Source organism: Schistocerca americana, chromosome 6, assembly GCF_021461395.2.
Source record: "Schistocerca americana isolate TAMUIC-IGC-003095 chromosome 6, iqSchAmer2.1, whole genome shotgun sequence".
Taxonomy (NCBI): Eukaryota; Metazoa; Arthropoda; class Insecta; order Orthoptera; family Acrididae; genus Schistocerca; species Schistocerca americana.
Window position 1 is genome coordinate 267,884,838 of NC_060124.1, and position 72,089 is coordinate 267,956,926.

The window sequence follows — 72,089 nt, forward strand, 5'->3', positions numbered from 1 at the left end:
TACGAATCATATTATTTTGCGTCCGCAACCAAAATCATTGATAATAGGCACGGTGAATAATCAGTCACAAACAATCGTTCTTGTTTAACCATGTCTCAAGAGACTGATAACACTATACACAGCCACACAAAACCACAACCTCATAAAGAACAAACAGATCTTAAAGCTTAATAAAACTGAACTGCCCACATAAAGGTTTACAGTGAAACATGCTTATACTAAAAGTACAAAGTGGGCCAACCAACGTCGCAAAACTTGCACACAGGAATAATAACAATTTGCACGTTCATTCAAGATACGCAAAAGATTAACATAAGTATTAAATAAGAAGGGCTAGTAATAACTCAACCATTAAAATGACTTACAGAAACGCCAATATTAACAAGGTGGCCTCACATAATTAACGGACATAATGACTCAGAATGATTCCCAGATTGCACTTTAGAGAACAGCGTTAACTCCCATAGGAGTGTTTGGAAGTAATAACGCTACGGCCGGCAGGCAATACGAGCCTTCACTCCCCACAGCTTGTGCGCATGGTCACATAGCAGCCGGTATATATTTATATATAATCCGACCCACAATGAGAGGTCCTGACAAGAATCCATAACCGCGCTGACAACAGGAAACGGGCAGTCTTAACAAATGGCCTGCAGCACGAATAGATTGCAACGAAAACAAGGTCAAATCACAGCCACACTGGAATATATAACAAGCACGCTCCCAAACTCTTAAGGAGCAATACACTAACATTACCCGTCTCCCAGTAAATTAGCAGGAATTTTAGAGATCACTTCAAGTTGCCTTAAGGCACTTTCCACTTTAAAGAAACATACCAAATCCTGCCGTGGCGAATGATTAAACCATTAACTCTACGGCTGCCGGGCACGTACACAACCGCAGCCAGTTCCAAAGCGGACAATATGTCCTAAGACAAGTTAAAATTTGCATGAAAACCACTTAAAACACACACTCCACGGATGATCAAAAACGGAATGAAGCACATCAGCCTCCTTAATATAGCGACTATGGAATCAAGTTCAGAATCATCTCCGGCAGCTACTCATGCCACAATAAGTTTCAACAGTCTTCTTAGTTGAACACAGAATAAAAGTCATATTTAACTTGGAGCTTGCAAATTACGAGCTGGAAAGCTGTTTAGCGTGAGACGACGAACCCACCACAATTTTTGCACGCCAAGGCGCCCAATGATCGGCACTGTACAACCGGTGTGCGCCAAAGGACAAGGGCGGCGAGCACGGCGAGGCCCATGCACCACGTTTAGGGACGCGGATTTGTTTTCAACACAAGTTGGCTCGTTGAACGCCGACCGGGGACTCACTCGTCACACGTTCACCCGGAAAGCCCGCCGGGGGAGCAGTGAGAGAAAGCAGGACAGCCCAAAATCGATATCAAGGATACAAGTCGAACATCCTAGCGCGAGCCACCACGACTCAAGGGGAAGTTAAATACGCCTGTCTTCCGCAGAATCTCATATCCAAAAAACATGATTATCTTTAGTGCTGATACAAAATTAACTCTGACATTGTCACGTATTCTGCTTAGCAACTACTTTCATTTTTGTCACAGGGAGAACTTAGATTGAACTGCGAGTTTCCGATAATGAGCTGGTGTCGAAAACCTCTCAAATGAAAAATAATTTCTACTGATCTTAAAGGTATTTCAAGCTACGAAGGGAAATACTTCTGAAATCTTCCAGCAACGAAATCAAAAAAGTTTTTCCATTTTATCCGCATCGAGGAGTTAAGCTGTAAACATCTGCGAAAGGTTTAAAACTTTAAGAAAGTAGCAAATTGTAGCGAATATCTAATCTGTGAGAGAGTGTAGTGAAACAGCTCCCGGTAACTGCACTGTAAAGGTTTTGTCAATAATCGGGTTCCTTTTAGTTTTCACTACGAAATTGCGAGGGTATTAATGTAACTCTCAACTGCCTTAAAAAGGAATATTACGAGATAATAGCAATAACTGAAGGTCGAAGACTTGGAAGCCTGCAGTTGGTTGGTTGGTTGTTTGGGGGAAGAGACCAAACAGCGAGGTCATCGGACTCATCGGATTAGGGAAGGAAGTCGGCCGTGCCCTTTCAAAGGAACCATCCCGGCATTTGCCTGGAGAGATTTAGGGAAATCACGGAAAACCTAAATCAGGATGGCCGGACGCGGGATTGAACCGTCGTCCTTCCGAATGCGAGTCCAGTGTGCTAACCACTGCGCCACCTCGCTCGGTGGAAGCCTGCAGTACTGCGATACACTTTTGATGCTATTCCTCTGATAAGACAATCATTGTACGCAATTTATTGTAAATAGAAATGGATTTGAGGTGTACTATTACTAGACGCAGATTCTATATAAAATTATGCCCTCCTAAATATGACCACCAACTACGTAAGCATAAAGAATGGAAGATAAATGTACTGAAGCATCTTTTCATAAACGGTATTCGTTGTACATATGTACGTGTGATGCCGACTCACAACTGCGGTTTGCACACGATGCAGCTATTATCTCAACAAGAGGGACATAGCGTTCAAAACAAAGACTTGAAGACAAATTTTTTCATTCATTGATGCATTTGTGTCACTGCAGATACACTTCAGTTTCATGCTCGCAGGCATAAAGCACTGAGCACGTAAAATGGTAACCAGGAAGAACAAAGGAAACTATTTAGGTGCAGTATAGCAACTTGAAACATTTTTCACAATTAGTTTCAGTCACGAGCTGCCAGGTGCAATGCTGTTACATTAAGCTTCGTTTTGAACCATCAAACATTCTGTATGATGGTGAAAATGTACATAAAGTGCACTGGCATTGACGTGAATGCATATATAATTGTGTTCCTGTCTTTTGCCCTCATTTCTACGTTTCTATTGGCGACATATTGCTGGGTCGTACGCAGATCGATTTTGTAAACAAAGTTCGTGTGATTATTAATATTTTTTATGGGAATGTGATTCAGTAAATTTGTATTTTCTTACGTTTAAATGCTTTCTGTGTATATTTTGAGGGAAATTATTTTATATAGTGTTGTCGAGTGATGCGTGACAATCAGTAGTAGAACAGGCAATGTTGAGTTTTACTAACATTTAACTGCGAACAATAGGTAACTTATCTGAGGGTGAAAGGTGTGTCTGCAAATTTTCGTACAGAATTTTCTTGTTTTGGATGTCTGGAATCGCGCACGTAATGTCTGAATTGTATAGACATGCGTGCGGAGCCTTGGCAGAGAATTTGCGCTGCACGGAGATGAGTTAGAGGTGATCCTTGCTCTTTGAAGATGTTCGCCACAGTTGCACGTTTATCCAAGGAGAGGAGACGGACAGGTGACTCTTGGCGTTAGATGTGAGCGGTCGAGTTTTGGTTTAGTAGCAGTAAGTACGAGGGTCACTCTAAAATAAATGCACACTATTTTTGTAAAAATACAGTTTTCGTTCTGCATGTGTGAAAGTTTTACAGCGTGTAGATACATCGTTCCCGCTTGTTTTCAACCTGTTCCCGTGAGTGGTGCCGTCACAGCATGTCTTCGAGATGGCTGCTACACTTGAGGTTCGTCAGAAGCAACATGCTGTCATAGAATTCCTGTGATATGAAAACGAGACAGTGGGAGATATCCACAAAAGGTTGGAAAAGATGTATGGAGATGCTACATTCGATCGCAGTACAGTTTGTCGGTGGTCAAGCAGGTTACGTGATGAAAGCGGGCACGGCAATATTGAGGATTGCCCTCGCAGCGGCAGGCCTCGTACTGCACACACTCCACAGAGTTAACGAGTTGTTGACTGCTGACAGACGCATCACAGTGAACGAACTGTCACGCTACGTTGGAATAGGGGAAGGAAGTGTTTGCAGAATACTGAAAGTGTTGGCGTTAGAAAAGGTTTGTGCCAGGTGAGTTCCCAGGATGTTGACAGTGGCTCACAAAGAATCAAGAAAAACGGTTGGAACAGTACGAGAATCGTGGAGATGAATTTCTTGAAAGAATTGTGACAGGTGATGAAACATGGCTCCATCATTTTTCACCAGAGACGAAGAGGCAATCAATGGAGTGGTATCATGCAAATTCACCCAAGAAAAAAATTCAAAACCACACCTTCTTCTGGAAAAGTTATGGCTACGGTGGTTTTCGATTCCGAAGGACTCTTGCTTGTGGACATCATGCCAGGTGGAACAACCATAAATTCTCATGCATATGTGACGACACTGAAGAAACTTCAGGCTCAACTGAGTCGTGTTCGACCACATCGGCAAAAGCAGGATGTTTTGCTGTTGTACAACAATCCACGTCCACATGTCAGTCAAAAAAAACCATGGAAGAGATCTCAAAACTCGGATGAACAACACTGATACACCCGCCTTACAGTCCTGACCTGGCTCCATGTGACTATCATCTCTTTGGGAAACAGGAAGACTCTCTTCGTGGAACGAGGTTTGAAGATGATGACTCCCTTGTGCACGCTGCCAAACAGTGGCTCCAACAGGTTGGTCCAGAATTTTACCGTGCGGGTATACAGGCGCTGGTTCCAAGATGGCGTAAGGCAGTTGAGAGGGATGGAAATTATATGAAGAAATGAAAATATTGTTCCTACAGGATGTATCTACACAATGTAAAACTTTCAAACATGTAGAATAAAAGACTGATTAAAAAAATAGTGTGCATTTCTTTTGGAGTGACCTATGGGAATTATAATATGAATTAATGGAAGATGTAGTGTGGAGGGAAAAAATTTCTTTTTACATTGGTTCGATTGTACTCTTGGTGAAGAATGGATTATAGGTAATCATTAATTTTCCTTAATTTGCGGCAGCGGTTTGATAATGCACCATTTTTGGTTCGTCAGACATCCAAATCAATGCTTTCCATTTTTTTTTTGTTAGGATTTATCGATCACTGTGAGAGAAATGAATTTAAGAATTAGATTTTGGAACTTTGTTTAAGGAAGTGAAGTTTAATTTTTTAATTTTTAAATTATAAGACACAAAGGAAATACAGACGTTGGGTCCGAGTGGGCACTGATTTAAATCAATGGGTAAAGTTGAAAATTTTACGAGGACGGGATTCGAACCCAGGTCGGACATGCCCGAAAGAACGAGCAACAAATATATGTAATTAAGGCGAGGGTGGCCAAGGATCCCTTCAGTGTGGATGCACATCAGACTCGAACTCTTACGGTAATCGGCGAAATGCCGCGAATAATGAGGATAATGGGCAAGGGGCACCACATCAGTAGTGTGTGGATAAGTGGAAAATTTGGTTCAAATGGCTCTGAGCACTATGGGACTTAACTACTGTGGTCATCAGTCCCCTAGAACTTAGAACTACTTGAACCTAACTAACCTAAGGACATCACACACATCCATGCCGGAGGCAGGATTCGAACCTGCGACCGTAGCAATCGCGCGGTTCCGGACTGCGCGCCTAGAACCGCTAGATCACCGCGGCCGGCAGGAAAATTTGGTCTGGCAGGAGACGTGCTAGGGTATTCCGTGCAGCTGTGATGGCCACTGTGTCCGGATGGCTCAACAATCAGATCAGTAAGCACAATACTTGTGTTCGAATCTCGGTCTGGCACAAATTTTCTACTTTCCTCACTGATTTAAATTTGTGCCCACTAACAGACAATGTCTGTATTTCTTTTTTGCCTAAATTCAAAGTGGCTTCTGTATGAAAATAGTGTTTGTTCTTTCACGCTAGTCCTAAAGAACAGACATGTATCTTCTATTACAGTTACGTGATTTCAGAGAAAGCTTCATTATTAATGAAGTTTCATTAAATGTTATTAAGTCATATGATACGAGATGGCTGTTAAGTTCATTTAACCCAGAGTCACTGTCCACTTATCAGGAGTCAGTTAATTTTCAATTTATTTAAAACCATTATCAAAAATTGTGAACCAAGAAAGATAACATTACTTTTAGAGAACACGTTGCGCCCTTGCTTGTCAGTAGCTGGATTTTTCATCTCTGCTATCTAGATGCGCTGTAGTGTAGAAAACAGCACCTTTCCTTAACTAAATTTCACACGGATCCAAAAAAATTGTTCAAATGGCTCTGAGCACTATGGGACTCAACTGCTGACGTCATTAGTCCCCTAGAACTTAGAACTAGTTAAACCTAATTAACCTAAGGACATCACAAACATCCATGCCCGAGACAGGATTCGAACCTGCGACCGTAGCGGTCTTGCGGTTCCAGACTGCAGCGCCTTTAAGCGCACGGCCACGTCGGCCGGCACACGGATCCACTTTAGTTACAATGTAATCAGTTTTTCAACAATGTTCGTGGTCAGATTTCATTTCTGGCGGGATACGATACGATATTTCTTAGAATTCTAACAGCTAGATTTCCCTGTGCAATCTCGCAGTTGAATTTCAAACGTCCCCTTAGAAAAATTATTGAATTACTGTGCTGATAAATCTCTTACGTTATTTGATTTTCAAACAGCTGAGCAAAACTGAACGTACTCTTTACCTATTCTGATCGACACTAAACTGACACACAATATTTTTAAGCGCAACGCAATCTGACTTTATTCTGATCAACACTAAACTGACACACAATATTTTTAAGCGCAACGCAATCTGACTTTCAATAATCCCTACAAAAGAATGGCCCTGACTAACATTAACCAATACCTTTCACAAATCACTTACCTCACAAAAATCTTCGTTACTCGAACTACTGCAATACAGCGAGCGCCACTACTGCCAGCTAAATAAAAGATTCAAACTACTGAAGACACTAAATACTGATAGGCATAGTTAGCAAATGAAAGATTTTGGTAGAGAACAAACAATTTATTTACCTTAATAGTGTTCAAAAGTCATAATATATATAGCAGTTCCTGACATCCATTCTTACAAATGTACTATTTCTGATGGACACAGGTCCACATCATCCGCTCTCAAAAATCCGCCATCTCACTTCCCCACATCCACCATTGCTGGCGGCTCACATCCAACTGGGCAACGTTACGCGCTGTTAACAGCCAACAGACCAACACTACAATAGCGAATATTACAACAATGCCACCCAGCCACAGACTGCACACAGCACAGCCAGCGATTTTCATACAGTGCGCTGCGTGGCGTTACCAATATAAAAACCTAAACAGCCTACTTACAAATTTTGTCACTAACAGATAGTGTTGGCAGGCTATCGGCTTTGCATCTACATTTACATACCATCTAAAAGTGCAAGACAGATGGTACATCCTATAGTACCTGTTATCAGTGATTGCTACCCTTCCATTCACGTACGGAACGCGGCAAGATTGACTGTTTGAGTGCTGCTGTGCTTGCTATAATTATTTTAATCTTATTCTCATGATCCCCGTGTGAGCGATTCGTACGAGTTTGTAGTATATTTCTAATTTCATCATTTAAAGCCTGCTCTTGAAACGTTGTTAGCAGACTTCCTCGGGATAGTTTACACCTATCTTCATAGGCCTACCAGTTCAGTTTCTTCAGTATCTCTGTGTTACTTTCTCTCTACCAATAAACTGCAATCTGCCACCTACTTAACCATGAACGAGCTTACGTGGCCATTCCGTTTCCTATCCTTGCAAAGTGTTACACACAGGTATTTGTACGAGTTGGATGATTCTAACAATGACTCAATGGTGTTACAATCATAGGATACTATGTGTTTCTTCTTATGAAGTATACAAAGTTACATCCACACACACACACACACACACACACACAGATATATATATATATATATATATATATATATATATATATATATATATATATATATATATATAAAACAACAGACAATGAAAGAAAACACATAAAACATTTATTATTTTCGTGGCCACTGCAAATTCTGCCCCACGCTTTTGGGCGACAGTTTCGCTCTCTTGTTATTGCTCGCGTAACAACCAATATATGAAGGTTCAAATGGCTCTGACCATTATGGGACTTAACATCTGAGGTCATCAGTCCCCTAGAACTTAGAACTACTTAAACCTCACTAACCTAAGAGCATCACACACGTCCATGCCCGAGGCAGGATTCGAACCGGCGACCGTGTAACGGTCGCTTGGTTCCAGACTGTAGCTCCTAGAACCGCTCGGCCACACCGCCCGGTCGAATATATGAGATAAAATATGTTGCTACGAAGAGAGCCCTGAAATACTTTTTAGGGATGCTGTGCTGTGACTTTCTTTGGATCATTAATTTTCAACAAAACAGAATATATTATGTTCTTATTATTCTGGATCTGGCTTTCAATTAAACGAACATTGTTTCGTTACTGTAACTCGCCATAAAGTTCAATATATCTTCCTTACTTTACAGTTATTGAAAAGGCTACTGAAAATTATTTCGTGATGAATACTGATGTTACAGTACGCAATGTTTGTTCAACAACAAAATTTTGCAATGGATTTTTGTTAATAGTAAACCACCAGTAAGTACCATGACTAACACGAGAACATGAGACTATTATGAGAGAAAAAAATGTTTTTACTATAATGTTTGACAGACCAGAACTACGCACAGCAAGATTTCTTTTATGTCATGAAGGTAAATTATATTTTTGCACTGCGAATAATATTTCATCTGCAGCCCACGTTCACCTGTAAAACACATCACAAATTCTTCTGCTCTGCTCTGCAATCCCGAAAACTGAAGGAAATAATTTTAGTTCACTATTACCTGTCCGCTTCTTTGCGGTATGATTGGTTTCATTTAATGCAGTTAAGTGACTTGCGGAGTAGGATGTAAAAAAAAAAAAAAAAAAAAAAGGGAGAGAGACACGACACAACAAAAATAAAATCCCTACATGACAGTCACAGCTGTATTTCCCAACTCGGCCAGAAACTGATGGTTCAGAATGTTTACGGCGGAGTATCGGAAGGGTGCGGTCGCAGTGCGGACACGCTGTGGAGACATTTGTCCGCCAGGCTCTCGGCGGGAGTTGTAGGCGGGGAACGGAAACTCCACGTAACGGGATAAGGGAGACACATTAAAGCAGCCGTCCGTGAAGCGCAGCGCGCGTAATTAGATTTGTAACAACTTCACGAGGAATTTCTGAGCGGCACGCGGCGTGCGTTGGCAGCCCCGCAGCTGACAGCGCGCCAGAGAGCAGGGGGAACCCCGCCGTTGTTGACTCGCGATTCGTAATTTAGTTTCTTTGAACGCTTCATGGGCAAACATTGCATACATTGCGGGAAAAAATGCATTCGTTCGAAGGGAACTACATTTCCTGGTATTTAAATTAAAGAATTGAATTTGGACAGTTTAAATTCCAGCTGACTGAAGCAATATTGAACTCGTACTCCACCCTTACGCAGCGGAAGGATTCTGTAAGTAACTTACGGTACTATTTAGTAACTTACAGTACTTAGCTTCTATATGTAATTCGTACTATGATAGAGTGACTTTGCCTCAAATGAAGATATCACGAGCTGCACCCACCACTTGCATCGTAAATGGCTCTGAGCACTATGCGACTTATCTTCTGAGGTCATCAGTCGCCTAGAACTTAGAACTACTTAAACCTAACTAACCTAAGGACATCACACACATCCATGCCCGAGGTAGAATTCGAACCTGGGGCCGTAGCGGTCCCCACTTGCATCGGCACAAACTTATTATACTGAAGAGCAGTGACACATTTTTGTTCCCACTCCTATTGAAAGTTATCCGTTTAAATGCATTTTAGTGAAACTGGATGTGTAATGTTGATTGTGTTTTTAATGTTAAATTGTCTGTTAGATGCTAAACTTTTGGCTTCCTGTTTTGAAAGGTGCGCATACCAAACATTAAATATTAGTATTAATAATGATATTGATATTAACAGTCCCCTCAGGCTTTTTGCAGATGATGCAGTTATCTAAAATCAAGTACTGTCCCAAAGAAGTTGCATAAATGTTCAGTCATATGTATGACTGAACATTTATGCAACTTATATATATATATATATATATATATATATATATATATATATATATATATATATATATATGGTGTTAATAAAAGAAATTATTCAGGTAGTGAAGGGAGACGAAAATTTAATAGTCATGGGTGACTGCAATTCGTCAGTAGGAAAAGGGAGAGAAGGAAACATGGTAGGGGAATATGGATTGGGGGGAAGAAATGAAAGAGGAAGCCGCCTTGTAGAATTTTGCACAGAGCATAACTTAATCATAACTAACACTTGGTTCAAGAATCATAAAAGAAGGTTGTATACCTGGAAAATTCCTGGGGATACTAAAAGGTATCAGATAGATTATATAAAGGTAAGACAGAGATTTAGGAACCAGGTTTTAAATTGTAAGACATTTCCAGGGGCAGATGTGGATTCTGACCACAATCCATTGGTTATGAACTCCAGATTGAAACTGAAGAAATTGCAAAAAGGTGGGAATTTAAGGAGATGGGACCTGGATAAACTGAAAGTAGCAGAGGTTGTAGAGAGTTTCAGGGAGAGCATAAGGAAACAATTGACAGGGATGGGGGAAAGAAATACAGTAGAAGAAGATTGGGTAGCTCTGAGGGATGAAGTAGTGAAGGCAGCAGACGATCAAGTAGGTAAAAAGACGAGGGCTAATAGAAATCCTTGGGTAACAGAAAAAATATTGAATTTAATTGATGAAAGGAGAAAATATAAAAATGCAGTAAATGAAGCAGGCAAAAAGGAATACAAACGTCTCAAAAATGAGATCGACAGGAAGTGCAAAATGGCTAAGCAGGGATGGCTAGAGGACAAATGTAAGGATGTAGAGGCTTGTCTCACTAGGGGTAAGATACACTCCTGGAAATTGAAATAAGAACACCGTGAATTCATTGTCCCAGGAAGGGGAAACTTTATTGACACATTCCTGGGGTCAGATACATCACATGATCACACTGACAGAACCACAGGCACATAGACACAGGCAGCAGAGCATGCACAATGTCGGCACTAGTACAGTGTATATCCACCTTTCGTAGCAATGCAGGCTGCTATTCTCCCATGGAGACGATCGTAGAGATGCTGGATGTAGTCCTGTGGAACGGCTTGCCATGCCATTTCCACCTGGCGCCTCAGTTGGACCAGCGTTCGTGCTGGACGTGCAGACCGCGTGAGACGACGCTTCATCCAGTCCCAAACATGCTCAATGGGGGACAGATCCGGAGATCTTGCTGGCCAGGGTAGTTGACTTACACCTTCTAGAGCACGTTGGGTGGCACGGGATACATGCGGACGTGCATTGTCCTGTTGGAACAGCAAGTTCCCTTGCCGGTCTAGGAATGGTAGAACGATGGGTTCGATGACGGTTTGGATGTACCGTGCACTATTCAGAGTCCCCTCGACGATCACCAGTGGTGTACGGCCAGTGTAGGAGATCGCTCCCCACACCATGATGCCGGGTGTTGGCCCTGTGTGCCTCGGTCGTATGCAGTCCTGATTGTGGCGCTCACCTGCACGGCGCCAAACACGCATACGACCATCATTGGCACCAAGGCAGAAGCGACTCTCATCGCTGAAGACGACACGTCTCCATTCGTCCCTCCATTCACGCCTGTCGCGACACCACTGGAGGCGGGCTGCACGATGTTGGGGCGTGAGCGGAAGACGGCCTAACGGTGTGCGGGACCGTAGCCCAGCTTCATGGAGACGGTTGCAAATGGTCCTCGCCGATACCCCAGGAGCAACAGTGTCCCTAATTTGCTGGGAAGTGGCGGTGCGGTCCCCTACGGCACTGCGTAGGATCCTACGGTCTTGGCGTGCATCCGTGCGTCGCTGCGGTCCGGTTCCAGGTCGACGGGCACGTGCACCTTCCGCCGACCACTGGCGACAACATCGATGTACTGTGGAGACCTCACGCCCCACGTGTTGAGCAATTCGGCGGTACGTCCACGCGGCCTCTCGCATGCCCACTATACGCCCTCGCTCAAAGCCCGTCAACTGCACATACGGTTCACGTCCACGCTGTCGCGGCATGCTACCAGTGTTAAAGACTGCGATGGAGCTCCGTATGCCACGGCAAACTGGCTGACACTGACGGCGGCGGTGCACAAATGCTGCACAGCTAGCGCCATTCGACGGCCAACACCGCGGTTCCTGGTGTGTCCACTGTGCCGTGCGTGTGATCATTGCTTGTACAGCCCTCTCGCAGTGTCCGGAGCAAGTATGGTGGGTCTGACACACCGGTGTCAATGTGTTCTTTTTTCCATTTCCAGGAGTGTAGATACTGCCTACAAGAAAATTAAAGAGACCTTTGGAGATAAGAGAACCACTTGTATGAATATCAAGAGCTCAGATGGCAACCCAGTTCTAAGCAAAGAAGGGAAGGCAGAAAGGTGGAAGGACTATATAGAGGGTTTATACAAGGGCAATGTACTTGAGGACAACATTATGGAAATGGAAGAGGATGTAGATGAAGACGAAATGGGAGATAAGATACTGCGTGAAGAGTTTGACAGAGCACTGAAAGACCTAAGTCGAAACAAGGCACCGGGAGTAGACAACATTCCATTATAACTACTGATGGCCTTGGGAGAGCCAGTCATGACAAAACTCTACCATCTGGTGAGAAAGATGTATGAGACAGGCGAAATACCGTCAGACTTCAAGAAGAATATAATAATTCCAATCCCAAAGAAAGCAGGTGTTGACAGATGTGAAAATTACCGAACTATCAGTTTAATAAGTCACAGCTGCAAAATACTAACGCGAATTCTTTACAGACGAATGGAAAGACTGGTAGAAGCGGACCTCGGGGAAGATCTGTTTGGATTCCGTAGAAATGTTGGAACACGTGAGGCAATACTAACCTTACGACTTATCTTAGAAGAAAGATTAAGAAAAGGCAAACCTACGTTTCTAGCATTTGTAGACTTAGAGAAAGCTTTTGACAATGTTAACTGGAATATTCTCTTTCAAATTCTGAAGGTGGCAGGGGTAAAATACAGGGAGCGAAAGGCTATTTACAATTTGTACAGAAACCAGATGGCAGTTATAAGAGTCGAGGGGCATGAAAGGGAAGCAGTGGTTGGGAAAGGAGTGAGACGGGGTTGTAGCCTCGCCCAGATGTTATTCAATCTGTATATTGAGCAAGCAGTAAAGGAAACAAAAGAAAAATTCGGAGTAGGTATTAAAATTCATGGAGAAGAAGTAAAAACTTTGAGGTTCGCCGATGACATTGTAATTCTGTCAGAGACAGCAAAGGACTTGGAAGAGCTGTTGAACGGAATGGACAGTGTCTTGAAAGGATGATATAAGATGAACATCAACAAAAGCAAAACGAGGATAATGGAATGTAGCCGAATTAAGTCGGGTGATAATGAGGGAATTAGATTGGGAAATGAGACACTTAGAGTAGTAAAGGAGTTTTGCTATTTGGGGAGCAAAATAACTGACGATGGTCGAAGTAGAAAGGGTACAAAATGTAGACTGGCAATGGCAAGGAAAGCGTTTGTGAAGAAGAGAAATTTGTTAACATCGAGTATAGATTTAAGTGTCACGAAGTCGTTCCTGAAAGTATTTGTATGGAGTGTAGCCATGTATGGAAGTGAAACATGTACGATAAATAGTTTGGACAAGATGATAATAGAAGCTTTCGAAATGTGGTGCTACAGAAGAATGCTGATGATTAGATGGGTAGATCACATAACTAATGAGGAGGTATTGAATAGAATTGGGGAGAAGAGAAGTTTGTGGCACTACTTGACTAGAAGAAGGGATCGGTTGGTAGGACATGTTTTGAGGCATCAAGTAATCACGAATTTAGCATTGGAGGGCAGCGTGGAGGGTAAAAATCGTAGAGGGAAACCAAGAGATGAATACACTAAGCAGATTCAGAAGGATGTAGGTTGCAGTAAGTACTGGGAGATGAAGAAACTTGTACAGGATAGAGTAGCATTTAGAGCTGCATCAAACCAGTCTCAGGACTGAAGACCACAACAACATATGGTGTTACAAAAAGGAACGCCCAAACTTTCAGGAAACATTCCTCACACAGAAATAAAGAGAAGATGTTATGTGGACATGTGTCCGGAAACGCTTAATTTCCATGTTAGGGCTCATTTTAGTTTCGTCATTATGCACTGTACTTCCTCCGTTCACCGCCAGTTGACCCTGTTGTAGGAAGGTAATGTTGACTTCGGTGCTTGTGTTGACATGCGACTCATTGCTCTACAGTACTAGCATCAAGCACGTCAGTACGTAGCATCAACAGGTTAGTGTTCCTCACGAACGTGGTTTTGCAGTCAGCGCAATGTTTACAAATGCGGAGTTGGTAGATGCGCATTTGGTGTATGGATTAGCACGGGGCAATAGCCGTGGCGCGGAACGTTTGTATCGAGACAGATTCCCAGAACGAAGGTTTCCCGACAGGAAGACGTTCGAAGCAATTGATCGGCGTCATAGGGAGCACGGAACATTCCAGTCTATGACTCCCGACTGGGGAAGACCTAGAACGACGAGGACACCTGCAATGGACGAGGCAATTCTTCGTGCAGTTTACGATAACCCTAATGTCAGCGTCAGAGAAGTTGCTGCTGTACAAGGTAACGTTGACCACGTCACTGTATGGAGACTGCTACGGGAGAACGAGTTGTTTCCGTACCATGTAAGCGTGTGCAGGCACTATCAGCAGCTGATTGGCCTCCACGGGTACACTTCTGCGAATGGTTCATCCAACAATGTGTCAATCCTCATTTCAGTGCAAATGTTCTCTTTACGGATGGGGCTTCATTCCAACGTGATCAAATTGTAAATTTTCACAATCAACATGTGTGGGCTGACGAGAATCCGCACGCAATTGTGCAATCACGTCATCAACACAGATTTTCTGTCATCGTTTGGGCAGGCATTGTTGGTGATGCCTTGATTGGGCCCCTTGTTCTTCCACCTACGCTCAATGGTGCACGTTATCACGATTTCATACGGGATACTCTACCTGTGCTGCTAGAACATGTGCCTTTACAAGTATGACACAACATGTTGTTCATGCACGATGGAGCTCCTGCACATTTCAGTCGAAGTGTTCGTACGCTTCCCAACAACAGATTCGGTGACCGATGGATTGGTAGAGGCGGACCAAGTCCATGGCCTCCACGCTCTCCTGACCTCAATCCTCTTGACTTTTATTGATGGGGGCATTTGAAAGCTCTTGTCTACGCAACCCCGGTGCCAAATGTAGAGACTCTTCGTGCTCGTATTGTGGACGGCTGTGATTCAATACGCCATTCTTAAGGGCTGCATCAGCGCAGCAGGGATTCCATGCGACGGAGGGTGGATGCATCAGCGCATCGGGGATTCCATGCGTCGGAGGGTGGATTCTTGTATCCTCTCTAACGGAGGACATTTTGAACATTTCCTGTGTTTGAAGTCACGCTGGTACGTTCTGTTGCTGTGTGTTTCCATTCCATGATTAATGTGATTTGAAGAGAAGTAATAAAATGAGCTCTAACATGGAAAGTAAGCGTTTCCGGACACAAGTCCACATAACACATTTTCTTTCTTTGTGTGTGAGGAATGTTTCCTGAAAGCTTGGCCGTACCTTTTTGTAACACCCTGTATATATTCAGTGATAAATGTATGTATGTGTCTCATGATTAATGCCTTGTATTAATGAATGCACAAAAATTCTTTCATGAAAAAACACACCTCTGCAAGCGAGTCAGATGAAAAGATCCTGATACTACTGAGAGACTGTAACAGCTACATAATCCGGGGGCAGCCGAACCCCGAAAGCAGATAAACTAAAGGTGAGACTACAGTGTAGTTGTCCTGTTCGTAGAAGCTTAACTCCAGTGAAGCGATCTCATATCGCTAGTGGTGGGCGTAGTTCGACGTTAGCATTTATGACAGGGCAAAACTGAGTATAGATGGTAAATTTAGTGTGCAATATATTGTAGATAAATTACCATATTTTGTGTGCAAGTGGCAAAACTAACAGATCCTGTGTTCGGGTAGGTAATTTATGAATATGGTTAAATTGCGTAGACAACGTCTGATCAATATGGATACTGAGGGACAGCCATTAGCTAGTGCAGGAAATGTAGAAACGGGTGCATTAAGCAGTACAAGTACTCTCTTCGAGGATATAGCATGCGAAAATGTGGGGGCAGGGGCACAGGAAGTGGTGCCACCTCCCACCAGTGCTCAAGGAGATGTAGATAAAGAAATTGCACCACGCCCAGAAAAGCAGGAACCAGAGAGTGGTAATCTGCCTGGTGGGTATTCACTTCTGGCAATATTAGAGCGCGTGCTGGATTACCAGTCAAAATTTGCGCAACAACAAGCTGAAAAGGACGAAAAAATTGAGAGCTTTCTCGCACAGCAAGCTGAGCGAGATCGCCAGCAAGCTGAGCGTGATCAGTAATTTGTGCAATCGTTAGAAATTATGAAAAGAGATCGCCAGCAAGCTGAGGGTGATCAGTAATTTGTGCAATCGTTAGAAATTATGAAAAGAGAGTTTGCCTGTATGAAACAGAATTATGAGTCGATACCTAAGGCCACGCAGGAGTTGACTGTACAGGTCAACAACCTGCCAGTAGCAAATACTAACATTGTAGATGAGATGGGTGTTTTGGCCAGCCGATTAGAAAAGCTAGAAGTAGATTCCACACAGCTTGTAGATCAGAAGTGGAACGAACAAGCGACTAAAATTGAAACCGAATTCAACTCAAGGCTAGAAGCGAAGGAGAGCGAGATCGACAAAAATATTGATTCTAAGGTACAAGCGGCCATGGCAGAGATTCTGAATTGTTCAGTACCGCAGTAAGTAGACGTGCAAACCACCAAACAAATACTCAATGAGGATATTCCTCAGTGGCAAGTGAATATCACCAAACGGATATCCGACTTGGAAAAGGGTTTATCACAGAGCAGCAAACATCTTGAACTATGTCGCCAACAGCCAATGTTTTTGGCAACGCACAAACTTATGCGCGACGCAACAATGGTGAATCTTTAGGCCAGGGCTTCCCAACATTTTCAGCTGGAGAAACCCCTTCTTCAGTCGAAAATTCATGGCGGACCCCTAGTCAGTCAAGAGCACAGTAACTTTAAATTTCAGAGCGAAAGCCATGCGAACTGAAAGCTTCTTAATGCAGGTCCCGTGTCCCATGTTCCCAATGACCTCCGCCTCAATAGTCTTTGGTTTGGAGATGAATGAAAACAACTTGAAATTAACTATCCAATTTGAATTCCCACTGTATCCAGACACCTACTAGTGGATTTACTCCCATTGTTCAACACACTATAGCCTGATTAAAATTACTTGATAACTGACATTTCACACGTTGGAGCTGCCTTCCTCCAAGAGCAATCAACGTCACGTCCAAACTGTTCGCTGTTGACATGCTGACGCTTGTGGTCTGTTCACTTCCAATGTTTGGCTACTGTTGTGTAAGGAGCATGCATATTTCGTAACAGTGTGTGTGTGTGTGTGTGTGTGTGCGTAAAAGGTTTCAACGCATCTAGCGTCGTGAGCCGGCACACAAACGAACCCCGTATTGTTGCGAAACAGTCGATCAGAGAAGCCGCATTCTCCGGCACTAAACTGTGTATGCATTCTCACTTAGGAACCGCAAAGGCTGCTTGGGAATACTACCTGTAGTAAAAGTACACATGTTCTTCACGTGAAAATAAAAAATTGTAATGAATTTGATTTTCACATTTCTATTCAATAATTTTACTCATTATTTTAGACGATTTGGTGAAAGGTGGCTGCAGACCCCCTAGAAAGAGCCGGAGGACCCCTAAGGGGTCCGCGGACCACACGTTGGGAAGCCCTGCTTCAGGTGATAATGCGAAGAGCTGTAGCTTCGGTTCGGAGCCACAGCCATTGTTCCAGGAGCAAACCAGTATAGCCCAAAAATATTGGTTGAAGAAAGTTTCATCAAAAATAGGCAGTTTCAAACGTTTACTACTGAACGGAAGCCAGTACACCCAGGAGTATTCATAAAAAGCTTTAAAAATATCTTGCCTAGTGCGTGGAATGAAGAGAAAGTTCAATACGCAATGTCATACATTCAGGGTGATGCAGCGTTGTGGGCTACGGAAGTAGCAGACAGCTGCATGACGCATGAACAGTTGGCGTTTTTGTCGAAGTACTGGTCGCCTTGTATACAAGAGCGGCTAAGAAATGAAGTATACAATCCCGAACCGTACCAGCCCGTCTGGGGAATCTGAGACGGTATTTCGAGAAGTATATAAACAAGACGCGCTACTGGGATGAGCCTATCTCACCAAGAGACATAATAAGACTCCTAAAATCACATTTACCCATTCATATCAAAGAGAAACTAATACACGCACCAGAGAACGACTTGGAACATGTCCTGTCCGTTCTAGATTCAATGGACTTAATCCAGGAAGACACAAAAGTAGCGTGTGATCACTCACGGAACAATGGATCTGGGTGTAAAAATTACAGGAATAATAGGGCACAAAACCACAACCATGGAAATGGTGGGGGCGGTAACAAACGGCAAGAGCACTCGCAAAATGGTAATAATGGTAGAAATCAGAACGGCTATGGGCAGCCGTCCTATAATAAAATCGTCGATTTGATGACCGGTACGATTCCGGACCGCCCGGGACCAACCGCTGGAAAAATGCGCGAGGTCAGTGGCATAGCAATTACAGCGACAGTAATCGCAATTGGAATCAGAATCACAGACCAAGCCCAGAACGGCAAGGTAATGACCGGTATGATAACAACAGACCACCGCTGCAAAACGCGCCTATTGTGCAGTCGTGGCGGCCTACAAATCAAAACGTACACATAGTAGAGGTCATGGACAATAGTCGTTCAAGTACCCCGCAGGCAAGCCATCCAACAAACTAGAATCGGCCACGACATGCTCTCCGTCGCTGGCCGAGGGTGGAGTGAGAGCAACACGAATGACAATAACATGCCTGGAATTCAAATACTGCAATACAACGATGGTATCGGTATGGAGCAAGATCTACTGACCGAACCCCATGAATGTAATAAAGATAGCAACGAAAATGTGCAAGCTATAATAGAAGCGAAAATCAATGATGTTGCAGTGAAAATAATCATCGACACAGGTGCCTCAGTGAGTGTAATGAGCGCAAAACTCTTTAATACGCTGGGGAAGGGACGTAGCATACCGACTTTCTCGGTTAATAATTGCACGGTGTCTGGAGCTATAAGTGCACAGAGCCAATTAGTTAAGCACAAGTGCAGATGGAGATTTGTAAGGAGGGCGAAGCCATAGTGAACTCGTTCCTCATTGTTAAAGGGTTAAAGGTGGCCTGCATTCTGGGAGTAGATTTTCTCCGTGAGAGGGACGCAGTGATCGACCTCTCCTCGGGAAAACTAAGCATAGTTAATAAAGGTAGGAGGATTGAGTTGTCTATGATGAAATCGAAGAAGGTACTTCTGCCATGTTGTAACCGAATTAATAGCATACGTAGGAACGCCTGGGTACTACACTTAGATGATTAATCACATGTGACGATCTTTATTATCTAAATAGTATGGAAGATAAAAAATTTTGAAACAAATGTTGATGCATTTCAAACCAAAGTATAGGAATCTGAAAGTTTAAGCAACGTACAAAAAAACGTAATGCAGCTGCTATCGGAATATACCATGGTATTTACCGACCGACCAGGAATAATCAAGGGGTACCATTATCACATAGAGGTGATGCCCCACAAAACGTACTGTCGCGCATCTTACTCCATCCCTTGGTCGAGGATGGAAATAGTGGCTAAACAGATTTGGAAGATGCTAGAGTGGAACAGTAAAATTATTTATTCAATGACCTGTCAGATGTAAATAGTAGCAGTAAGAAGATTTCAATTGTGTTTTAGAGTATAAGTATGTTAGCTTTAAGAAAGAATTTGTGTGTATTTAAAATTTTGAGAAAGCAAGACATAAATAAGTAAGCATAGCATGAAAGTAGAATCAACAAACTGGGCAATAGCATGCAAATTGAAGACTTTGTTTACAGACAATTAGTGTCATTAAAATACTATATGCTCATCAAGCAATGAACAATCTTTTTGTTGACAAGGTCATGAATAATTTCTTGAATCATTTTTCATTTGTAGTAAATATGTACAATTAATGATGAGATTTCATATAGTAATATAACAGGTGTAATTGTGTTAGAATTAAGGAACCCTGAGAGAGTCTCTACTGGACAAAAAATGACTTTGTAGTACACAACAATTATGTGAAGTAATGTTACTGCCAATAGTGCTCTGAGAACGACACTGGAGCAGAATTCAATGAAAGACAAACCCGTTCCGCGTAGAAAGTCTCTTCGGGTTTGCTTCCGGATCCTAAAATCAACTTGACTCGATATTTAGGCGATCTAGCTGGTCGCCATCTTCAGGGAAATGCTGCTTCTGCTGACGAATCCCTTCTCAGCGGGTCCCAGAAGCAGCATTTTCCTGAAGATGGCGACCAGTTGGATCACCGAAATATCGAGTCAAGTTGATTTTAGGATCCGGCAGCAAACCCGAAGAGACTTTCAAGACTTATTACGCCGGGAAAGCCTACGTAATCACCGTTTCGTGTAACCTGCACTTTGTATGCATCGATGCTTCAATTGAAGCCCGTGTACTTGGTACACGTCCTTGAATGTTAATTACGCGGTACGCGAATCAAGTCAATCTACGCGGAAACTACACTGTAGTGCCGTAGGACAGATCACTAAAAAAAATTCTAATACTAATTGAAGTGTTAATTGAGCAATATGCTCAAGTCCAGCTGTCATGCACGTGGTACAATCTGTTTGCTAGGTGGAGGATAACCTGGCAAGCTGCACCGAAAAAAGAAAAGAAAACTATGTACCAAAAATCACACACCTTTAAATAATTACAAAAAAGCCATATATGCCTAGTAGCAATACTAAAAGTGTGTAATGAACTTGGTAAACACAATGGATTCAATATAGATTAGAGTTATTATGCAAAGAAGGGACAGAAAATGACTGTTGAGTCTGCACCAATATATACGTCGAGATAAACCCTGTGTTGAGTGACTGTCATAGTGCAGTGCTCAACGAACAATAAATTTACTGTGCTTATATGTGGTAGATATTGATCTGTTCGGAGTCGATTAAAACAAACATCGCTCGACGGAACATTTAGTGTGTGTGATCGGAAACATTTTCGCATGCTGAGAGACGCGCTGGCAGCGCATAGACAGTGAGAACAAATGAAAGTGTGTAGTACAACGTGCGTGTGACGAACTCTAAATAGCAGTGTCCTGTGCGATTCAATTGTGAAACCACAAGAAACCAGTTATCACGCCAAAAATTCTGTGCAGACCAGCGAAACGACGACTTACTGAACAATAAACACTCTTAACCGAGTTGCATTTTCTTCCACAGCTAATAACCTGTATCCTTAAAGACAGTACACCGTTGTCGAATATTTGTTTCATGCGTTTTTACGGGGAGCCATGCGAAGAAGCAGAGACGGGTGCCGTGCCGCCCGACAGCTGGTCGCGGGAAACAACTGCAACACGCCGACATTGGTGAATGGTTCGGCGCAGTTCGCGTCTGCGCGGGCGCCACCCCAACACGCCATCGCTGTTACGGTGGACAGGACTTCGATCCCAGGGGTCGTTGACACGCCGCGTTCTAGACGACGCTACTCAACAATTGCTTCGCGCCGCCCGCTCCATACGACATTGTCGACATTCAGCCGAACATACTAACTACGCTGTTAATGTACTAACATAAAAATGATTTATTGGACACGAAATTACATGACAAATATTGTTTCTTTAGTTTACTGTGTATAAACTCAAAATATTAATTTGTTAGATGATATATGTTATATGTTTTCTTCACATTAGTGAAGCAAACTGATACGAATGCCATACCATGGTAGAACATTTGTAGTGAGCAAAAGTAGAGACAAGTAATTATACTACTGTAAAACTATTTAATGATTGCCTTTCTGTGTGAGATTTTATCTATGAACATTTGATAAATGCGAACCTTTCTTGGTGAACAATCAGACTGCATTTTACTGCAAACCAGGCGAGATTGCCGTGGCTACAGCGCAGATTTCCCAGGTTTCCTGACCGCACATAGCCCGAATGGGGGAGCCAGAAAACTGTAATGACCCTGGGACTAGGTTTACGGTCACCTCGCAAAGTGTGAGAAAACTATAAACATTGTAAATAAAACTATAGTGCAAAAGAGCATACCAAGTGAATAGTGAATATCTCAAATAAGGTGAGAAACAATGACGAAACGGACGTTAGTGGCAGTATATTGCCGAACATTCTTAACGTCAGTCAATTGCTGCCGGGGGGCATTGTAAAGTCTCCTGGCAAAACACATATTATATGTGTTAAAAAAAAAGAAAGAGAAAAGAATAGTTGAACTAGATGATTGTAATTGAGTGGACAGTGATTGTGTGAACTTTATGTAATAAAGAGAAACCATCATGTGTCATGTTTTATACTTGTATAAAATTATGTATCGATTTTTTTAAAGATAATATCTGTGTCGGCGAGTACTGAAATCGCCACAGACGATACTTACTAAATATCAAACAAAGATAAGAGTAGGTCACACCGAGTATAAATAGTAGTGACCAAGCATTAATTTCTCTGTCGTCTTTTTGGAGTTACGTGACTAGGAAGAGCCTGTGACGCTATATTGTATGCTTGTGTAGCATTCTTTTGTCAAGATTGAGAGAAGGACACCATTAGGCATTGATTTGTAACGGTGTGTCAGAATTTAATCTGTCTAAATGTTTTGAATAGAGTTACTTAGTGAAAACTTGCATTATGATTTGTAATAAGCTTCTCTGGTATTTTATCCCATCTTTTTAAGATATTTTCAGCTATTTAAATATTATCCGTGGTGCAGAGCTGCGCTACGAACGAACGAGCCGCTGCCGGGCGCATTCAAACTGCATGAAATGAAACCAATCATACCGCAAAGAAGCGGACAGGTAATAGTGAACTAAAATTATTTCTTTCAGCTTTCGGGATGCAGGGCAGAGGAGCAGATTTTATGGTGTGTTTTACAGATGGACGTGGGCTGCGGATGATGTTACATTATTAACAGTGCAAAAAGATAATTTACCATCATGACATAAAAGAAATCTTGCTGTGCGTAGTTCTGGTCTGGCAAACATTATAGTAAAAATATTTTGTCTGTGATAATAGTCTCATGTTCTCGTGTTAGTCGTGGTTCTTCTTGGTGTTTTACTGTTAACAAAAACCCACTGCAAAATTTTAATATTGAACAAACATTGTGTACTGTAACATCAGTATTGATAACGAAATAATTTTCAGGAACCTTTTGAATAACTGTAAAGTAATGAAGATATGTTGAACTTTATAGCGAGTTACAGTAACAAAACAATGTTCCTTTTATAGAAAGCCAGATCGAGGATAATAAGAACGTAGTATATTTTGTTTTGTTGAAAATTAACGATCCATTGAAAGTCACAGCACAGCATCCCTAAAAAGTATTTCAGGGCTCTTTTCGTAGCAACATATTTTATCTCATATACTGGATGTTACGAGAGCGATAACAAGAAGAGAGCGAAATATCGCAATGTGGTGAATGACAGTGGAATCATATTAAGTGACTCATTTGTTTTTATTCAGTAACAATGAATTTTAGAATCATTTTGTCGAATGCAGGTCGTTTTCAAATGCCATTTTTGTTCTGTGATTTCTGTTTTTCCGTCATCATGGACAATAAAGGCGAAAAATGTCATATTTCAAATGTATAACACCGCCAAAAAGACATGAACAGTCGAAAAATACGAGAAGTGTGAGGACAGTTACTTTTACAAGGTGTACAACTTTGCTTCCGCTGTTTTTTCCCAAACATTTGCGGCTTTAATGAAACAAATTTGTTACACACGTATCATTCAAAGTATTTTCCATCGCTGGCCACTACTTTATCCCATCTTTCGGACAGTGTAAGAGTCCCGCTTCGAAAAGATTGCTCATCTTTGGAAGCGATCCACGAATCGATTCAATTTATGACTTCTTCATGAGATTGGAAGTGTTTGTCAGCCAGGCCATGCGCCATTGATCTAAACAGGTGATAGTCAGAAGGAGCAATGTCTGGAGAATACGCCGGGTGGGGTAGGACTTCCCACTTTAACGTTTCCAAGTACGTTTTGACCTCTTTTGCATCGTGGGGTCGCGCGTTGTCGTGGTGCATTAATTGCGTTCGACAAGTTCTTTCACTAATAGCGTCAAATGGCTCTGAGCACTATGGGACTTAATATCTGTGGTCATCAGTCGCCTAGAACTTAGAACTACTTAAACCTAACTATCCTAAGGACATCACACACATCCATGCCCGAGGCAGGATTCGAACCTGCGACCGTAGCAGTCGCGCGGTTCCGGACTGCGCGCCTAGAACCGCTAGACCACATCGGCCGGCACTAATAGCGTCCTTACCACATGTACGTGAGAGCATTCGATGAGACTCAGCCGCTGTTTACCTCATACTGAAACAAAACAGTAACTGACATTTTCAACCAAGAACAACTTTATGATGCAGACACAAATCGGCTAATGTCTAAGCTAACTGCCTGACGTCTGCTATTTGTTTCTTTCGACCGCTACCTACCGTTGTCGCCACCTATTAGCAAACGGCGGAACCCAAGTTGTACACCATGTAGGTGTACCGCTGTTGGAAAACTTTTTGAGCTGCTAGCAGGCATACTAACAGCACACCGCGTGCCGTGTGGGATGAGTGACAGACAATACGGCTTCCGGTCGGGGCGATCGGTGTCTGACGCAATTTCCCTGGCTACGGATGTCTCTGACTCTGCCCCACACAAGTACATTGTCGGCATCGTGGAGGACATTAGCGGCGCCTTTGACAACCTGTGGTGGCCTTTGCTCTTCTTTTGCTTGCGGCAGAAGGACTGTCCAGTGTCACTATACGGCTGTCTTAAGAGCTATTGTGATGACATGGAGGTCTGGCTATCGGCCCCTAGCGGCAAAGATAACCAAAGGGTGTCCTCAGCGCTCTGTCCTAGGGCCTCTCTTTTGGGACATTAATACGGAACCCCAACGCAGACGACCTCCTCCTGCTGGTCGGTGGTCGTAGCGGCGAGGATTTAGAACAAAAGTAGAAAGAGCGATAACTATCCTAACTACATGGTGCCACAAGGCCAAAATGACCATCGCGCCTAGTAAGTCCACATATCTGCTACCCAAAGGCCAACTTGTTAGGAATCCAACTATAAGAATAAACGGCTCACCTGTTCTTCGGCGCCGTGAGGCCCATTATCTAGGTGTAGGGGTCGACGAGAGGGAGAACTATGCGTTATATATTGACACCGTATCACAAAGATCATTGGTAATGTTAAATAACCTCATAGGAATTGATCACAAACGCTTCCATCTCCCACCTGACTTAATCAAATTATATCGTAATAGCATCCTAACTTCGATCCTAGGCTCACGAGGGTTACGCCTGCCTTGGCCGTAAGAAGGGTGCAGCGAAACATGCTCCTGCGCTCAGTAGGAGCATACTGAATAACTCCTGGGGCGGCAGGGGGGGGGGGGGGGGAGACACTTCTAGTGCTAATGGGGCTCTGTCCACTCGACATAAGAATTAGGGAACAGGCTGCCTGATACTGCGTGAAGAAGGAGAGGAGGGACAAAATAGAGGAAATAATGGGGGTTTATGTTGTGGATAAGCCTGGAATTAAAAGAAGAGGGACAGAACTGTGGCAAGATCAGTGGGATAATGAAGAAACGGGGCGAAGAACTTACGAATTGCTGCCGAACATTGAGGAACGTTTAAGGCTTACATACTTCATACCATCTAGTGGACTGCTGCACTTCCTTACTGGACATGGACTTTACCCGACATACTTGTGTCGGTTTGGGAAGCGGGCTACACCAACGTGTGACTGTGGCGCTGTGCAAGGCACTCCAGCCCAATTGGTGTATGAGTGCCCCCCCCCCCTTCGACGATGTTGCACATCAGCTTAGACAACAATTTCCTAACCACGACACGCACTACCTGCTCAGGCAAGAGGACACATTTTACATCTTGGACAAACTTTCAGAGGAAATTTCCAGAAAAGTCCTTAGGGAATTTTTACGGAACAATCTATAGATAATCAATACTCAGACTCCGTGCACCCTCCCTGTTCCGCCGGGGCCTGGAATTGGCCAGCCACTTCACGGCTGGCATCCGCCATGTCTAGGATTGGGGGGGGGGGGGGGGGGTACACTATTACCCACAGGTTTGTAGATTTCTGGCACACCTGTAATGCTGCAGGTAGTGTAGATCAAAAGTATAAAGAAAGTTGCACTATAACAATAATAGTTATAGAGGAACCAAAATCAACTAGCACTTCGATACAAGCATAAATTAATAACAGTAGACTAGAGATCCCTGTAGTGATGAAGGAATAAAAATATTTTAATTGTAGTATTAGAAATTAAGCTGCAGAAATTAAAATAATATGTAATTAGGACCCACTAATGTACTTAGGTAGTGGGTTGATATGTATAATTATAATAATTTGAATAAAGAATTTTTTTTAAGGAGATCTGTCTGAAGCACTCTACAACTACAGGTCCTGACACAGGTGGCATATAAAAGCATCCGAGCACCATTTTTGACCATTCTTTGATACTTAATTTCACCCATACTAATTAACATTCGGAATCCGTGATAACCTCGCTCAATTTTATTGAATTTTTTACACGCCGCCACCATTCGCAACTAACCTATCCTTACTTAAACATTCCAATCTAATTTTGGATTTCGTTTTCATTGACGTGTGGTTTCAACCAGCTTTCTGTTCCCAACACTATCTCTGCTTTATAACCCTCAGTAAGCGATACTAATTCTGGGACCTTTCCTTGGATGCTCCTGGAGTTTACTAGAATCATATTAATCTTTTCTGTCTCTGATGAGTGAGGACCATGATTCTCTGAGATCGCTGTGAGTGATTTAACAATGATATCGTCTTTAATCTCTAACCTAAAAGAGCCCCATGTGCATACCACACGTACTCCTCTACCCTAGTAGCATGTACTGCACGCCTGACCTATTGAAGGGAACCCCACAATTCTGCACCCGATAGCGGAGGTCGAGAAATATTCATCCGATACCGTTGATCCTCTGGTTTAGACCTTCCAATCCGCTCCAAACCAGAGGACCGCGATCAACACTGGGTACGATGTTACAAATAGACAGCTTAGCCTGCACCCCGTGTGCGTTGCTAACTGCCTTCACCAAATCAGCCAGCCGCTAAAAGGAGCCGAAGATGGCCTCAGAACCCAAGCGACAGGCGTCATTCGTACCGAAATGTGCTACTACGTGCAGCCGATTGCACCCTGTGCGCTCGATAGCAGCCGGCATTGCCTCCTCCACATCACGGATGAGACCTCCTTGCAAACATACCGAATGCACACTAGAATTCTTTCCCGCCTGCCTTGCCTGCTATCTCCCTGAGGGCCTCCATCACCCACCTAACATTGGAGCTCGCAATGACTAGCCTACCAGCCCTCTGTACTTGTCCTGACTGGGTAAGAACATCGACCGCTGGTCCAACAGGAGAGGCATCCCGTGCTGGCTCAGAGTTATCATCAACCCTGGGTAGCACCTCGTACCTGTTGCTAAGACGTAGGGAGCCAGCCGCACGGTCTGCTCCCTCTTTCGCCCAGTGGCACGCGAACCCACCACTGTCTGCCACCCACTTTGGATGAGGACGGAGTGGTCAGATGTTGCGTATCGGAAGCCGCCGGGACGTTTGGGTCACCAGGGGATTCCAGTGGCACCAAAGGTGTCGCAGATCTCGTCACTGGCGCCCCTGCGTCACTGCAACTTTGAGTATTAGCTAGAAGCTTAGCGACGGTAGCCAACGCAGCTTCCAGCTGTGTAAGGACAGCAGTCAACTCTCCTTGTGTCCACTCACAAAGAGCGCATTCCCTAGTCATATTGTACTGTGTTTAAAGTAGATATAAGGTCTCAAAAGGCGAAACTGAGTTTGAAAATATACTTTTTGCTCAGATGTTTTTCACCCATGGTGTGATTACATGTTATCCTATGTAATTATTATTCTGATGAGGATCGGCTTAGTGCTGTCGAAACTATGGTCAATATGACAATAATTTTGTGCAACAGAGTTGGCTATACATACATCCTGTAATTAAAGCACGGTTCCTGGACCTCAGCCAATAAAAATGTTTAAAATTTCAAAAACCATATTGCAAGTCGCTGCTGAAACTTTAGATAAGATAGCCTGACGACTGTTGTGACAGATACTCTACACATACACTGAGCAGCACAGTTGAAGGAACACCTCTTCAGAACGCCGTAATTGTCTGCCTCCCTCGATCTCGGCGAGGCTTCAGATAGCAAAGTGTCGACACGCACGGATAAAAAGGCCCGAGTTAACAAGTTCTGTGAGGTGTAAGGTGAGTTAACGATGTTGCACAAGCACAAAGTTCCACCGTAGTCCAGCCCAACGCCACCGTGGACGTGTCATATGATGGGAAGGTCGTCACGCCGTCTCTTACCCACATTTCCCCCGTTCTTTTGACTCCTCTGCGGTGGAGGTCAGAACCACGGCAACCGTCATTGAAATGACGCGGTTTTCTTATGGGTGATCTAGGAAACCATTTCAGACATTCCGCAGCTCAGATTCGAGACTGAAAGGCCTTAGGGGTAGCATAAAGGGCTTCAACCATGCCTTGTGGCATCGATTCCCACTCATTTTGTCGTCGAAAATGACAGTGTGATAAGCAACAGTACGACGTTCTTAACATCTTTTGACACTGCTGACACCTCCAGACAATTCAGCCCTTCGTGGGCTAGCAACCCCAGTGAAGTTTATCACACCTCTTTAGCACGCAGCGCGACTGCAGTTTTTGATATGGTCTATAGGATGGAGCCACTAGGGGCAATGCAAAACCATTCGACATAATATCAACGTGATCCGAAGCGGCAAAGGATGCTTATGGTTTTCCAGCCCTCCTGATTTACATCCCCGTGTGACGTCATCACATGCGTGAAGATCTCTGTAAGACATCCCAGTTCTGCAAAACCCTCTGTGTAACCCTCTAGCCTTTGTTGAGCGCCCTAAACATGTACCTCTACATAGGGAAATTATGACGGAGCCCTAGGTGCTAGCAGATAGGCAACACCTTGACATACCTCCCAGTCCCGTGTGCTTTATAGCAGGCGTAGGAGCAGCCACGTAATCTTCCTGCTGGTTCTTGTCACTCTTCAAGTACAGGTTTAAGTTACTCATCAGAAATATGCAGGTGTCACTCAAGAAAAGGGTGCAGGTGACACCGAAGGTGTTGGCAAAATGGGAGTTCGTGGATGGACCGTTTGCGTTTTACTCATGTATGTTTCACTGCCGCAAATCACCGTGATCGCGCCACGTGACGGCTCAAACAACGTAAACAACCTTTGCTGATTCAGATTGCGTTCAAATTTCGGCGAGTGGTGGGTCTCAGTTCGCTCGCTCGCTCGCTCAGCTCAACAAACAAACCGTGTCTCTACAACAGTGTTTACGTACAAACGAGAACTGATCTACTGGAATCAGCTATTATAGTGCTTATTGTTTATAAGTCCTACGAGGATAGGAAGTTCATAGGCCTATCAATAATTTGGGATGGCTGTACTGGGTACAATAAAATTAAAAACATGCCAAAATGATTATCAGTTGCACGAGGCACTGAAACGTCCCCTTTTTGAAGAATTATACAAGACAGTGCTTTAACTGACACACAATATTTTTTAGCGCAACGCAATCTGACTTTCAATAATCCATACAAAAGAATGGCCCTGTCTAATATTAACCTATACGTTTCACAAATCACTTACCTCACAAAAATCTTCGTTACTCGAACTACTGCAATACAGCGAGCGCCACTACTGCCAGCTAAATAAAAGATTCAAACTAAGGAAGGCACTAACTACTGATAGGCATAGTTAGCAAATAAAAGATTTTAATAGAGAACAAACACTGTATTTACCTTAATAGTCATATTATATATAGCAGTTCATGACAGTCTTACAAATTTCAAAACTCCGCCATCTCTCTCCCCACATCCACCACCGCTGGCGGCTCACCTCCAACTGCGCAACGCTACGCGCTGTTAACATCCAGCTGCCGCTGCCCAACACTACAATGGCAGACAACAATGCAAACTAGCCACAAACTGCACACAGCACAGCCAGTGATTTTCATACAGAGCGCTACGTAACGTTGCCAATAAGAAAACATAAACAGCCTACTTACATAGCCCCCATGCTCCCCACAAAAAATTTTACAATTTATTTTTGGCAGTGGCCAATAATGATTTGATAAAATTTCTCACAATTACAATAACAAAGATATCAAATGCACACATTTATTGATACACTATTGGTCAAAAGCTAAAATTTTCTCACAGTCCATAAAGACAGTCCTGATCGTTCATCACAGTAAAATAGCAGTGTTTTTCTCAAAGTCTGAGCAGTAAAAGAAAATGCACACAGAAGTAGTGGATTTCCATGCTGTCTTGAAGAAGTAGTGTTGTCCTTCCAGTGGAAAGACAGTGCTGACTTTTGACATGCAGACAAGTAATGGGCCACAACAGAGCAAACCCACAGCAGAGTCAATCGAAGTTTTGAAGAGTATTGGTAGATCATCACAGAGCAGACCCACTGTAGTCCTGGTAGAGATTACGGTATTGGTGGGCCACCAGAGGCGCAGACCCACTGCAGTCCTTGTAGAAATAATGGTACTGGTGAGTCAGCAAAGACGCAGACCCACTGTAGTCCTTGTAGAGACGGCCAGCAGCCATCTGTTGCAAATGTGCAGTTGCACAATCACCATCGAAGAGTCTTGCGGACAATATAGCAAGTCCATAAACCACCACTTGTGCACTCACGAAGTTTCTGGAATTTGTCCTTAGAACCAGCAATGCTTTTATGCAGTCCCTTGCTGAATCATTAACACACGTGCAAACACTATCAGTCCCTACTTCTCACATATTGTCCATATACTATGACCAACAGAAACGTGTGCAGTGAAATGTAACTTAATTTGAAGAACTGGTGTCTATACAATTATAAATTTACAACATGGAAATACAACTACAAAGGTACAAAATACATCATTAAAGAACATAACAATACAGATAACATTTGTAGTAATATGGGCTTTACAAAAGAATCGAACTGACATATAAATCAGTGTTACAGGAATTATGACATAAGTACATACATAAAAGATCAGAATAATTATTGAAACATCGATTTCACACATGAGCATTAAAACAAAACAGAATAAATAATGTCTAAACATGTTTACAAAGTAAATAATGTAGTATTAGAAAAATTCTACAACATAACTCTCATCAGCTAAACACACAAAGACAGGAAAAACACAAATTCACATAGTGTAATAACACAAAAATACAGGACAGGGTTTGTTTTCAGTGTGACGTTTGGTACTGCAGTCCACCCCAAAACTTTATTCCATGTATCTTTCCTCTTATTTCAACATTTGTTTCCACCAAAAAAATTCTATCCAAGCATGCTTTCTGTATTTATATGTTCACACATTTCTTACCTCATTATTTATTTTAGAATATCTTACCCCATCTTTTATTTCCTAGAAAATCCTACCTAAACCTGTTGTCCCTAAACCCTATTTTTTGGTTCATATCCTCTTTCAAAATACTTTTTTGGCCAAACCATTTTTTTATAGCTTCTCAATGCATTTCTTCCAATTCATTACAGTTAGTTTCTTATATAGTCTACCCCCTCTTAAGCTAACTTAAATCTACTGAGCTCAGGTGCTAAACTAAGGAATGAGGCAATGCAGCAGCACAAATCAATTAACACAAACAGCAATGGCAAAATATTCAAATGGCAAAGCAAGCTACAGTAAATCTAAATTTCCAAGCAATGCAACATTACAACTAATATGAGCCAATGTGCAGCAACAAGAATAATAAATCAGTAGTAAAACTAGTTTAACAGAGTAATACAAAGTGAAATTTAGTAGCACTATGTCTGGCAAACAGCAGCAGCAAATGCAATAACTTATATCTGAACATGACATAGCTCAAGCAAAAAAATAGTACACTAAAGATAACAATGCAGATAAGGGAAATGTCTATTTACATCTTAATGTATATGTAATTAAAGTGGTGCACCACAAGAAGTTATTCTACCAAAAAAGTTACCAAGTACTTGAAAAGAAAATTATGAATGCAGTTCCTGTGAAAAAATTATTATTTACTCGATCTGTAGACAGAAAATATTTATATTAGTACATCTATAAAATTTTATTTTAACCATTGCTGCAGTGCCGCTAGATACTAGATATTAAACAAAATGAGCAATCTCTCAACTAGAAAGACAATGGATGTAAAATGTTTCTCATCATTTCATTAGGCATTTTAATAAATATCATAAATTAAGAGCTCCACAGTGTAATCATATGTTTTCAAGTTTGAGCGTGTCGTATTTGCGATGCTTTCTACAAAGGAATGTCAATAGCGAGGATAATGGCCTCCTTTTTTTTTTTTTTTTGCACCTAATGGCTTTCTTTTGTCAGATGTCTACCTCTCAGTTGGGTGCCCAAAACGCATTACACCAAGGTCACTTACCTTTCCTGCTGAAATATTTACGATGGCAGTTTCCCCACAGTGACAGTCTCCTATAAAAATATTTCACAGGTCAAGGATTTGGGTTACACATCTGTAGAAACAAAATCCTATAAATATAACAGCCTCCAAAAAATTTTCGCCAGCATTGTGATACATTCACGCATATACACACATTTCATAACTCTTAAAGTACAATTCTTGGTTTCCAACAATCTTTTTCACAAACCAGAGTCCCTAACCACTACTCATTATTCCTTACCTTATTCGTCAACACTTCTTCAATATTTCATCATTACAGATATGTAGCGTAATCAAATAACTCATATAGCATCAGCTTACTGATCATAAACATACCGCAACAGCATAATAAACCTAGTCATCGTAATAATAACATCATAACACCTCAGTCAACTCTCAAAATCGTCGTAGCTTCCTCCAATAATTTCAAAACCTAAAAAAATGCTCTGCTCATGTCAAAAGTGTCATCTGTCTCAAACGCACTTTAGAAATCATGATCCCATACCAAATACATCATTCAAAGCTCTCATAGTATCACAATGGTTCCGAAAATATATGAACAGTTCACAAAGTACAGACAAAATACAATTTCATAAGTGTGAAGTTATCCAACTCTGTAATTGCGCAAACATCTGTCACTGATGTAGTAAAAAAAGTTTCTTTCTCTGTTAAATGATCAGATAGCTGTGTAATTCTGTGTTAGAGAAATATGGTACCGATGTGTAAAGTTGTATAAGCAAATACCATATTAGCTAGGGCTCCTTGTGCTTGCCAAACACATGGTACACAAAGTAAGCGTGTACCCCCCTGAGGATTAATGTAATTATACCCTCAGGTGTTACAGATTACAGCAATGGAATGAAATGTATCATGGAAAACTTTCTTTGTAATTCAAAAATCTTTAAAACTAAATGTTTTAAGAATAAAATTAATCACTCAAATACGTGTACTGTAGCGCTAAACTGTGAGTCTTGTTGCAACATAATCTCTGTGGAAGTGTCATAGTTATCATCCTCAGATAGCTAAGTTCTGCAAAAGCCAATATACTTACCTCATGATAAACAAAAGTGAAATGCTTTGTGTATAGATATTGTAGTTATTACGCTTATTGTTGTGATGAAGAAAGTACTGTACTGTAACATATTGTTGTGCTATGAAAAATGCTGACTCATTGTTGCTATACCACAAAAGTTACTACTAAAACATGTTTTACTTTCCAGAAGAATTCAGAAAACTGTGCAGATATAAAACAGATACACCGCAAAAGCAACATTGTAAATTGTCACTCATTAGTAGCGTCGTGATAAAACCGTGTAGTTGTCACATAAACTAACCACTGTGTCGTCTGGTATCTCACAGAAAGTACTTTAAATCCAGAATGTATTTTCAAGTAAACCAAAATGTTGCATTAAAATCTCATTAGCAGTACCAGTATATGTTCTAAATATGTAAGCCTTATAGTCGTTACGTAATCATGCAACTAACAATCAAGAATGTGCACACACAATAACACTGTGACGTCTGTTCACTATAACAATTCATTCGTAATTTCTGTTTCAGTAAGTTCTCTTGGTTCTTGATTGGATATTTAACTTCAAACATTGTTGCATATTAACAGTTTCTTAAGTCTGACAAAGCATACTAGAAATGTGAAGTGAAAAGTTATATGGCAAAGACACAGTTAAAAAGCAGATTATCTCTCAATAAATGGTTTTACATGTGAAATGTGGTGTAAGCCTTTACTCTTCCTAGTACACAGAGTTTCAACTTGAACGCAATTATCGTACGGTATACGTCGGTAAAGAATACTGGAATTTCTTTTCTCAAGGTTAGCGTCTATGTTATTTTTCTCTGAGCCAGCCGGCGCACGCGGCTGCCTGCGGTGCGAGTCATTGTCTGTCTCTTTGTTGGCGCGCGCCGTTATTGGGATTAGGAGACCAAACTTATACAAATTCACCTTGACAAGAAGGCCCTGCCCTGTTTGAAGCTCGCCAGTTCTGATGGAATTCAGGTCTGTCGTTTTGTCGGTAGTTTACATAGTTTCTTGTTTGTCGGTCATGTGGTGGAGAATTTCTCCCTGAATCGTAACTGCGCGCTGAACTGTTGCGTCTGAAAGTATTCTGTTTCCCTTGATAATAATAGTTCTGGTTACCATATTGTCTGTTTCTATGATTGTCTCTGTCATATTCATTACCGCGGAGAGGTGATCTTACCCTGTAATTATTACTACTCTGCCAACGGTTGTCATACGGGTGGTGTCTGTTTTGGTCACGATATGTGTTGTGAGAATAGCCTTGTCGTGTCCAGTTATTATTTCTTTCATCGCGGAATTGTGACAGATGTGACCTGTAATTGTTGTGTTCCTGTTTTCGCGTTCCGCGATTGTCAGTGTCAATTTCCAGTTCTTGTAACAGTCCCTGAAAAGCTTCAATGTCGTCTTTGCAACGTCCTGCTAAAATAATATGTCGTAAATGTTCAGGCAATTTGAGTAAGCAAATGCGGATGAGCTCTGAGGGGCTGTATGGGTTTGAAAGATACTGATTCTTATGCAACATGTCTTCAAAATATTTGACAAGACTGGAAAATTCAGATTGTTCAAAGTGTTTCATCATCATGATGCTATGTTTTACTCGGTCTTGTGTAGCTTGAGACCAATATGCTGAGAGGAAGGCATGGTAAAATTCTCCTTCACTGTGACAATCGTGAATGACCGATCGCATTCTTACAGCTGTTTCATTCTCTAAGTAGCCACCCATAAATTCTAATCTGTGTTCTAACGACCAGTTGGGAGGAAAACAATGAGAGAATTGATGGAGCCATGCTTGTGGATGAATGTCGTTGCCAGAATTCTTAAATGTTTTGAATTTACATGTAGTAATGAACAGCTTATAGTCAAAATCATCATGTCGGCGAGTCGCATATCGGTCATAGTTAGGTCGTGTCGGCCGTTCCATCTCAAAATTCGGGGCACATTGCCAATTTCTTTCATAACTTCCGAAATGCCCTGTGTTATTATTTTGCGGCTTTTCCGTATTTCTAAGTCCCTCTTCCCGTGTTGGAGCGCGAGTGTCCTCTGAAATTTGTAATTTTTGTATTACTTGTGCCAACTGATCTTGTACTCCTGGATTTCTCTTTTGTACTGTATATTGATTTGATTTTGATTGAATTTCCTAATTTGTTCGCACTTTTCTGTGTCATTAAAGACTACCCGTTTTGTGTCATTCAGATTATCATCTACCTTCGTAGATACATTAATGAACTGATCCGAAATTTTGGCTACTTTCTCCGATAGTGTACTTATTTCCTCAGTGTGTTTTTCTGAACCAAGTTTCAGAGTATCTATTGTGTCCTTTAAGTTTTCCTGAGTTTTTGCAAGTTGCGTAACTGAATCGGTAGATGCAACTGAGTCAGATTTAGCTTGCAAGGTCTCATGATTTTCATGAACAATAGTTTGCAGTTCTTTTATGGCTGCTTCGTGATTCTGTAATGCATTTTCATGTAGCGAAAAAATAGGTTGAAAATTCTCACAAATTTGTGTTTTACGTCATTACAGACTTTTTGACATTTCGATTCAATGTTATGTAACTCAGTAGTTAAATCTTCACGTGTTTGTTCAAGAGTTTGTTCCAATGAGCCTAACTTTTGAAGCTGTTGCTGTGTTTGTCTCTGATTTTGTTCCATCGTGTCTAACTTTTCAAGCTTTTGCTGTGTTTGTCCCATTTGTTGTATTAATTGTAATAACAATGCATTGGTGTTGAAACATGTTCCTCAGTGCTTTTCGGCAGTGAATTTGCACCGGCAACATTCACATTTTGAGAAGCGGAAAATGTGTCTTGACTCATTTGAGAAAACGGTGAGAACCCAAAACCTGAGTCTACAGTATTTGCAATATTGTGTTCTGTCATTCTCGATTCCTGAGGCGAGCTGTTGCCGACCGATCGATCGATAATGCTTCCCTGTTCACTACCTGTTTCACTGTCTACACCATTATTTGACGCCCGCTCCATTTCCCTATGCACAGTTACCAAATTACTACTTTGAACGTTAGTAAATTCATTACTCGGCGGCGCTGATAAGCTACGCTCGTCGTCACTATTATTTCTCAGTTTACTTTTTAGCCTAGTGTTACGTTTTTCACACAACATTATTGTCACAATATTTCACACGATAACACAGAAAAGCACAATTTGAAGAGCAAAATAAGATAACACATTAACATAGAAATGGAAATAATGTCTACTTAAATACTTGGTGCAAATCTACATGCATGTCACAACTGTTTTACTGTACAACAATGAAAGACTGCAACTACAAAGGAGATTCTCTCTACAGTTACGCGCTAGCAATAAACAAAATCTACGCTAATTACACAAACCACAAGGAAAAAATCAGAAGATTCCAGTGAGGTACCCTCGGCTAAGGGTCGACATATGAAACGTCCCCTGTTTGAAGAATTATGCAAGACTGTGCTTTAACTGACACACAATATTTTTTAGCGCAACCCGATCTGACTTTCAATAATCCCTACAAAAGAATGGCCCTGTCTAATATTAACCTATACGTTTCACAAATCACTTACCTCACAAAAATCTTCGTTACTCGAACTACTGCAATACAGCGAGCGCCACTACTGCCAGTTAAATAAAAGATTCAAACTAAGGAAGGCACTAACTACTGATAGGCATAGTTAGCAAATAAAAGATTTTAATAGAGAACAAACACTGTAATTACCTGAATAGTCATATTATATATAGCAGTTCATGACAGCCTTACAAATTTCAAAATTCCGCCATCTCTCTCCCCACATCCATCACTGCTGGCGGCTCACCTCCAACTGCGCAACGCTACGCGCTGTTAACATCCAGCTGCCGCTGCCCAACACTACCATGGCAGACAACAATACAAACTAGCCACAGACTGCACACAGCACAGCCAGAGATTTTCATACAGAGCGCTACGTAACGTTGCCAATAAGAAAACATAAACAGCCTACTTACAGCACTACACCTTGTATGAAATCAGGACTGTTAAGCAGAACAGACAGAATGCTACAAACGAGCTGTTATACCACTTATGACGAGCATAGATCTTAAAGTATACCACATTGCGCAGTTGTCTGTTTTGTTGCAGTACTAGCAATCAGTAAGTTTCCATAAAAGCTGATGACACTAGAACATGCAATTCTCATTAGTACGTTAACACACAGTTATGAGTAAACAAGTGCAGCAAGTGGGGAGCAAAATAACTGATGATGTTCGAAGTAGAGAAGATATAAAATGTAGACTGGCAATGGCAAGGAAAGCCTTTCTGAAGAAGAGAAATTTGTTATTATCGCGTATAGATTTAAGTGTCAGGATGTCGTTTCTGAAAGTATTTGTATGGAGCGTAGCCATGTATGGAAGTGAAACGTGGACGTTAAATAGTTTGGACAAGAAGAGAATAGAATCTTTCGAAATGTGGTGCTACAGAAGAATGCTGAAGATTAGATGGGTAGATCATATAACTAATGTGGAGGTATTGAATAGGATTGGGGAGAAGAGAAGTTTGTGGCACAACTTGACTAGAAGAAGGGATCGATTGGTAGGACATGTTCTGAGGCATCAAGGGATCACCAATTTAGTATTGGAGGGCAGCGTGGAGGGTAAATATCGTAGAGGGAGACCGAAAGATGAATACACTAAACAGATCAAGAAGGATGTAGGTTGCAGTAGGTACTAGGAGATGAAGAAGCTTGCACAGGACATAGTAGCATGGAGAGCTGCATCAAACCAGTCTCAGGACTCAAGACCACAACAACATCAAGTGCAGCAACGCTTTTTGGCTGCCGAGTTAAGTAAGTCATCCATCTCAGGCTTACCCTCGTGACGTACGTGCTACCGCCTGTCTTTCCCGTGGGCCTCGCTTCCGCATGCCTGGCGTAGCTGCGTGCCCGCCGAGGCGGTAACACCACTCCTTTGCAGCCTCAGTCAGCTTCAGCGTCTTTGAGCTGGAGGCCGCCTCCTACGGCCACAGTGATGAGCTAGGCAGTTACCAATAGCCAGGATCATCCCAGCCACTGGGGAACTGAGTGCTTTTGCTGTACGATTTTCTGTATCAATATATTGCTATTACGGTACCTCCAGACGATTCAACCCTTGCGGGGCCACCAATGCCACTGAAGGATATCACACCGACATAGCAATCACTGCGAACTACTGCAACCCCAAGACCCAGCGAACTGGCTCTTCGCACTTGCTGCCCAGTCACCCATCCTGACCCGTAATAGATGTTTATTAATAAAATAATTACTGAGAAAATACACTTTGGAAAGAAAGGACAAAAACTTCTAAGTAAGATTAGATGTAGTCCAAACGAACAGTAACAGACGCACAGAACTGCATGGATCATCCCATAAATATTCTTAACGAGCGCAGGAGCTGACAACATGCTGCTGACTACCCTGACACTATACATTGACCAATGTAGCCATCTGTTAATGAACATAATGACTCGAAATTGGTCATGTAAATAAAGCTTCATAAAAGCTGCGATACTACTGAATGATATTTAATTTTGAAACGTTTCGTATCCAAACATAGGCAAGACAATCTGATCTGTTTAGGTGATCATTAATTAACCGGACATTTTCCTGTTTTCTTCCCATTTGCTAATTTGTATTTTTTCCATGCTCAGTGGTTTTTTGCGATGCACAGCAGGAGTCTTTGACTTCGGTAGTAAGCTCGACTTCTGCTTTAATATTTGCCCATTCTTCAATATGCGTACAGGGTAATCACCTAAAACTTACACTGCAGATATTGGGAAACGAAAAATGCTACTGAAGTGTCATTTTCACACAGTTGATTGGTAGTCAAGGACTCGTATTGTTAGCCAACAAACAGACAGTAATAATATTAATAATGTATACTTTTTCTCCCAATATACGCTTTTCTTAAATCGGACAATGCCTACTAATATTAACAAACTAAAAGTTGGGTAAATTAGAATGCCTTTAGTGCTTGTTGCCGGATTCTAGTGCAAATCGTTTATCACAGATGATATTTTGAAAAGTTCCCATACCGACGCTTGTACCATACCTGTGGTAGCTTACACTAAAGAACAACACAATTGCATACACTAGTTATGTGGATTCTGCCCAATATCAAGACAGGTGACGATCAAAGGTTGTCTTCAAATTGGTCACCGGCAATGGCGATAAACGCCACTGACATCCAGTTCCATGACGGTGAACTTTCTCTGTTAAATACGAGTCTGAAACATAATCTTACAACTAAACAGTCACAGTGCCAAAAATCTCACGGCCTATGCAAAACTGGCATGTGACACAGCTAAACTAGATACATGCGACAAAAATGAAATATCTCCTACATCAAATAAATCGATAGTGAAAGAGCTAAAAACAAATAATACCCACAGAAACACTGAACTAATAGATTTAAAAAAATATCAACTTCAAATTATCTGAAAGTTAAGCGCTCATAGTAAAGGCCGATTATGGAAGCTCTACTGCCATACTGCATAAAAAGGAATATACAGAGAAAACATTACAATTTTTCCGTAGCAGCAACTTTACCGAAATAAAGTCTGGCCCCACAATGAAATTCCAAAGTAAACGCCGTAAGATTCTAAATAACTGTAACTTCCTATTGAAGATATATGAAAAGCGTAGCTGTATAACAATGGATTCCCCCGGCAACAAAACTACATACACAGCCAAAGGTGCATAAAGAAAGCCGTCCTATTCGCCCGAAAGTAAACTCGAGAAATAGCCCTGCATATTTCATAAGTTGTAAGTTGAAAGGCCTCATTCCTAAATATTATACCTTTGGAAATAGCTAAATCATACACATCACACATGAACTCATAGCCTCTACTAAAGACATCCACATCCGACCCACAGCTAAATTTGCATTGGTCGACATAGTCATTCTCTACGAAAATATTCCTGTTAAAGAATCTATATCGCTCAACATAGTCATTTCATACACAAATATCATGTTAAAGAAACTATTAACAATATAAGAAAAACTCTGCTAAGAAATAAGTAAATTAGCACTGCAAAGACATATGAACTCACACTTGTACATGGAGCACAATTATTTAGGCTCAACAATAAATTTTACCAACAACATGATGTTTTGGCAATGGGAAATAGCTGAGCTGCGATATTAACAGCCATTTACATCAACCACACAGAACAATAATACTTCTCAAGTAATCAACAAATCACAAACATAATAATATACTACAAAATGTATGTTGATGATACAATCCTGCTCTTTGATGGTACAAATAGTGCAATTGATACGTTGACAACATATCTCAGCAAAACGCCTAAAAATTTTCTTGATCTTAAAATCTATAGCGCTAACCATAAACATCAGTTTAGATCTACAGGAAACCCACCACCACAGACGACAGCACTGACAACTCCTCATTTCATCCCAGCCAACACAAAGTGTCATATTTCAGAGGTATGGTACACCGAATGCATAAGTGCCTATGAGTCACACAGATCAACAAAATGAAATCAGATTAATTAAAACAATAATTGTTATGATCATATAATAAATAAAAACTGCAGAACATAACAAGAGCAAAAGACACAGCTCCACAGAACAGCAGACCACAGCATTCAATGAAAAACAAGTCAGCCTCCTACAGAAGCCAAACCTAAATCTACTGTTATCCCATACATAGGCCCAGTACCATACCAAACTGCAAACTTACTTAAAAAGAAGAATATTAATTTCGGCTTCTCCGCTAACATTAAATTACAGCAAAAAGTGATCCATGATGTAAATTTTTCCATAGGCCCCTGCTCTAAATCAGGAATATACAAGCACCAATGTGATTCATGCCCAAAATTCTGCATTGGCCAGATAGGTAGATGTTTTGAGATTAAGCACAAAGAACACCTTGAACCTTTAAACTTCAATAAATCTACATTTGCAAATGGCTCTGAACACTATGGGACTTATCTTCTAAGGTCATCAGTCCGCTAGAACTTAGAACTACTTAAACCTAACTAACCTAAGGACATCACAGCACATCCATGCCCGAGGCAGGATTCGAACCTGCGACCGTTGCGGTCGCGCGCTTCCAGACTGTAGCGCCTAGAACCGCTCGGCCACCCTGGCCGGCCCTACATTTGCAGCCCACGCTGCAGAAGAAAATCATTCAGTGACCAACACTGAAAGCAATATCAAAATATTACATTTATCAGGAAGAGTAACCGCTATGAATATATTAGAGGAAATAGAAATACATATACACAAAAACACTTCCCCTGATAACATCCTTAATGAGCAGACAGAACTGGGTAACACACCATTCCCGAAAAACTTACAGAAAGTACTTTCTGTGCTCCAATATAAATACTATTTGTACACTTATCAGCAGATCAAGTAACAAATCTTATAATTGTATGTACCTACAACAGTCACTATCATTGATGGCACTAAATACTAATAAATTCTATTGTATTATCGCCATCGATGTTCAAATACTACATAATAATTCACATACTTCGTGCCCACATTTGCGTCTGTGTTGTTGTATAATTTAAGTTTGTAGTGCTGTAATTCACAAAATCCCAGAAATTTAACGTTTCTGTCTGAATTTAATGCCCTAGATATAATGTAAAACACAATTTTAATATAACATAACAGTAATTTATGTTTCCTTCCCCCTCAAGAAGAGAAAGAAAAGAGAAAGAGAGAGAGAGAGAGAGAGAGAGAGAGAGAGAGAAAATGCCCTATCTTTGTATGACTGGATTCTAGCATCTATCATACTCATGTACTTTCCAAACTGTGTATTTGTTTTTGTACGCTGTAAATCAAAACATGTGGTGCAAAGAGAAAATTCGTTTGGAGACCGAACGAAAGTGGTTTAAAATGCAGTGCACGTTTTTGACTATGAAAATATAAACGTCCTTGACAATGCATTTCATTGAAAGAAAATTGCTAATACAAATGCACCAGATGGACATTCCACGTATGTTGCATTAAAACACAAATACATAGCACAACCATAAATTATTGTTTATCCTAGGGCAACTAACAGGAAATCAACCTATAATGTGTATTGATTAAAGCATAAAAAACTGTCTGATGATGAATTCTAAAATATTCCGAACCGGTAACAGTACTTTTTGAATAAAGTAAACTGGAACCAATTTGTGGATGCTTGTTGTAAACCATCAACAATTTATTTTTCTGCACTGATAAATCATATCGTCCGCTCATGGCCTTTTACTTGTAATGTAGCTTCTGCTACTGACTACACAAGTACATTGAATATAGAAACAGCTTCCACTTTAGAACTACCGATACATTGATTCTTTTGTCAGTATTTCATCAAACTATGGGAATACAGCCTACGTATCTAGTCACTTGCTAGTTATCATTGCATAAGTAGAAATAATTGTACATGAGCGTTTTTGTTCTTATGTATTCTTGAATGTGAAATTGTTTCTACCCACGTTAAACTAACGTTAATCTTATCTTAGTTTTCTTGTCTCTTCTCTGTATCTCATCCTGATCATCGGCTCATAGTGGGATACAGTTTCGGCTTTGACAAACGAAGTTGGATTTAGCAGTTACTGCTTATATTCATATACTGAACGGAATTACGAGTGTGGAAATTACTACCGTGTAAGTCATTACAATCCGACACATTTCGTACAGCTTGCACTCTAAAACTTACTTCCTGATCCCATTCGATAATCTGGGTAGGCAGGAAACACCAAGTTACGTGCAGCTCTTTACAGAGTGATTATGACTGCACAGTCTCTAACGTTATTGTCAAAAACTGATTTGCGAAAGTTTGATGGCAAATTTCACACAAGATGAGATTTGTCTGACAACTGTGACAAAAGTTTAGTGAGCTAATTAACAAACAACTTTCTAACATAAGAATTAAACTTGTTTTGTGTCAGTCACATCGATTCTACATCATCTGGCTGCTTCACACGCTGAACGTATCCATTTTTATAGCCATGTATGATCAATTATGAACAACATTTAACTCTTTTCGCGCATTTTAAACAGCGTTTTTAATTTTCGTGCAAATTAATCTGCATAATTAGTTGTTTTACAGAAGCAGCTTGCTCTTACTTTCCCTTAACTATAGTACAATGTGAAATATACGTTGTACATACGTGAAAACTACGAGATTGTCTAGTTTGTGTGAATTATTTGTGTTGGTGATTACAGAAAGAGCATCATCTACCACCTCGAGAAGGGTATGGGTGCTAGAAGATATAAATTTCCCTAGCAACTGCCGTGAATTGTCGATGCGTGTATCAAACAAGAATATTCAGGCGGAACTTCGAAAGGTCTGACAACTGGGAAGCTGACTGGAACACGTTTAGGAACGGGTCACTTTTAATTTTACGCATGGCGCTTTTATCGAGAAACAAGCGCTACCGACGATTGAAGATTAGCACCGCCATTTACCGTTTGCTCTTGCAAACTTCACAGCAGCAGTTGAGTGAACGTCTCAGCGTGAAAAACATATTTGAGTTGTTGTGCTAGGTGAGAAAATTTTTATACTAATAAGTTCTTAGGAATCGTCCCTTTTCGGAAATGAAACATAAGTAGGTGTTATTTATAGGAGATTATTCTACATTACAAAGTATATTTGTGTAATTTGAAAGCCTGAAAGTTGCTACTGTAGTTCTGAAACTAATTCAAGCCTAGCGATGGAGCACAGTTACACATTATTCTGCATTTCCATCCCAACTGATACCCTACTCAAGGAAACTTTTAAGACAACAGCAGTTGGAAACGCAGTCTAAGCAAATGAAAATACACAAAATAAAAGGTAGAAATAGCTAAAAGTGCTGTTTGAACCTTATGAATCTCAAGCAAAAAGAAGTGATACTACGAGAAAAAGGACCGATGCGGGTAAGAAACTGCTAAAAGCAAGAAGAGGGAAAAATGTGCAGAGACCAACTTCTAATATTATTAGCGCTCTGTCCAAAGGCAGGTTTCAAAAATGGCTCTGAGCACTATCGGACTCAACATCTGAGGTCATCAGTCCCCGAGAACTTAGGACTACTTAAACCTAACTAACCTAAGAACATCACACACAACCATTCCCGCGGCAGGATTCGAACCTGCGACCGAAGCAGTCGCGTGGTTCCAGACTGAAGCACCTAGAACCGCTCGGCCACACGATCCGGCAGCAGGTTTTCACATGGTAACTCTCTACGCTCTCCCGTCTTCTACCATGTATTTCACGTCCGCTTAATTTCCGCTTCCCTTGCAGTCGTCTGTCATCTTGTATCTCCTCCTTCTTCTCAATGTCGTCTTAGAAAATAGTCCTTACAAAGAGTCTATTAGCAGGCTCTCCCACCTCAAAGAATGTCCCAACCTGTTCATCTTCCTTTCTTTTATAACCTACGGAATTCTGATGAAAAGGTTGAAAACAACGTTTATATTCATTGCTTGAAATGAAAGAACCAATCAAAAATAAATAAAGCATGCCCCCAGTATTGTAGATGTAAATGTTTGACTCACGACGCTTGTGTCACAAGAGACGCATTATTTTTTGTGTGCTAAATTGCATCCTGGAGATCTTCTATGCTCTCGTATTATGCTAACAGGTGGTAACCCGCGAAAAAAATTTGCTTACTGCTAGTACAATTGTGAAAGCTACCATATTAACTAGAGTAAGTGAGACTGCCATTTCGTTTACTGCCAACAAAACGTATTTTGAGAAGTTCGGTACTGTGTTTCGTTTACTCATTATTGTGTTCCATGACGTGCGTAAATATGGCCCATAAGGTGTGAAAACCTGCGCAATACACGGGGCACGTTTACGCATTCCAGCCTACATAAAACGATTTAACACTCTCATATGTCTTGATGAGTGAGAGGTATTTATACCAAATTACACTTTAATGAAGATGTTGTAAGACTAAACGCAATAAATCCAACCAAAACGTTTTAAAAATTACGAAAAGAAATCCGCGTAAGTATGTTCTAGTCACCTTTACTCATATACCTACTGGCAACCACGTGACCACATTACGCGATAGCTGACCAATAAGCAGCTATGAACTCATCTCACGTGGACGAGTAGAGCTGCAAGTACCGTTGATAACACCTCTCACTGTTCTACATATGAACGTAGCAGAATTATCGATCTGGATAGCTGTTTTATAATTAGTTTTATACATGTAAACAGACTGGGATGAATTACATGCTCCTATAACTTTTCTGTTCCAAATTACTGATCTGTTTCTTAGTGCTTAATCCGTTATTTAACAACGACAGCCACTCGACACCAAACTTGTATAACTGTTAGATATACACATAAATTCGATGCAGCGGAAGTATATCTCGAACCTGGTGGTCTAGCGAAACAGCGCGATTGCACGTGGATGGAAACTAAGAGACTGCGGATTCGAATCTCGGTTGGACTACGGATTTTTCAACCTTCGTTTTAATCAGGCCTGCACCTCAAAACCATGTAGGGTGTCACCAGGAACATGATACAGATTCCACGTTAAAACGTAGGTCCCCTTTTCCCAGTAGGGTAACTGGCGTAGGTTAGGGACACGCAGTACGTCGAAGTGGCATCCTATGAAAGACTTTCGCCAGGAAACTGAGCGACAAGAAATTGTTATTATTAGTAAAACTATATTGGAAACTTGAAAAATTTTCAAGCGGTTTGACTTTACTTCTTGCAGCCATTTTTCACTACTGTGAGTAATTCTAAGACATATGTTTGAAGGAACATTGACACTAGCTATGTTACTGCAGTAATTACGTTACGTGAATGTAAATTTTTAAGGATGAGTGTGCTGATTGCAGCTTACATGTCAGTGATTAATCTACATTACTTGACTTCTGCGGTATCAATATGATCTTTTACCGTTGTTGTTGTCTTACGTATCATAATTGATAAGTGTAATACTGTAGCCGATTAAATTTGCTTAAAGCTAAATATATGAAAGATTTACTTAGAATCTCCTAGTGCTCACCGGTATGTGTATGTAAGAGGATGAGGCAATTGACTGGGGTAGGGAGGGAGGGGTACAACGTCTAATTGTGTTGGTATTGATCTGGGTCATGTCTGTCCAATTGCCGTTTGATTAACATCTTAGTTCAGACAACGCGGGGAGATCAATACCTAACGTTGCCTCTCTGCCGTTGTTTCTACCAAATAAGCGAGTTAGGGGACGAACTCGGTTGGTATTCGTAGTATGCTACACAAATAATTCAATAAAGTGCTTCATAGCAAAAAATTGCACAAGAACAGTGAACGAATTCGGCCATGATACTTCTTACAGAAAACAATACAATTATTCTTTCTTATCGATGTAGGCTTAATACGCGGAATGAAATAAGGCCGGCCGCGGATTTTGACTTCTTCTTTTAACAACAACGACGCTGTACTATTGTACATATAAGTAGTTTTTTCCATCTGATTTTTCGATAAACTTGTGTAATTGATGTTCTGATTTCATTTTTTTTGTTTCACACCATTGTGTTAAGCAAACTAAATAAGTTTCAATGTGAATATTAATGTTGATGTCAAATGTCAAGTAATATTGTAATAGAATTGAAATGTAACAAATGTTGAGACTGTTGTAAGATGTTTAAAATTGTAACTGTGCGTCTCGTCCATACGTAGGCAATGTGTTAGGATATGTAGAATGCAAAACCTCGGGTGAATACCCTGTCAGTAAGGGAGCGGTAAAAGGTGGATGGCAGGCGAGCGCGGGAAAATGCGCGGGCACTGCACAGCACAACGGGCTCAGTAGTAGTTGGAGTTTGGCAGTGGTTTAAGCAACACCTTCTGGAGCGAGGAGGCTCTCCTGGCAGACATAGCTTCACTGAGCCTCGGGTATGCCGTTCCGACGCCTACACGGCATGGCGAAATTCTATGGGCACTAAATGGAAAAGTATTGCGACGCTAAGAAGAATTAAAGTGCCGATACATCATGAGCCATAGCTGTGTTTGTATGTGTGCTCTGTGCCTCGCCATCTCGCCGCCCGCCAACCGCCGCATCGAGACTAGCAGGTTGAAACTTTTGGTACTGTATTCGTGTGGATCAGAGAGTGAACTGTGTTTGTTTGGTGCAATAACAACCTAAATTTTACCAGAACTTTTCCATCATTTAATTATCCTCACAACTAACCTAGACAGGATCCTTTCCAAACGTTGTGCAATCCGAGTGTCCCGAAATGAAAATTAAAATTTGTGTTAATAGTAATTAATTGCAGAACTAGCTGTATTAGAATGATGTTTAAAGAAATGTTTTGTTAATGAACCAGTAAATGAATAACGAAGGTCTAACGAAGTTGAAAGATAACTTTAGTATTGATATAGTAATGAAGTTTATTATTTCGAGACAGATTTGAAGACATTTAAATGAGCAGTAAATACGATGAAAAGGGTAGTAACTTATATACTGGAAATCTTGAACGCATAATAAATTCAGCAATCATTTTTTGAAATACAGCGATCATAACAGTTTCGGGGTCCTCCCTCATTCATTTGAATTCTGAAGTGTTCTAAATTGGTTTGACCAGCAGAAGTTAAAGTCAATACAAAAGTCAAAATTTATCAGTGTTTTATCTTTATCAAAATTGACATTTTGTGTGTGGCACGAAAGTGCAATTTCTAGGGTAACCTATGCCCGATTTTAATCAGATTAATAGACAGTATAAAGCTTTGTAGTATACATCATAGTGTAGTGTTACGTATTCATGGTTTTCCATATCAGTACAGACCGTGAACCTATCAGTTCAATAGATTTTATGGTTCTAAAATTCTACTATATTATGCAGTGTTACAACTTGTTGTTTTGCATAAATATATACCAACTTGTACAGGGAAGAAATTCAGTTAATGCCTAATTAGGCTGGCGACCGTATTATTATCAAATTGGTAGCATCTTCTGGGTTGCTTTTGGTCCATCCTGACGTGTAATTGTATTTCGAACTTACTTGACGGATCATTGTTATTACAGAGTGGAGGTAAGTCTGATATGCCACCATTCAGGTACACGTGGTCGATATCTATACGAAAATCGTTTCTCATATGGTGAATCCCGCTCACTTACCATAGGACAGGCTTTGACGAGTGCTGTGTCAGGGGTTACATCCTCTCTAATACGAATCCTACAATTTAGTCTTTCGATGGTATCCCTTGGCAGCATATCAGATGCTTGAAACTTAGTATTCCTGCTCGTGGTGACAGCCATATTCTTATTTCTTATAGACGGTGCTGTTGCGCACTCGGTGCCGCTGAAATTACTTAATTATTAGTAAAGAATCAAAACTTTGAAATCAGTCGAAGATTCTACTACGACAGCAATGTGTTTCATTGTTGATACACCATATAGTAAAATATCACCCATATCCAGCTGTTTGTGAAAAGGCGTGTACTATAGAGCTTCTGGGTTTTATCGCAGATGCGATGTTCAAAACTCCAAATACTGATACCAAAACAAAATCAAGTCTAACGTCGTACGTTATGGATTTGTTGGGAAACTAGCTGAGTAACTAACGTTGCTCGGATATGTAACTACTCCAGTCATCTATCAATCCATCTCCTCCTTCTTATAGAGAATCATACCACTATTTTTCGTTGCCGATTTAGGCTCTCCCTATCCCTCCCTCCCTTTCTCCTCCCCCTCTCTCTCTCTCTCTCTCTCTCTCTCTCTCTCTCTCTGTCTCTCTCTTCATTTCTCCTTTCTCCTTCCCCATTTCCCCTTCCCCTCCCACTCCTCCTATTTCTTTCCATCTCCTCCTGCCCCCTTTACATCCACTCCTCTCTCTTTTATATGTCCACTTCCTCCGATCTCTCTATCAATCTCCTTCTCTTTCCTTTCTCTGTCCATGTCATGCTCCCCCCTTCTCTCTCCACGTTATTCCACGCCTGTAGGAGGCTGGTGGTCCTTATCCTCAAAATATTTCATTCCAGATAGTAACTAATATGTGTTGAAATTTGAATGAAAACGATCAGGAATTTAGGATGATCTTTATACATGTGGCTTTGCCCATGTACGCACGAGAAATATATTTTACATACTTCACACGAACTTGTATACATATGTCACCTGAATGTCTAGCAAATTTCGCCATACACATTCATCTTCACGTAGCTCAATTTTAATGACGTATTTCCTTAACTTTGTGTCGTACACAGGTATAGTTTTGCTGCTACAGCCAGTGGTAAATGTGGTTACTGTATGCGAAATGTGTGGTGACCAGAGTTAGTAGTAAAGATGTAATACATTAAAACGTCGTGCATAACGTGGAAGTTCTTAAACGATCTCAGTAACTGACAACATAACAGCATATCTCCTCAGTTATTGGTCGTACAAGAATATGTGGGTATATCATTCGAAGTAAATTCACTAACGGATGTAGACTTTTTTTCCTTTTCTGAGTCATTAGTCTTATGACTGGTTTGATGCTGTCCGAAAAGAATTTCTATTGTGTACCAACCTTCTCGTCTCAGAGCTGAGCCGGCCGTAGCGGCCGAGCGGTTCTAGGCGCTACAGTCTGGAACCGCGCGACCACTACGGTCGCAGGTTCGAATCCTGCCTCGGGCATGGATGTGTGTGATATCCTTAGGTTAGTCAGGTTTAAGTAGTTCTAAGTTCTAGGGGACTGATGATCTCAGAAGTTAAGTCCCATAGTGCTCAGAGCCATTTGAACCATTTTTTTCAGAGCTGAGATTACGAACGTCCTCAATTATTTGCTGGATGTCTTCCAACATCTATCTTTCTCTACAGTTTTAACGTTCGCCGGCCGGTGTGGCCGAGCGGTTCTAGGCGCTTCAGTCTGGAACCGCGTGACCGCTACGGTCGCAGGTTCGAATCCTGCCTGGGGCATGGATGTGTGTGATGACCTTAGGTTAGTTAGGTTTAAGTAGTTCTAAGTTCTAGGGGACTGACGACCACAGATGTTAAGTCCCATAGTCCTCAGAGCCATTTTTTTTAACCTTCTACAACTTCCTAATCACCTTCGAAGTTAATCACTGATGTCTTAACAGATGTACTATCATCCTGCCTTACCAGGCCACTTATTTTTCAACATTCTTTTCTGGTTATCCCACAGTCCATGTTAAACTACCAAACAATGCTGCGGCCCAAACGTACATTTTCAGAAATTTCTTCCTCAAATGAAGGTCTAGTTTCATACTAGCAGATTTCTACTGGTCAGGAAAGCCCTTCTTGCCAGTGCTAGTCTGCTTTCTATGTCAGCCTTCCTCCGTCCGTTATCTTACTACCTAGACAGCAGAATACCCTGATTTCACCTACTTCATGATACCCAATTTCAATGTTAATTTTCTCGCTGTTATCATTTCCACTTCTTCGCATTACTTCTGTCTTTCTTCGATTTACTCTCAGTCCACATTTTGCATTCATTAGACTGTTCACTCCATTCAACAGTTCCTATAATTCTTCACTTTCACTGAGGATACCAATGTCACCAGCTTATCTTGTCATTGACATCTTTTCACTATGAAACTTTCTTTTATTTCTGTTATTGCTTCTTCGATGTAAATATTGAACAATAGGGGCAAAATAGTACATCCTGTCTTACACCCGTTTTAATCCTGAAACTTCCTACTTCGTCTTCCACTCTTACTGTTCGCTCTTGGTTTTTCTTCATACCGTACAGCGCCCATGCTCTCAGAATTTCTAACATCTTTTACCGTGTCACACTATCGGACGTTATTTGTAGGTCGACAAATCCTATGAACCAGTCTTAATGCCCGCATCTCGTGGTCGTGCGGTAGCGTTCTCGCTTCCCACGCGCGGGTTCCCGGGTTCGATTCCCGGCGGGGTCAGGGATTTTCTCTGCCTCGTGATGGCTGGGTGTTGTGTGCTGTCCTTAGGTTAGTTAGGTTTAAGTAGTTCTAAGTTCTAGGGGACTTATGACCACAGCAGTTGAGTCCCATAGTGCTCAGAGCCATTTTGAACCAGTCTTAATTTTCCTTCAGTCTTGCTTCCTTTACCAACCGCTAAGTCAGAATTTCCTCTCTCGTGGCTTTACCTTTCATAACGCCAAAATAATCGTCGTTTAACAGATCTTTTCCATTCGTCTGTATATTATGCTGGGCAGCAACTTGCTTGAGCTGTTAAGCTGATTGAGGGTTAATTTTCGCACTTGGCTTTGCAATAATCTTGTGTGGATGATATTTAGTGAAAGTAGTACATGGATAGTCTCATACATTCCACAGACTAACATGAACAATCGTTTTGTTGCCATTTCCCCCAATGATTTTAGAACTTCCGGTGGAAGGTCATCTAATCTTTTGCCTTATTTGGTTTTTCGTCTACCAAAGCTCTCCTAAATTCTGAGTCTATTACTGGATTCTCTATCTCTTCCCTGTCAACTAGTGTTTCTTCTTCTATCACGTCATCGTGTACGTCTTTCCCCCTCAAAGAGGCTCTCAGTGTACTCTTTACACCTATAAGCTAAGCTCTCTCATCTGCATTTAACATTGGAATGTCCACTGCACTCTTAATGCTACCGTACTTGCTTTTAATTTCACCAGAGGTTCTTTTGACTTTACTAGATGCTGAATCAGTCATTCTGACAATCATCACTTTTCGATTTCTTCACATTTTTATGTAGTCATTTCTCCTTTGCCATCTTTGCCCTTCCTATTTATTTTGTTCCTCAATGGTTTGTGCTTCTTTGTTTCTGAATTTCCGAGAACATTTCTGTACTGCCTTCATTCCTTGATCAACTGAAGTATTTCTTCTGTTACACATGGTTTCTTTGCAGTTATTTTCTTTGTAAGTATGTTTTACTTTCCAGCTTCTGTGACTGCCCTTTCTTGCTATGCCGGTTCCTCTTCAAGTGAACTGCCTACTTAGCTATCCATTATCGCATTATGTACAGCCTCAGACGACTTCAAGCTGTTCTCTTCATTCGTTAGTACTTCGGCATTCTTCTTCTTTGCTTTCAACTGAACTGCCTACTAAGCTATTCATTATGGCATTATGACATTATGCCTCAGAGAACTTCAAGCTGTTCTCTTCATTCCTTAGTACTTCGGCATTCCTCTTCTTTGCTATCCTCAGTGAAAGTGAAGAAAAATTGCAAGACCTGTGAAGTGGCAATAAGTGCAGAGTACGGATACGGAGTAAATCCAACAAAGACAAAAGTAATGACAAGTAACAGAAATGAGAACCACGAGAAAATTAACGTCACGAATGGTGATTACGAAGTAGATGAAGTTAAGGAATTCTGACACCTAGGCAGCAAAATAACCTGTGAATGACGGAGAAAGGAGGACATAAGTAGCAGATTAGCACTGAAAAAGGGTGTTCCTGGCCAGGAGAATTCTACTAGTATCAAATTTAGGCCTTAACGAGAGGAATAAATTTCCTTATAATGTATGTCAGGAGCATAGTCTCGTATGACGGTTAGATACAGACCGTGGGAAGGACGGAACAAAAGAAAATCGAAGCAATTGAGATATGGTGGTGGTACAGACGGAAGTTGAAAATTAGGTGGACTCTTAAAGTAAGGAATGAGGAGGTTTTGCTCAGAATCGGAGAGGGAAAACACTGATAAGAAGAAGGGACATGATGATGGGCATCTTTTAAGATATCAGGGAATGACTTCCATTGTACTGGGGAAAGCTGTTGTGCAAAACAGAGTTTGGGATACATCCAGCAAATAATTGAGTATATAGGTGGCAATTGCTGATCTGAGATAATAAGGTTGGCAGGGGTGAAAGGAAAAGGATAAAAGAAAAAAGAAATGTGCATCGGTCACTGAATGTACCTGGAATAATATATTCTTGTACGACAGGTAGCTCAGGAGATATAATGTCAGTTACTGAGGTACTTTAAAAACTTAAGCGTCATGCATGGCGTTCCTTTACTACTAGCTCTGGTCACAACACAATTCGCACACAGTAACCACGTATACCACTGGATGTAGCTGGAGAACTGTACCTGCGTACGACACAAAGTTCAGGAGATACGTCATTAACACTGAGCTGACTGAAAACGAACATATATGACGAAATTCGCTGGAGATACTGGTGAAACATGTGTACAAGTTCGTGTGAAATATGTTAAATATATTTGTCATGTGTGTAGACGGGCTTAGCCCCTGCGCCGATAAATCAAATTTGACTCACATATTAGTTACAATCTCGAAAGAACTAGTTGGGAGTAAGAACCACCAGCCTCCTATTGGGATGGGGATGATAACGGAGAGAGACAATGGACGAGGAGGACATGGATAGAGAAAAGTAAGAGAAGGAGACGAGTGTGAAGATAGGAGGACATGGATATAGAGAGGAAAGAGGAGTAGTTGGACAAAGAGGTGGTAGAAAAGGAGAGGGACAGGGAAAAGAGGGAAGAGGATGTGAACAGAGAGATTTGAAGGAGGAGATGGACATGTCAAGGTTCAGGAGGAAATGGACAGAGAGAGGGGGAGGGGGAAAAGGGCATAAAATGAGAAATGGGGAAATGGAGAGAGAGAGAGAGAGAGAGAGAGAGAGAGAGACAGAGAGACAGAGGGAGAGGGGAAGAAAATGGCTCTGAGCACTATGGGACTTAACATCTGTGGTCATCAGTCCCCTAGAACTTAGAACTACTTAAAGCTAACTAACCTAAGGACATCACACATATCCATACCCGAGGCAGGATTCGAACCTGCGACCGTAGCGATCACGCGGTTCCAGACCACACCGGCCGGCGGAGGGAAGACAGAGGGAAGAGAGAGAGAGGAAGATATTTCAACAGTGGAGAGGCAAGACGGTCCACCGTAACGGGATAATTAGACTCTGGTAATGAGACGCACCTAAGAAAAACACAGTAATAAATTATTCGCTTGAATGTCGCAATTTGGGGTTAATCCCTCCAACACCGATGGGAGGAATCAGACTGAGCGGGTGGAGCCAGGAAAATGTACGAGTTGTAATGGAATACGGCGCCTGTGTGTAAGTTAGGACACTGCGTCGTACTAAAAAGACGGACGTCGTCTCTTTGATTTCGGGAATATCTAACCCTCCGAACGGGGCCTGGCTACCACCTCATACCGAAATCGAAAGACGTCCCGTCGCTACGAGAATCGACCGAACAGTTGTTTGAGGCCGGCCGGAGTGGCCAAGTGGTTCTAGGTTCGAATCCTGCCTCGGGCATGGATGTGTCTGATGTCCTTAGGTTAGTTAGGTTTAAATAGCTCTAAGTTCTAGGGGCCTGATGACCTCAGAAGTTAAGTCCCATAGTACTCAGAGCAAGTTTTAGTTGTTTGAGTCTGATCATCATCGCTGAAGCGGGGAATATTTGTGCGATGTAATACACTTTACTGAAGACATAGTTGTATAAAAGACACGCACTTGGCGAAGAAGGCTAACAGCACTGCACTGGTGTGCAAGAATCTCTTCTTGAACACGAATCGTGACTTCTCGCAAGTTAACTGCCTCAATTTTGATAGGGTTTCGGTCCACTATGATCTCAACCACCGTCACCCAAGGAATTACCATTGGTTCAAGTTCCGCAACGGCAAGAAAGTACATTTTCTGTCTTTGATGTGGGCATCAACAAGGTGACAAAAGCAATCCAAAGAATCCTTGAATCCGGAAATGTCGTCATCATGTCATCGAGGTAAGTGCGGACCGAAAATTATTCTCCAAATAAAATGCAGCCACGTAGTTGCATGGCAGTACGGCGAAACAAGGTTTCCAAGTACAAAAAGTGACATGGAAAAGGACTTACCTCGGGAAGACGTGGCGGGTCGAAATCCGGGGAAGGTGATCGTTCAGAACGATTGAAGCATGGATAGCTGAGAACATTCAAAGTCACATTTGTATACGGAGCTTTTGTTAGTAGAAAACCTAATTATAAGTAATGAAATAAAGAAATAATTTGAGTTCAGTTGAGATGTAGTTCACGGTTTTATAAATACTGTATGCAGCCGCTGGAAACATTTGAGGTCTTGTCCAGATCCGTCGTATTTTGGCACACCACCATTAATACTACAATATTTTGTTAAAACATTCATGAATTGCAACCAATCGACACTCGTAATTGCATGATGCAAGTCTGAATGCAAGTGTCGTAATTTAATTGCGTTTTCTTTCAGAATATACTGTTATTACTAACCTATTTATATTTTATTTTGAATCTGTAGTCATTGTAAGATTGTTGGGTGACTTGTAATGGCAAACTGTTCCGTACTTCTAACCAAACGTCGTCCAGCTCGATCCACCGTCGTCTTCGGTTGCTGCCTTATTACGAAGTTCGATTTTAGTGAAAACACAGAGAGAGGAAGCACGGATAAAAATACATGAACGAACCTTTAACAGAAAAAGCCATGCTCAAGCGCCGAGGGTTTGTATGAAACATATTTTACCAATCCGTAAACTTAATTGATCTCTATTTAATATTCTTTACTATAATTCATTGTATTGTCTCGATCCAGTTACGAACGAGACAAATTAAATTGGGGACTGCGTGTCTGGACGCATAGTTATATGTATCATATTGTCTTTCTTTTGTTATATGTTTATTGGATACTGCAAACTGGATGCGAGACCCTATTATTGACCATTGGAATACATTGGAGTGAGACGAATTACTGGATTGTATGTCCGCACCTGAAATTACGCTGCAATCGCCGATACAAGGTAAGGCACCGCATCTTTACAACAGCAATCTGGCCCAAGCGCTTTGTATTATCGTAGCTTGCTTGTTACATCTATCACAGTTTTCCGTTTCCGGAGCAGAGATTTTAAGCTACATTGCGATTTCCAAAGTTATTTTCATTATTCATACAGTGCAACAATAAAGGTATAACAGTTCACAATATGGAGGACTTTAGTTCTGTGCGACGTAACATGGCGTGCGGCCATTAGTGTTCAAAAGTCCACCATTACTTAACGACAATTTTTTTCTTGTTCAGACATTGTTGCACAGCGACATTAATTTTTACATTTAATCTGATTACACACACGAGTTTAAATTTTCACTGTGTCATACATTACGTGTGGCATGGTGTTGACCGGAAAACAATTATAAGATGGAGAACCAGAGACTGCAAACACAGACCAGTCCGACTCTGAAATGCCATTAAATAATGAAAGTGACGTTACGATTGACTCGAAAACTAAACAGCGACATATTATTGACTATTCCGGTGACGTAAATTTAGAAAATAGACCGTTCATCAGTAATATGCCTAAATCGAGTTCGGAACCCATTTTGGTGTCTGACGTCATGTCTAAGAACGCGGCGGGGGCGCGACAGTCGCACGTCACTAGTATTGCCAGTATGTTCGATGCTATTATGAAACAGACGAAGAAACAAAAACACATAATAACTCACAACAAAAATCAGATGGAATCCATTCAGATTCAAAAGACACAACATTAAAAGGACATTGGCGCACGTATTGACCACCAGATGACTATACGCGTCACTCTGAAAACAAATCATAACGAGATGAAAACACGACATGATGAAATTAAATCAGATTTAACTGCACTTAAAACGTCAAACGCCACTCCGCGTAGCCGTGTTTAGGATATAAATAATAGACAGACTGGATAAGTGTCCGGCCTCAACGTGAAATTATCGGAGCTTACATTACAACACGAAAACACAAATAAAGATGTGACAGATTTCCAAGTACAAGCAAACAATCACAGTAAAACATGCGAGTCTGTAGTTACTCAGATTAAATCTCCTCCGGCAGTGCATGATGATATAAAAAAGCGCATTGCCGATGTCGGAAACAAGTTTGACACAATTGACAAGCAGCTTTCTGTTTAAGTAAGATTACGCACTGACAACCATTTCTCATGCATCAATAGAGAATTTCACAGTTGGATAGACCAAAGAGACAAATATTTTGACGAGTGCTTCCAAGAAAAATTGCCTGCTGTTGTCCTCGATAGTGTCGCGGAATTTATAAATAACAGCAAACACGCCATCAGTCAATCAGCACAATCTGTCGATGCGCAATCGAAACAGTTTGACAATTACGCACAACCAGTGTGCAATGACGGTAATAGCAACCGAAACACACAGCTTGGCAATGAAACGCATACACATGGCATACTACGTACTCACGTTCTTTGATCCTAGTGTTGATTGATCGACCAATCATTCCGACATAAACTTTTCCGCATGTGCATGGTATACGGTGTATTCCCGACATTTCAGGTGGGTTCCTTTTCTTCTTTGCCGATTTAAGACACTCTTTGATCTTCCTTGTCGGTTTGAAAATCGTCTTTGTGCCGTGTTTGCGCAATATACGGCCGATTCTGTCCGGCACTCTGGGAATGTCTGGCAGAAAGGCCGTACCCGTCATTTCTTTTTCTGATTCCTTACTTCGCCAAGTGTTTGGCTCTCTTACACTTCTAATATATACAGCAACCATTACTATTCATGAGGTATAATCATGACGAAAACTTGTCTGATGAACTGTTACAAGAGAGCATACAATGTCGTTCAACATTCAATGAAATTGCTTAGGCCTCTACTACTGGTTTTGTGGTTGGTATTCCCACTACTATTATTCTGGATACGAGTGCGGCTGTTATTGTCTTGTCCTATGATTTTTACAAGAGAGTATGTGAGTTTGAACCTGTAGTAGAGTATTCTGTACAGGACTGTAAAATTTTAACTGCCGTAGCCAATAAGTCTTCTAGGGATAAGGAACTGGCATTAGGGACAATCAAGGTACGTAATGGAACCGTACAATGGCCTGTCCTCGTCCTCCAAAACCTGGTCACTAATTGCATTTCAGGTTTAGACACATTGTGCGGGAAGGACAGCACTATTGACTTCTCCCAGCGTAAATCTATACTTAGAGATAAGGGAAGTGAAATTTTAGTTGATCTGGATACCAGGACTCTGAAGCACGATAAATATTGTACATGGTACAAGATTCAGTCAATACAGGAGGCTGATGATGTTGACACACAGACACACGCACCTGATGCCAAATTTGAGGACTTGAAAACTTTAATTAGTAATAAGTTATCAGAAACAACAGCTGTCGCACATGATAAACGTAATGAACTTTATGAAGTTTTTGCCAAGTATACAAACGTATTTAGCAAATGACCAGGTGTGATCAACATATATGTATATAAAATAGAAGTTAAGCCTCACCAGATTTTCTTCCACAAACCCTGTAATGTGCCAATATCCCAACGACCTGCTATGTGGTACGAGTTGAAACAAATGTTAGAGTGGAAAATCATCGAACCTTCCACGTCACCTTAGAGCAGCCCTTTACTTGTTGCAAAGAAACCCAACGGGAATATCAGTTGTTTTGGATACTCGTACAATTAATGAGATTATTTTACCTGTTCGCACGAAACCTGAGAATTTACAGGAGCAACTACAGAAATTTTTAGACTCTAACTATTTTTCTACGATAGATCCGACCAATCGTTTTGGCAAGTCGCAGTCACACCAGATTCTAGAAAGTATACTGCATTTACATTCGGGGAAGGGGGGGGGGGAAGGGGGGGGCGAACCTGTCAGATTTATGTCCATCCCTTCGGTCTGAACGTCAGTTCAGGCGTGTTTAACAGCGTGTTGGATACTGTTCTTCGTGATGAATTGGTTGAATCAGTTACTCACTACATTGATGACCTGCTCATAGCTAGTAGGACTTGGTCTGAACATATTGATGCTTTGCAAAATATTCTGCATAAATTAGCACAATCTGGAGTGACAGCTAATCACAAGAGTCGAAATTTGCTTGCAGTGAAATTAAATACCTTGGGCATATTATTAATGCTCAAGGTGTTAATAATACATGCAACCTGAACATTATCTGTCTACCGGATATTTGATACATAGTGACGTGTTGTTTTACCGCCGCCATCCTGAAGCCACTACTTGGTGTGTTTGTATTCCTAAGGATTCTGAACGCAATCTAATCTGGCGCACACAATTTGTTTGGGATCATTATGGTAGCAAGAAGTGCCTAGCAAAGCATCGTACTTACTGTTATTTTAGCAATATGAGATATAAGATCCACAGTGTACGAGTGGTAGAGCGAAATATTATTTTTATGTAGTATTCTGCCTAGTGGCAGGTCCATGTCTTCGTACGGAGAATTTCTGATTCACTGTTCCCTGTCTTCAGTTTCTTCCTTCATTCTGTTGTATCTCCTTCCATTTTTCATGTCTTCCAAATGTTGAATTCTTCTTCTTCCTCGTCCTGTGTTTCCTCTGAGTTTCCCTTCGATGACATCATGTATGAGTCCCTCGTGTCTAAGGACATGTCAAATCCAGTTGGCCTTTCTCTGAAGAATTGTACGCAGAATACTTCTCTTCTCTCCTACTCTTCGCAGTACATCGTCATTTTTTATGCGATCTGTCCACTTGATCTTTTCCATTCTCCTTCACCACCACATTTCAAAGCTCTCTATGTATTTTTTCTCCTTCTTTCTCATGGTCGATGTCTCTGCTACATACAGTGCAATGCTTCAAACGTAGCACTTTATCAGTTTATTCCTCAATGCCAAACTCAACCTGCTGGTCATCAGAGTCCTCTTCTTGATGAAAGAAGCTTTGGCCATGGCGATTCTTGCTCGGCTTTAGTTGGTGCAGTGGGCATCCTTTGTGATAAAACTTCCCACGTACTTTAACTGATCCACATTTTCCAGTTCCCGATTGTCAACAGTTATCTTCAAGTGTTTCTCACGTTTTGATATGCATATCACCTTTGAAATATATTCTTGCATTTTACGATTTATTCTCCAAACATGTTAATTTGTATTCTATAAGATCTGCTACGGCCACTGCCATCATTCGTCGTTTCTCATGTGACTACATTCCTCACGTGGGAAAACCAAAAGCAGTTTTATCCGACAATGCTGCATACTATACTGCGTACAAGTGGCGTAAATTTCTCAAAGAATGCCGGCCGGTGTGGCCGTGCGGTTCTAGGCGCTTCAGTTTGGAACCGCGTGACCGCTACGGTTGCAGGTTCGAATCCTGCCTCGGGCATGGATGTGTGTGATGTCCTTAGGTTAATTAAGTTTAAGTAGTTCTAAGTTCTAGGGGACTGATGACCACAGATGTTAAGTCCCATAGTGCTCAGAGCCATTTGAACCATTTTCTTAAAGAATATAGTATTAAGAGCATTTTTATCTCAAGGTATAGTCCCCAGTGTGAACCGTCCCCTTAGAAAAATTATACATGACTGTGTTTAAACTGACACACAATATTTTTAGCGCAACGGAATCTGACTTTCAATAATCCCTACAAAAGAATGGCCCTGACTAACATTAAACTATAAGTTTCACAAATCACTTACCTCACAAAAATCTTCGTTACTCAAGCTACTGCAATACAGGGAGCGCCACTACTGCCAGCTAAATAAAAGATTCAAACTACTGAAGGCACTAACTACTGATAGGCATAGTTAGCAAATGAAAGATTTTGATAGAGAACAAACAATGTATTTACCTTAATCGTGTTCAAAGGTCATAATATATATAGCAGTTCATGACATCCATTCTTACAAACGTACTGTTTCTGATGGACACACGTCCAGATCATCAGCTCTCAAAAATCCGCCATCTCACTTCCCCACATCCACCACCGCTGGCGGCTCACCTCCAATTGCGCAACGCTACGCGCTGTTCACATCCAGCTGCCCAACACTACAATGGCAGACAACAATGCATGGCGTTACCAATAAAAAAACCTAAACAGCCTACTTCCAAGTGTAATCCCATTAAACGTGTGCTCCGTGAAATTAACAGATTTATGAGAAACTACATTTCGAGCAAACATACCAATTTGGTAACATATTTTTCTTTATTTTAAGAGGTACACAACAACCTCAATGTTTATGAAACTCTTTACAGTCGTAATGAGTTCATGTTCGATCGGAAAGAAAACAGTGATTGGACAACGTCGTTATCAAAACTTCGTTTTCAGCAAACAACACACGACGGAAAGGTAAGGGAAGTCTGTGCGGCAGTGACTGTGGAAACCAAAGTTAGGAACAAAACTTACGCGCGCACTTGCAAGAGGAAGCAGGAATTTAAAGTTGGTATCCTAGAGCTTTTGCGTACTCACCCTGCTCTTCAGCGGTGCAACGCGAAGTGGACGCCACTGTACGACGGTCCTTATGTCATTGTCAGCATTCCGCATCCTGGTGCGTATCTGCTGCAGCATCCTAAAACAAACAGAATAATTGGACTATTTGCTCACAGTGATCTTAGAGTATACCATGCTCAACAGGAAACACATCTATGGATCATGCTTAAGTTATACACAACTATTAAATACACGCACATCACAGTATTTCTATAGAGAAGCTACGTAGTCTAAGAGTTTTATCTCAGCTGTTCCTGTTAGCAGCAGAAGGAGAAAGAAGAGATTCTTCTTCACCGAATACTTACAGCAGCAACTTAAAATTTTAAAGCAAATTTAGTATTAACTTTTATATAGGTGTGAAGAAGGTATATTTTCAGTCTACGAGATTGACTATCTGCACCGTCAGACATCGACTACTAAGGACTCATTGACGTGAATACTTAATCATTCTGTTCCCTTACACTTTCACCTTGAAACTGATTGGATACGCATCTCACCACTGTACACACACACTCATGAGTAGCTAAGGCCATGCTTACACTGCACACTTAAATTTGTGTCGCGAGTATTCTTTGTGTTTGATGTTAGTTAATTGCCTTTGTTATTTCTGTATTTGTAGTTGTGGGCTTCGTCTTATTGCTGGTGTGGGATGTCGTGTCTAATCCTCCTCTATTTCAGGTGACATCATTTGCAAAAACAAAGCATGGATTTATACTTGTAATGATTGTAAATACTGTAAATATTGTAAACTTATGTAAAGCTATATGAAAAATATTTCTATGTGACCAATCATACTTGTGTAAAGACAAGAGATATATGTTTTTATGTTTATGTAAAGCCAATACGTAATACGTCCGTATGTATTTGTACCTACGGAAAAACCTATATGTCACATGTTTCTATGAATTTATCTATGTTTAGGTAAAGCTAAATGGTATACGCCCTCTTGTATATGTTATCTGTCCTTGTTACATGTGCCCATATGTGAAAAGGTGTGAGACTTGCAGGACCTGAAACTATTAGTGGACGTTCACTATAAGTCGCTGAACTTGTAACTACGAAAAAACTGGTGCGCAAAACCGCATAATTGAGAAAGACAATTCATGATATTTTGCTATGTCTATAGATATGATGAACTATTTGTAACTGAAATTTGTTTACAAACTGTTAATGTAAAGTCGTGTTACGAATTTTTTGCGTAAAGACTTGTCAACGGACGTTTGTTCTACGTCACAACGACTCGTTTACGCATACCACCTGACAAACTGAGTACGTGAAAAAACTGTCATCGTGAAGTGCACTGACACTTTTGAGTGCATCGTAAATTGACATTTACTGCGCTGTATCTCATCAAGTTTGTATAGCAAGAACTGGTTCCCTATTGCACTTACGCTTGCTTTGCTCCAAAACGATGAAGACCACTCGACGGGTGCAGGAATTTTGGACGGGTCCTCAGGGAGCAAAATGTTCTCGGAAACGACGGACACTCTTACCTGGTCTATACGCCAGCATCGTGCCGTCCGAGGTCCTGCTTCCATGCTTTCACGAACTTTTGCTGTGGAATGGGAATCTATCAGCCTTCTTTCAGGTGATGTACGACCTAGGGTAAAAAAACAGTGACATCAGTCTAAATAATCAGTGTAACCAGTGCAGAAATATAAAATATGCTACGAGTAATGGCGCATACGCATTTGTATCCAAGCTGAGAACTGTGACAACATTTTTCCAACGTCATTTATGTAACATTTAAGTGCCAAAACAATGCGTACCTTTACAATGTTATCGTAGGTTCTTGGTTCATGGAACTGTGAACGATGGCACGTCGTGGAAAGACATTATATCTGAAACAAAAGGACATTTCAAGTGCAATAGTGTGCGAAATAGACTATCAGCTATAAGAATTTGTAATTGTACGTCAAACGAATGTTGTAGCTTTAGGATTTTGTACGTGTTTTAAATGTTAGTCCACATTTGTGAAATCCATGATGATGGTAAATCTTGTCTCTGCGACGTCTTGTGCATATGAATACACGTACTGCGTGTAGACTATGTATCACTGCGTCGTGTGATGACCTCTCTTCGCAACAGCCGCGCGACTGCGCATGCGTGGTAGGCGCAATACCAATATGAAACTGCTATAGGAGCACGCGCCACATTCAAAGATATAAAATCTGTTTTATGTAAATATTATGTTATGATCTATATGTTATGTATGCGTATTTGTAGAATTATGTATGCAACGTGCTTTAGAGTGAGTTGCTCGCCTGCAGGTGTGTCCTTTCGCCTCGCAATCGCAACTCCGGGGGGGGGGGGGGGGGGGGGGCGGGGCAGTTTAGAGGCACATTTGCAAGCTGAGCTTTTATTAGCAGAAAACCTAATTATAAGTAATAAGTATAAAGTATAAGTGTAAAGAAATAATTTGAGCCATATGCATAGTTCACGGCTGTATAAATATTGTATGCAGCTGCTGGAAACATTTGAAGATTTTTAGTGGAATGAGAGGCACCTTTTGTTTTCGAGGTCTTGTCCAGATCCGACATATTTTGGCCCACGGTCATTAATAAAACATTATTTTATGAAAACATTCATGAATTGCAACCAATTGGCACTGGTAATTGCATGATGCAAGTCTCTATTTAAGTGTCGTAAATTGTGTTTTGTTTCAGAATATACTGTTATTGCTGACCTATTTATATTTTATTTTGTAGCCGGCCGGTGTGGCCGTGCGGTTCTAGGCGCTTCAGTCTGGAACCGCGTGACCGCTAAGGTCGCAGGTTCGAATCCTGCCTCGGGCATGGACTGTGTGATGTCCTTAGGTTAGTTAGGTTCCATAGTGCTCAGAGCCATTTGAACCATTTTTTTTATTTCGTATCTGTAGTCATTGTACGACAGTTGAGTGACTTGGCATGGCAAAAGGTTCCGTAGTTCTAAGCAAAAAGTCGTATAGCTCTATCCACCGTCGTCTTCAGGTGCTGTTTGATAACGAAGTCCGATTTTAGTGAAAACACGAGAGAAGAAACACGCCTAAAAATACATGAACGGACATTTATCAGAAAAAGCCATGCTCAAGCTCCTAGAGTTTGTATGAAACGTATTTTACCAAGCCGTAAACTTAATTGATCTTTATTTAATATTCATTACTATAATTCATTTTATTGTTTCAATCCAGATATGAACGAGATAAATTAAAAACAGGTCGGTTAGGACCTGACATTTGTCATGAGTTACACCCAAAGCGGTTAACACACTCATTAAAATCTTTGACTCACACGGTTAAGTACCTTTTGGAAATCTAAAAAAAGCAACGCCTCCGAGATATTCAAATTCGATGAGAAAAATAAGTATCGTGCGACCAGGTACATAACTTTCACGAAGGGCCATAATTTTGTCGAGGGGCTTAGAGAGACGAGTGTTTCTACATCTGAAGTTTAGGAGAATAATCGGACGAAGTAAGTCAATATCAGGCCGACCCCTGGTTTTCGTGACGACCATTTTCACTTCTTTGAAAGGAACAGGAAGCAAGACACCCTGTACCACATCATCGACAATAGACGTTATTGTGTCTCCTACGAGAGGCCAAAATTGAACATAAAATTCATTAGGAATACCAGCCAACTCAGATGACTTGCGTGATTGAAACGCAGTAACCTCATCTTATACTGTATACCGTCCTTGTGGAAATCACTAAAAAGAAAATTCGTTTAGTTTAGGGGTGACGACGCAATTCAGCGAAGGGGAAAGTCGTCAGCAAAATTTTCAATTCGAAAGTGGGTATCACACAATTCAGTAAAGTGGTTAAAAATTAAACAGGAAATGTCACCGTCGGACTTTGGTGTCCGACAGCCAGCGTTAGCAAATGATGCAATGCAAACACATTTCCTGCGCGCCTGGATACAGGTAAAATGGTATAGTGAAGGCAGTTCATCTTGTTCAATGGAACTAGCATGATATCGCGTCCGGCGTCTCCCCATCTGAAACTGTTTAACTGTAACAATTTGGCTTTAATTCGCCGCATATTCATAATCAGTAGTGGAGCTGGCTTAGCGCTATTGTAAATTTGACGTAATACTGAGTAATAAAATTCTTGGATCCGCCGCACGTTTGCCACCTCCATGGCAACAAAACGCATGAGAGCTTTACAAATTTGTAGTTTAGACGTGAAGAGTCAACCGTTCCACAGTAGATGAGTATCGTTCTATACCATGAGAACATCGGGCCCACACTTCCTGAATGGCAACACCAAGAGAATGGATTTATACACAGGAAATACTGAGATTCCGGGGAGGATGGTACAATTTTCCCGACAGCTGTACAGAATTAAATGTGACGGCTAAGACACAATGATCAGTTGAAGAGCCGGCTATGACGTCAACGTCCAAAAGGTGCCCTCCTAACGAATCAGAAAGGTAAAAGCGATCAAGTCGACTGCTACAGGTAACTGTAAAATGATGCGTATCGGACAAGTGTAGGATACCGACAAACCCAAAGGTCACGTAGATGCTCCATGTCATCGACTTCTTTACTAAAACTACAATTAGGAGTCTGATCCACCGGAGAGAGTACAATTAAAATCACCACCCAATAGAATCTTTGTAGGGGATTTACGAAGTAGGTAAATGATTTCCTCATTGTAGCAGCGCGAACGTTCCATAGAAGGACCACAGCCATAATGGGCTTAATGAAGAAGTAGAGTGGGATCACAAAATCTGCGTCCTGTACCCCTACCCTCATCGACAACTTCGAAATCTCGTAATGGAATTCCTTCCCTGTAAAACGAGACAATGCCTGTAGAAAATGCGAAATCCACATCAAAGTAGGTCGAGAACCCAGGAATTAAAAACTTTTCAAATAAAATCACCAGAAGAAAATAGCGTCACCACCAGTCACGTATAAACTATCGCAAAGCGGCGAGTCGGAGTTAAGAACCATTCATGTGAGCAAAGTATGTACTTGCATAGACAACTGACCTGAACAGAAACTACAAAATCACAAAACCATTATCTGACGAAGCTGTGTAGCAGTATCCATGGCAGAACCAAAGGATAAAACGGAGAGAGGAAAACTTTGAACGAAATGTTAGTGGACGCTCCAGGATACGAAAACAAGTATATGGGCATGGGAGAGGTGCAGGCCGTTTATCACAAGTCATTCAATACTTCACCTAAGTCGAACAATCATTTAATGTACGTAAACAAAACCACTAATGAAATGCAAATGATTGAAGCAGTTACAAAAAATTTCTATAATTGAACCATTTTATGATTAATTAGTTAACTGAAACGAATAAAATGCACCAATTTAGTAAGGACTGGCAAGCAAATAGTACAATTAAATATAACTCAAACAAGCGCTTAGCTCTGGTCAAACAATGACAGCTATGATGCTAACGATTACAATTACAACATTTGGATGACCAAAGGAGGCGCTTCACTGTAATGAATATATCTTACATGAATTATAGTAACACAAAATTACATGAGTCTGCTATAAAAAAATCGAAAATTTGATCAATCAGAGGAGCTCGTTAGGCATAATCGAAATACTGACGTGGAAAAATAATAAAACAGCATTTACCAAATTGAGCATTACACCAATATTAAAACTATTACGTTAAATCACACTTCAGATTGGGAAAATATGGAAGGGGTAGGTACGGCACTTACAATAACTGGCACTATTGTTTAAATTAACGCCCTATTGTACGATATAGAAACTCAATGTATGAGGGATGTCGGAGCAATCTGATACATCTTTTAACAAATACGTGATGGGGTTAGACTATTTGACGAAGTTAGAGACAAAATGGGTTTCAATTTCAAGGGAAGCCCCAGGTTGAGTCCCCTGACCTAAGTTACCCGACGACAACTAACCACACGCTAACCAAGGAGTTGTTCCTCCAACCTTAAGGTGCTAATTGAGATGAACAATTTCTGAAGCTCACCTCCAGCTGTGACTATGTTGAAGGTCCCCTAAATCGGCCGAACTATTCTTCCAAAGGCAAAGTTGAGCTTGTATCCTTAGCAGTGGTTTACGGGTCTGGTACCTATCTCAGAGAAAATTCGAATTTCGATCAAGTTCCTGTAAGGCAGAAGAACAGTTAGAAATTGCGATAGCGACACCTACCTCGCCAATAGTGTCCGCTGTGATGTCAACTGGACTCGACAAGAGGGCGCACAAACGATCCACAACTTCAGCCAACCACCCACCCCTTCAATCAACTTGTCTCCTTGGCCATAATTCGTATTGTAAATGCTCACATGCTCGCGCCAAAAACAAGCCAAGTTCTCCATCATGGCGACTCAAATCCGGACCAATTACAATGCAATGTTTTAGGCACAATGTACAAAATAAGTAGCAACAAGTGACTTAGCAGAGCACAACCACACTCTGCTACCACTGAAATGTTTGTGGACGACCCAGAACAAGGAAACTACTAAATGGACATGGGAAAGATGCAGGCCATTTATCACAAATCATTTGTTACTTCACCAAAGTTCAACAATCTTTTTTTTTTGTACAGATACCAAAAGCAATAATAAAATCTAAATGATTCAGGCAGATACTACAAAATGCCTTCACGTTTGATGATTAATTAGTTTAAATGAATAAAATGCACGAATTTAGGAAGGACTGACAAGTAAGCAACTCAAACTCGCACTTACCGGTGGGAAAACAATGACAGCAGTGATACTAGCGACTACAATTCCAACATTTGGATGGCCAAACGGGGGTGTTCGGCATTAATCAACATAACTTACACGAAGTGTAGTAACATGAAATTACCGAAGTCTGGTATCAACACAAATATTCAATATCTGAACAATCAGAGAAGCCCCTTAAGCATAATCAAGATACTGATGTGGAATAATAATAAAAAATACCATTTAACAAATTGAGCATTTCGCCAATATTGAAACGAATAGTTAAATCGAAACTTGAAAAAGGGGAGGTACGGCAGGTGAGGTCTGAGTAAAATGGTTTAGAATAACTGGCACTACTGCTTAAATTAATATCCGATTGCTACGAGATAGAAACTCAGTGTACAAGGGATGGCGGAGCAAGGCAGGAGGCCGCAAACTCTCAGAGGCAGGTAACAAGTCACATTTCGGGGCAGCGTCTCCAAACGCTACGGGCAGCTCGTAAAGCCGAGAACAAACAAGAAAACATATAATTCATGCATAATAATTGTAAAACGTATGAAAATGCTCATACCAAGACAAGAAACTCTATGTGAGAGTGGCTTCAACCCTCAATCAGACCTTGCATATTACAACAAGAATTTTACAATAGGAATTACTAAAAGGATTAATCGGTTCATCTCACAATAACAACTTAATGTAATAACCAGGAAATCACACCTTATTAAACCACATTAGCTGAAGTGACATAAGGGTAACAGGCGAATCTTGAGGGCTAATACTCAAATAACTACAACAGGAATTACATTTAAAACAATTAATATTAATTTCCTTGAAAGGGGGAAATATCACAAGAGTTATGGAACGATATTACTCAAATGGGCCTAGATTCACTGGGCCTCTATAGTTTGCTTACCATGGCCATAGGCAATTTTATAGTCCTTACTTAGGTTAAGAAAGCAACAACTTGCAATGGAAATAAGACTCAGTCTCAACCTCAGTGGTCACTAATACACGTGGTGGCCTAGAACATATGACACAATTAATTTCAGGCCAGAATGGTAAGGTAAGCTGACACTGAACAAGTTACAATTAAAGGAAATTTTAAAACACAAATGTGGCAATCAGATAATTTCAGTGGCACCACAAGGTAAATTCGGTACTTGACACAGAGTGCAGGAAAACCACAAGCCATCAAGGGTAGCATGAGCAACTTCAACACGAGAGTTCATGTGTCAATCAAGTATCAAGTACCTTACCTGCCAAACGGCAGAACAGATGGCATCAGGAAATGGGCAGTACTCCAACGTTCACATCAGCAACTATGGCTCCTAAATCCAGGGTAAACCGGCTGTGTCGACTTTAGGCCCAAGTACGACCGACCACCACAACTCTACTAACCAAGGGCTGCTGAGGCAGTCGTGCTCGGTGAACAGCTCGCCGTACGTTAAATGTGCCTCTTGCCTCTCTCTTCCTGACTGGACCGACTACAACCAGAGACATAACTAACAGACGACCGAAGCTGGCGACCAGTACCCAAAAATGTAAAATGTAGAACGGGCCAACACGGCTCAGTGTACATCTCTCATCTCCCAACCGTTTCTCTTCTTCCAAGATGCGACTCTCTCAGGCTGGATACGTTGTCTATTGCGGCTCCTCGGAATTGTCGCCATCTCATGCGTTTCATGAGTGGATAACGCAGAAAATCAGCTTCACATTGAGAGGGAGAGACCTCTACATTGCACTAGTCGACGGACAGGTGCTCCTGTATGGAAATTTGTTTAGGAACGATGGGTCCTCCCCTTGGGAATCAATCAAGCTGTGCTCATAAAGAGGTCGTGACGTGAAGGCCGCGACAGATGTTGCAGAAGTAGTCTGGGAAGCCGAGGCAACAGGAGAGGTATCCAACAGAGCCAGGGGAGACAAGCGGTTCCTCAAAGAGATTCCTGAACAGGTTGTGCCGACGGAGCGGCCTCAACGACGGGAGAATTACCAGCTGCTTTGTCAGTAACCACCTGATCTGGTGCAGAAACATCACAAACTCAGGCCGAAGAAGAGGGTCATTCAACGAAGGGCGTTCCGACACTCTTGTTATCGTAAATGGACAACGTTGCAGTGACGGCGTTAATGTCCCTACGCCTGGGGCAGCGAGGTAAACTTACAAGCATAATCCCTCAAAGATCCACTTTGACCCTCGATTACCGATGTTGGCACAGCTGCCGAAAGTTTTGGGAGGAGATCCGCTTAAGTCGATTTTTTACGCTGTTCGTTAGTGGTTTTAATACAATCACACGGTGCAGACGGTAGATACAGAGGTGGGCGGTCTGATTACAACTAAAACAGGTTCCTTCCTCACCGGTATAAGTATTACGATCCCGATAACAAAATACCTGCATGTGAGAAGCCATGTTTTTTTTCTTTTATTCTTTTTTTTTTTTTTTTAAATCACCAATTCTCCACTTTAAACTTGTAAGCGCTGCTGAAAAGACCAGCGAGCTCTTCGAATACGTCGTAGATCCCCATAATAACGGATAACGGAGCAGGATGGGCCTCAGAAAACTGTCATCCACCTTGGGCGGAAGACAAAAACCGGAACATTTGTACAGACTACACTTAAAACTTCCTTGCTGATGGGCCGTGGTCGATGTATAAAACTCTGCCGTTTCGTCTCAGATTGGTGGAGACGAAACGTCAGGGGAGAGTTTTGTACATCGGCGGAACAGCCTGTCAGCCAGAATGTTTTAAGTGAAGACAATACCGGCAGTGAAAGGATCCACTGTATTATCATTTGTATAAACTACTTCTGCATTCGCCAGAAGAACCGTGGAAGAATCATGATGGGTGAAGGGGTTCTGAGTACTGCGACGTAATAGCATCTTGTCAACCTGAAGAGGGTCTAGAAAATTAACAAGACACATAATGGCGAATAAAAGTACGCAGTAGTAACCTTAATCTTGTTCACCAACGTGTATCTGGAGGTGACAGTATATGTACACGGGGGAAATATGTTGGGCATTACGACGCAAGATAACGATGTGTCGAGAAGGACTGCATAAAGAGGAGAGACTAGACGAGAAACAGCAATGCAACACGTACGAGAACTTATGCGACACTGAACTGGAAACAACGAAGACACGCGGTGCTCCGATAGGATGCGGAACAACACAGCCTACTAGCATGACGGGCGAAGTCGGAATGACCACTGGAGCACGGAATATTTTGATACAGTCTGCGAAATGCGTTATTAACAGAATTAGTAGTAAATAAAAAATGAAGCGGTAGTTTTTCACACTTCTCAGTATCATACGTCATACGTCATACCACCCGAACTACGAGTATGTGTCGTATTACGGGCTTTCAAATAACTACGCACTCTCCGACTCAGCGTTTCAATATTAAAAGTTTTGGCTGGTTTCGTTGCATAGGGTCTGGGATACGTAGCTGCTGCATTACAAGCCAAATATTGCTGTATCTACAGTAGACGATAAGAATACTCACATGAATCGAATGGTCGAAGGTTTCTATCACTCGGCAATTGCGATTTATAAATGAAGTTATAAATGAAAGATTTAAATTAAATTAAATCTACAGGTAATAAATGGTTCAAATGGCTCTGAGCACTATGGGACTGGACATCTGAGGCCATCAGTCCCCTAGAACTTAGAACTACTTAAACCTAACTAACCTAAGGACATCACACACATCCATGCCCGAATACAGGATTCGAACCTGCGACCGTAGCAGTCGTGCGGTTCCGGAATGCAGCACCTAGAACCGCTC